Consider the following 72,089-nt stretch of genomic DNA (forward strand, 5'->3'; position numbering starts at 1 on the left):
ATAAGTTGGTGGTGAATTTAAAACTTAAGGCGCTTATCGTCTTTTGCTTTGAAAGAGAAAAAGAAAAAAGTGCTTATGTAGTGACGTCATGACCGGTCAAATAGTGTTTCAGATTTAAAGACCGGAGCCGGTCAAATAGCCACTGCCTTATTTATTTGATTGAAGTTGGTGTGGATTGGTGAAAAAGAACATGTTTGACTTAGCAGACCGAGTGAAGAAGTGAACATTGCAGTAAGTGGCGTACGTAGGATTTCGTGGAAAAGACTCAGAAAGGTAAAAATTGTAGGAAACCAGCTCAGTGTAACCGTGCAGATTCAGAAAAGAAGTAAATAAAAATTGAGATATACCCAGGGCCGGATTAAGGGTTTATGGGGCCCTGGGCTGAGATGAAAGTGGGGGCCCTTATCAAGTGACATTTTTCGCTAAAAATTAATGGTGGAGTGGGGCTACGACACGGGCCCAGTTGCATGTATCTGTGGCACCGAGCCCCAAACAGCGGACCAGTGGCTAGCCAAAAAAAAAATTTGGAGGGCCAAATATTTGATGATTTGAAGAGAACAACAAAGTGTTTGATTTAAAGCCATCGCCACTTGATGTGCAGTGGCGTATCCTGGTGGGTTGAAGCAATAAAAGTGGTAGGGGGGTTAGAGCGTGCCGAAGGCACGCGTATTCTAGGGGGGTCCGGGGGCATGCTCCCCCGGAAAATTTTTGAAAAATTACACTCAAATAATGGATTATAGCGCTTTCTGAAAACACTTTTAGGGTAATATTTGTATGAAATTTATTAGCAGATAAACAGCTATTAACTTATTAAAGATAGCTCTTACACACGAACGGGCAAAAACTGCAAAAACACGAAAACCAAACAGAGTAAGCCATTCTGAAATTGCTTCCACAAATTAGTTCAAAGAAACGTAAATCGCGTAAATTTTGCGCGATTTACGATTTGTAAAATTTATTGGTGTCTTTCTGTGTGTCTAAACTCTAAAACAAGTCCTTGGGGGTGTTAATAGCCAGATGTCTTGGAAAACGATATAAATTTCTACAAACTTTATTATATTTTCAACAAAGCGCTCAACTTTAGAATCCAAACTTTGAAAATTTGGGGAGGGGCATGGCCTCTTTCACCTTCCTGGCTACGCCTATACAGCGGATCACCTTCTTGTTTGCCCTCGGCTTGCCACCCGGTGCAGTAGGTGGGACCTGTCAGTGTATAACTCCGTTGCGGAAGAATGTGTCAATCTGTGGTGTATCAACGAACTTTAGAAGACTCGATAGAAGAAGAACTGCATCATTATTCATATCTAACTGACCATCTTGTATCAGATAATGTCTTCAAAACAGGCAAACCATCTAGGATTTTTAGATGGACTTGCCAACGATGAGTAGACGAGACGAGCCATGAGTAAAGGCTTTGCAACAATTCAAAAAGCTCAGCGGCAGAACGGCATGTTTCTACTGGACATTTAGGCTACCGATTAAATTAAGTGAATGTGCTGTGCAAGGGACATAATGAGCTACACTATATTTCTCGCGCAGAAGAGCTTGAAGACCGTTATACTTGCCACTCATATTGGCAGCATTATCATAACTTTGACCCGTAATCCGTACCATTTTCGGATATGAAAGTATCAAATAAATATGTTTTTTTGTTAAAAAAACGAAGAAAAATTGTATAACTGGGGTTTGGCAGGGGTGCTGCAGCACCGCAGCACATATGGGTGAGCCACCCTTCCTTGTTTGAGATACACATTTAAGCAGTAATCTCCAGTTGTGCAACTAAAAAAATTAGTAGATTTTTTTCTTTGAAGTGGGGGCCCCCAAAAGTGGGGGCCCTGGGCTTCAGCCCAGTCCGCCCCCCCTTAATCCGGCACTGGATATACCGGTAATTAAATAGAATAAAATACAGACATACTACAGTACTGTAGGCTACTTTTTTTCAAATAAGCTTGAACAACCAATAGCAGTTTGTTTCAATTTTGAAAAAGTTTTGCAAAAGTTACCGTACAGACTAGTGAAATAATTTTCTGGCAATTTAAATAGGCTACTGGTATGATACAATTATAATTTCACCAAAAAGGTTGCCAAAGTAATAATAATTCAAAAAGTTGTATTTAAAAAGAAATTCAAGAAATAGATTATAATTGTAACATTTCTTCTGATAACTTTGCTAAAAATCATTAAACAAACTGAAATTAGTGGGCCCTTAAACAGCAGTGCCCCCCCTCTCTGCATACACCACTGTTTTGCAGCTTTAGCTCTGCCAGGTTGTAAGCTTCTTTGCATGCCTCACTACTCTAAACTTGACCAACCCAGCTATTATGATCGATACACAACCACTAAACAATAACGCTAACATAGGCTACTTTAGCCTATCTAAATATTTAATTTCTTCTTATCTTGGACAGCTTCACTGTTATTTATCTGTCTCAGTTAGCCAATTATAATTACCATTGATGTGTTTAGGGGTGGCTGCTTGACTTAAAGACCTTGAATGATCACTTTGCCACCTCCCTTTGCTGTGATACTATTATCATTTTTTTTTTTTTAATTGTAATCTTTTCAACAGTTTTACTGTACTGTACATTGTTTTTGATTTATCGCACATCTTTTTTTGCAGCAACAGCCAATAAATATCTATCCATTTATGCATTCTATGGTGCCTCACACCTTAGCCATTGTTCTCTTGATCTTGGCCATTTTGCCATGGCATAGTGGCATGAATTTAATTCCATGATTCTTGATCGCCCTCTTAAAAATTGCTATCTTATGTGTTTAGGATTAAAATTAACTGCTCGACTCCTTGCATTGGTAGGATTGTGTACTTGCGACATAAATTCAAATTTTTTTGCTCTTTAGCTGTGTGATCGAGTGGTGAGAGCGCCTGTGTAATGGTCGAAAGCGAATCAATTTGACATTGCTCCAGAACATTTAGCTATATATAATATGCTTCGGCATTTATCAAAGTATTTAATAGCATGTTTATTGTTTAATGTTTATATGATTGAGCATAGCTTCAGTGTCTTTTTTTGGAGGTGGACCTGTATCCTAATACAGTAGTACACTACGGTATGTTAAGGTCTGCAGAACTTCGGTTCAATACTGCCCACAGGGCTGCGATTTTTGCCTTTTTCGGTGACGAGGTCACTCGACACGCGCCATCACTATTCGACAAACGCCGTGCCTAAACGAAAAAAAAAGGAAAAAAAAACTGAGAGAGGACTGAACGTCGTCAGGTTGAGGAACAATCCGGGGGAGGACATCACGTGATGCAATCATAAGAGTGCTGACTTACGTAAACTTTCTTGCGCCAGGTACTTCAAAGCAAGGTCTAAAAGCGACGCTTCACACGAGAAACTCCCAAGGCGTCAGCGCCGCCATTTTGAACACTGCGGGAGAATGCTTTGATCGAAGCTCCAACGCCTGGCATCAAACATTTCACCCCACACGTTTTGTGCTATTCGACACAACGGGTTTCTTTTATAGATAAAATAACCGAAGTAGGCTACTTTAATTGTCAACGTGTTTGCAAGTTTGGATTTATGTCTGACTTATGCACTTGTTGTTCCAAGATTGCAGAAATGTTTTGCAATGTGAATAAAGAATAGTAGACAGATAAACATGGTTGCAACTTGACTTCCATCCACTAAAAGGGTTTCTGTGATGATGTAATGGGCGATTTTGCATTCACTAAAGCACACAACCCAGCTGGCAAAACCCGTCGTTTTTACATTGATTCAACGTCTGCAGACGTTAATTCGAGAAGCGAAAAATATACTAGAGTAGTCTATCACGAGTCACGACCGCACTGTTTGATTTGTAGTGATGTAATAATACCAAAAGTAGCGATACGCACGCTGTTAAGTTAAATCACGTTAAATAACTCAGGGGGAAAAGTAAGTTAATTTTGGGTTGATTCAACGTTCGAGTCAGCACAAATCTATTTAATTTTCCTGGCGGGTTACATTGCGTACCCAGACAGCAAAAAAATCATCATTGTACATTGATTCAACGTCTACAGACGTAAAATCAATGCAAAAATAACGAATTTTTCTGCCTGCCCAACAATGCCCAAGAAGAAATTTACGTTTGTTTTACATTAATTCGACATCTACCGACTTTGAATTATCATAAAATAACGTTAATTGTTCAACCAGGTACCGGTAACAAATTAAGATCTCACTGCGAGATGATTGCCTCGATTTACGTTTACACTAACATAATTTCGGCACAATTGAGATAGCCTACTGCGAGCAAACACGAGTCTGTTTGACAAAAAACTAGCTGTCAGAATCGGAATCATAAGACGCTGTATGAGAGGATGAAGCTGTCGCATCGTCACTGGAATACTTGAAAACGCAAAACTGCCCGTTCATGAACGCGCAATGCCATATGATCAGAAGCATTATTTTTCTTTTCTGCCGAAGAACCGTTTATCTAATTTTGTAACATACTACTTTTTTAACTTGACCCCGTAGCTTTTCTAATTCCGATTTGTTTTCGTCATAAAATTCTTTACAAATTTTGCAAAATACCACATTAACTTTTCCTTCTATTTGATAATCTATAGCAGGTAAATTCCACTTTTTTTACTGTATCTTTCACGATGATTTATATTCGCAACGCCACCGGTAAACAATAAGCATTCGATGAAAGAATAACTTTTGCGTAACAATAAGCCGGTATTTATAAGGTTGCAAACTTTTTACAGTTCACAAGAGCATTGTCAGCGCATAAAATAGCTTGCGTGATGCTCTGGGCTACCGTCGTGTGACACGCGATAAAGAAGCGCATAAAATTTCGTTTCATTAAACATTAAAGCATACGGCAATTGTCGCAGCAATCCAAGGTGTGTTGATTTGGCGACGGCAATGTTTTTGTCGTCGTAGATGGAATCACTCAACCAGCGTGCGATTAAAAACTTGAAGTAAGTGACTCTGATACCACACAACTTGTGCGGTAACTCGCGCCAAACGCTTATAATCTGACTCTTGTGACGTCATATTACTATTCGACAAACAAGCATAGAATTTTTGGTCGTTCGACAAGAAAGAAAAAATCGCAGCCCTGACTGCCCAGAAGCATTTCTGTTGATGATTCAAAGTGAGAGCAGCTCACTTGTTGATTGTTTTTATACTGCTTCTAGCTATCTGTGATGTAATTACATTACGTATTCAAGTCTATTGTATTGTATTTTGTGGCAATGGAAACTAAAGATATATATACAATAGTATGGTACATTTTCTTTATCAAGATTGTTTATAATTTTTCAATTGTGTTGTAAACAAATTTCTCTGGGTGTGAGTTTTAGATCAGCAAAAAGATCTGACTATGCGAGCATTATATATTGTATGCCATGTTCAGTTGTTCACCAATCACCATGCAACTGTTTGCTCTAGTCACTCAGTCAAATTTTGTTTTAGTATTCTTTTTCGCTAGTCTGGCTTTGTTAGAATGACTGATCGTTTGCACTACATTTTTAGTGTAAATGTGAAAGTTTGGTGGCTGTACAAATTAATGATACTGATTTATATTTTTGATTATCACAGCTGAAGCGATACATTCCAACGTAGCAGCGATCTAGATCAAAAAGGTAGACGCAACAAAACACAAATAATAAAGACATGGTTGAACTTTGCACAATATATAATATAATAATGAATGATAGCACTATCTGTATTTTTTTACATAAAACCAACAGGGTGCATAAATTAGCTTATTATCAATTTAGGACTTGACCTATCTTACCATTCATTCAAGGTATACTACTAGTAAATTTAAAATTTTGGATGTTTGTGCAAAAATGAAGAATTAAACTGTTTTCTATGTTAATTTCATCATAACAAAGCATTCAAAAATGGGTGAAAGAAACAAACAAATTCTGCTAGAGCAATTAAAACTTCCAAAGAACAAGTTGTGTGCTGATTGCAATGCCGAAAGTATGTATCACACTGATGACAGTTTTTTATTAAACCGTTGGTAACCTTTTACAGTTGTTGAAAATAATATTTTGTTTTGCTGTTTAATGGCACTATTGTTTTATATGCTTTGTTGTTAATTTTTCGCTATATATATTGTTTCAGTGTTTCTTATCAATTTTGTGATCAATAAAATGTGACAAGTGATAAAACTGTGTTTCGTATGTGGTATGCTTCCTAAATGATCAGTAAAGTTTAAGAAGTGAGAAAGAAATTACCGTACTCTAATGGTTGGATAAAATTTAATTATTACAAAAGTGGTTGATAGCCCACCTTACTTATACCATAAAAAACAACAAAAACAATACCTGTAGTAGCTTTATTACTGGGCTATTACTTTTATGCAGATCCAGAATGGGCATCTAGCAACATAGGTGTCTTCGTCTGTGTCAACTGTTCTGGAATTCATAGAATGCTTGGGACTCATATAAGTAGAGTAAAGTCATGTCGATTGGACCAGTGGAATGATGATGCAGTTCAGGTGAGATTATACTATTGTTGCTCTTAGTCTACAGTAATTACTTTTTTTCTTTATCATCAATTTTAGGTTTTGGTTTATGTCTGGGTGTAGTTTTGTCACATGTCACCATTACCTTCGGTGATTATAACTGATTGTATTAGATGGTGTTGATATTTGATTGAAATAATTTTATTTTCCAAACATATATATTCAATTTTATGCAGTTTTGGATCAAGGTGAACTCCATTTCTTGTAGTTGTACGTTTTCACTTTTCCCTATTTTTTTATATGGGATTCTTCTCCTTCAATTGCCTTGCCTGAACCAGGCATCAACGGCCTCAGATAAATAACTAGACCAAATATTCCTATTATATAATATATATGTTGCATGGATGATTGTTTTTGTCTTGTTGTTAAATTGTTTCAGATGAGTTTGTCATTGTCTGCCAGGTGCCCGCTTTCTTATGGGAGTACTTTGCTTGAATAGACGCTATTCTTATGCATTACATTTTTCTTAACGTCTAGGCTACTGTATTTACATCTAGCAACTTAGATTTCAGAGCTAAAGGGGAATTGTCTTCTAAATTTTTATTGGCTTACTATAATAGCCTATTTTATAAACTGATTACCTGTCAGGGCAATCCCATTAAAATTATGATGTTGTTTTGTTGCAAAAAAAAAATATGCAAATTATTTACTAAGGTATTATAGATTTTAAGTAGTTCGGAAATTATGTCTTCATTATTTTTATCATTGTCGATAAGTTTTAATTAATGATATAACTATGTATGTTACGGTACCTTGTTAAAGCATGTTGGTTATAGTCTATGCAAGTATGCATAGTTTCTACAATCTACATTGTATGTACCGGATTAAAGCGTGATTTCTTGTGTCACTGTCTCACTGATCAATAAAATATCTTCTACAAAAAGGTGCCAGTTAAAGACTAACAAATAATTCCCAATTTTAGCACCCAATTGAAGACTTTATGCCTTTACATAATACTTCTTGCTCATTTTAGTTGATGTGCGAAAAAGGCAACAAAGATGTCAATTCTGAACTTGAATGTTATATGCCTCTCTTCTATCAGAAACCTCATGCAACAGACCCGTAGTGAGTAAATATTCCAAACCTTAATTGCGCAGTTAAAAGATGTGTTGGGTAAATAGATGAACATTATTATATCACTTTTGGCATCACATGAAACAGTTTCTCTCCATGGCTTGTGGTATCCTTCACTGTTACACATTTAATGTGGCCATGAATGTTAATTTAGCTTGTGCCCTGGCAAATGATATTGTGTGTGTGGTCAACGGCTTGGTTTTACTTGATGATAAATTATATATCGATGAAACATCTTCAAGTTCTATGTGCACAAGCATTTGTTTTGGCATGTGCAAAGCATACTGCACTCAATTTGTGACAAGCAAAGCAATGAAGGTTGTTTGAAGAAACATGAAAAAAAAGTTATTGAGTTTTGTGAACTTTGGAAGTATCTAACTGAAATTTTGAAAACACACAAAATAGAGCTAATCATAGAAAGTCAATTGTGTGCCAGTTATGAACTATTTTTATTCTTGTGTTAGCATTAAGATATTTTTATATAAGGATTGTAGATTGCTTGGAAATACACTCTACTAGAATATTAGGTTGAGTTGCATGAGTGCATGACATTGTCATTAACTTTTTTTTTACAATGCTCTTTTGCAGTGTTTTTAAAGAACATTTCATTCACTCAAAATATGAACGAAGAGAATTTTCCACACCTGGAGGCGCTGAGCATTACATGGCAGGGCGTAAAGAAGGATATTTATGGAAGCGAGGAAAAGACGACAAACAATTTAAAAGAAGGAGATTTGTTTTAAATGTTCAAGAAGGAACACTCAAATATTATGTGAAGCCCGACGTAAGGATAAGAAAATACGTAATTTGTCAAAAACATACAAATTGTTTTTTTTTTGTTTTTTTTGATAATTACGCGACTGACCAACTAGGAAATGACTTTGTGGAAAATTTATTTTAAATTATTTGCTTTTACCAAAAAAAATTAAAAAATACTTTGCAGCTTTTTTGTGTTGTACAAATTTCGATACCTTTTAAAAGGTTGCAACAAAATATAGCTAAAGTCATCGTATTTCTCGTGTGATTTCGATGATTTGATAGACTGGTAGCATCATAGGCAATAGGCATACATCTGACCAGAGTTACGACTTCAGGCCGGTGAAAGAAAGTACGTTTTGGTTGCAGAAGTAGAGTGCTTGCATGCAGGGTATCAGCCTGCGTTTTTGACAATTGACAGTGCCGTGATCACTTTTAGTTGCATTTTTCTGCTTTCAAACTGCAGGTTTTTAGAAAATTGGCTGTTTTATCACAGACAAACAAAATAAGATTAAGAGTTTTCAGTTTTGGATGTTTGTGGTACAACAAAGTGAGCTTTCTGCTAAAGGTCTCCCTGTTTTGCAGACGTTAAAATTATAAATGCAATAATAAGTTTATGAAATAAAAATCGTTTTGTTTTATTATTGGCAATTTTTTTCTATTCTCTACATTAAAACAATCATATTTTAAAGGCATATTTTTTTACCATTCCAAGTTCAAAATTGTACTTCAGTAACTATGATCACTTTTTTTCTTGTCTGACAGGCCAAAGAACCAAAGCAAACAATCAGCCTTTCCACCTTAACCGTTGCTCTGGCGCCTGAAAAAATCTGCCATCCGCATGGTTTGCAGCTCTCCTTTACAACCGACAACCTAACCAGACAGATATATCTGTACGCAGATGAGGCCAGGGTAAGCAATCCAAAAACCTTGAAAGTGAACTCCAACCGGCAAAATTTGCCTTTTTTTACAACGTTACATCGTCGCTAGACTCCCGTTTTTTTACTTAAAAAAGTTGTAAATCAACGTCAATTGTACTTGTCTAACTTCAGGATGCAGTGGATTGGTACTTGACTCTACGTGCTGCTGCAGTCAACTTAATACGCAAGACACATGCTAACATCACAGATGAAGAAGTAAGATTTTAATTTGTGTAGCTTTAGTTCAAATTAGACCACATGTCCGTGCAAAAATCATGTGTAGCACTCTACCATGTCAAAACTATTATCACATTTTAGCTAGCTTACGTTTTATGTGTATTGACGTTTAATCAATGTAAAAAACGAATGATTTGCTCTCTGAGTTAGGACAGAGTGAGATGTTTCACTTTGCTTGTAAATGTTGCCCTTTTTATATCGCTTCAACGTCTGGTGAATGGTGATGTTGATACTCAAATAGTTTTTAAAATCGATTGTGAATCATTGAATTGCTTCATTTTTATGTGTAATGTTAAGTACTGCTTAACTACTGTCATCACACGGATGGATAATTGGATATTAAAAATACACTGACAGAACTTGACATTTCTAATAAACTTTAAGTATGTTTTATTGGTGTTAAACCAGCGCTAACTTTTCTTATAGTAGCATATGTACAGTTTGTGGTAAAGTGTGAAATATCTATGACGAAAGCTCCGGATGAACAACATCTTGTCACGACCAACAGTTATTTTCATGATACAGTACTTTTAAAACTTGTTTTACGTTTCTCTATCACTTCGATGTGACTGGTTGCGCTGTTCTTCCTTGGAATAGCGCGATATATACATAGTAACCATAAGCCGTCCCCTTATGTCAAACGTGACTTACAACGGTATACAATGAGTTGTCTGCAAGCTTTTCCCTGTTTTTTATGTCTTGTTTAGTTTCTCGGTAAAAAGTTTTTTCTTTTATGATAAAAAAACTTTTGTGACGTCGAAATTACGTCAACGTGGATAATGCTTTGGAACAGACTCCCGCTGGTGTGAATTTTTTTGTTACTGCTCTGTTTGCAAAATCCCTTTGTAATCATATGTATAACGCCAGACAGCTAAATTCGACATTTTTACATTGATTTAACCTCCGCAGACGTTGAATCAATGTAAAAATGACGGACTTTGCTGTCTGGGACTTCCACTGCGACGATTTTCATTTTTACACTTCGCATGCACACCATTTAAAACTTTTTTTTATGAAATCACATTTTAACAATGTCAATTTCGCAGATTATAGGAAAACTAAACAATCATTCCAAGAAGCAAGGCTGGATGTCGAAGACTGGCCCTAAGGTTGGTTTTGTTGTTCCAAGACAATCTTACTATAGTGCAGTCTAGCAGAACATTTTCATTATGTACTGTATTTTAGTGTATTAGAAATTTTGTGCAATAGACAGAGACACGGGTACTTTCAAACATTTATGTATGCGGCAAGGTGTGCTTGTGTACTAACTTTTAATCACATTTTGTATTATACGTATCCTTTCTTATCATGATTCTTGAACTAGACTATCCAGATCACGAAATTCGCCCCTTTTCACATCGATTTTAGAAGGGAAGATTTCACCACCTTGGTGCATTTAGATTGAGGCACTAGGTCATTAATTCGTATGTCGAATAGGATTTATTTACAATTTTAGGCTTCAATCATCCTGTAATATTACTTTACAAAAGTATTTTTGAACGATATTATAAATCTTTAATAGCACAATTCTTTTGTACCCGCCAGATTTCAAGCAGTGTTTGCTCCAATCTCCAGTTTCAACGATAAGTCAAAAGTTCACAAAACAAGGTTACAATTATATCGCTTCCTAAATGGTTATCTTGATTGCAGAATACATTTTTTTTATTTTCTATCAGACATGCTAAAATTAATTATTCGTGGTTGCGTTAGTATTCTCTGGAGCAATACATGCCGGTTGCCGATGCGAGCATCTACCCGAGTATGAGTTTGGTCTTCTTTTTTTGTCTTACCACATCGGTATCACAAATTTTCACCATTCATATTTAAACCACAACATTTCCATTGCATTTACATTATTTGTTTTTGAGCTTTGTAGCTGTGCGAGTTGTAGCTGGTTGTAGACACATATCATTCTACCCAAACCCCCAGTCACGTTTTAAACTGTAAGGTTTGGCGACTTTGTCCTGTTTATTTGCTTGTCTGGAATATGGCTTGATGTAGCTGGCGCTACCTTTTTAGTCTTGGATAGGTTGATGACGAAAGGTGAAATGATGTGATAAAAAGCGAAATAGAATTCATAGTTGACCGACGTAGCTCGGACATCTATGGGTAATAAGTTAACCTATATTTTACCCCATACATTGCGTGAGAACGAATGTGTCATTATGCTGCATCAGCGTCTTATAATACCTTACTTACTCAACTATCGGCCGCCTGCCCGCCTACGTAATCATGATTAGCTGTAAAAACTTGGCTACCTTATTTTGTATTGTGATAACTTTCTGAACAAGTTTTTCTTCCTTGAGAACAATCAAATCACGACAAAGAGAGTGTTTTTCCCCCATATAGATAATGAAAGATAATTCCTTAGAGTTTTCCCTCGAAGACTAAAAGCAAGTAATAACCACTTGTGATTGCAATAGTCACGATACAAAATCTATTAAAAGATGTGCATACTTTCCCGGCAATAGTTGCAACGTTCATTTAATGAATGAAAAGTGAAAGCAGAAATTTGTTTAATAATCACTCACCATGCAAACGTTGCAACTCGCTTGCTAGAACCTAGAAAAGTAAATAATCCTGTTGGCCATGCAAACTTTCAGTTCGCACAGTCTGAGTTTAGTGAGCAAATTAGGTTGTTTCAACGTTTGCCGACGTAAAACATTGGTTTTCTGACTGGCATGACGCAACAGCACTGTTAAACCGAGGACTGGCTTGTAACAACTTTCCAAGAAACTAGTAACAATGTTTCAAATCAGTCACCACTACACAAAATCGAAATGCAACCAGCACGTGGGAGGAAAGCGATAAACGTGATTTGAAAGTTCTTAAAGATGATTTTCATCATTATGACGTCGGAAAACATAGTTAATCATTATTCAACGTGTAAGATTTGAATTTGTTCAATTTTGTGATAAGTGCTTGGAAAATCAATTCAATAGCCATTGGACAGCATCTGCATACACACAGCATCATCCTGGCTACCAATTATTTTCTAGCCAGCAAAACATGTATTTTTACATTGTTTCAACGATTTTATGGCTGGGCTGATGCAACAAATGAGTGTTTTCCGCCGCTCATCATTGCATTGGTTCACGGCTTGGGACATCTTAATGTTGATTCACAGTGAGATTTGATGACTCATGACGCTTGTGACTCATCATTTCGTCATCACCAACATATTCAGTCTTGATTTGAATGGGCGTTTTATACATTGTTTTGTTAACTGCTTGTCCTTGTGCAGCCGACTTCTGTGCATGTATTACTTACCAATAAGCAATCAACCACAGAAAATCTTACGCTTCTTCCCAGTAGCAATAGCTTGCCAGAAGGTAGCTACTGTTTGTACTTCCGCGTGACATTTCTCAATAAAAAATCTTCTCATCGCGATAGTGCACTAAGTATAGTGCATGGAGTTATTAACTGTCAGCCAGGGGATGGGATCGATTTTCCTTCTTCAAAGTTTTTAATTTATTTCACCCCGAGATGGTCAATTGCCATGTTGTATGCTATAGTCGTTGACTTCGTTTATGTAAGTGTAAGCAACTCATTATTTCTAGTGTGTAGTCACTTTTGTACGTAACATTTATGCAAAAATATCTCATCTTTTTGCAGCACACAGAACCATACAGAAAACGGTGGTTTGCCTTGGATAATCGAAGACTTCTATATTTCGTCAATCCTTTGGTAAGTTTTTGTTGACGTTTATTTACCGTCAGAAGAGGTTTAACGAATGTAAAAAAATAACTTCTGAAAGTACATGATTTTCTTAATCTAATTGGAGTGTTGCAAACATGTTTGTCTGTGCTGGTGCCTCCAAGAATCGTGACGTATGCAGTTATGTCATGTCTGAAGCATGTTTTCATCTCTCTCTTGCTCACAATAAACATAACACTAGCTTCACATACCCTCCTACCTCCCAACATACTTGCCGTATAAACTTCAATGTTTGCTGACGTCGGAACGATGTGAAAATGATGGCTGAGACTGTTTCACACCAAACTGTGACGTGAGTGGTTTCACTTCTTGAAGCAACTTCTATATTAGTATTGACTATTGAGCCATGTTAAGGGGGCAGTTCTACTTAGAATCGCATTTTTCGTACTTGTCATAAATAACAATCTACACACAAAAGTTCACCCACAAACCCCAACAAACCATATATTGCTGAAAAGGGTTTATACCATTTTGAATTTGTACATAAAATTAACTGATTGTCTCCATTGCAGCCCTAATAACTCGAAAATGGCTAGAGGTAGGGACTTCAAACTGCATGGTTATCTAGTAGGGTATCCTAGCCATAAATTGATAGAGTGGATTTCTTTTAACTCTTTTATTTTTTTAAATATAAAAAAATTCATAATTGCTATGCATCGAGAGTAAATTTGACTTCAGGATTTTGTAATAAAATATTTATTACTCTGAATATTGAAACAAAACTCAATCATTATGTCCGTAAGGGCCTACTGTACATCTGTTAAAAATTTTAGCCAATTCTAACAAGTAGTTTTCTAGAAGAAACATTTTTAGTGCACAAAAACATGATTTTGAGTACCGGTGAATCGCATTTGAAAAACAGAATTAGGTAAACTTATGCCTTTGACTTAAAAATGTGACTTTTTTTCTTCTATGTCCATTCACAACAACTAAAGTGTACATAATGAACAAAATACTGAGTTTACACACGGCGCTATTTAGCTTATTCATTATTAGATTTTGTAAGGGGAAATACAAAACATCTTGCAACTAACATTCTCACAAAAATACAAATTTTTATCCACATTTTAAACTGAGGTGCGTTCAGAAAACCTTCCGTTTGAAGCCGAATGAGGGCAAATAGGTAAAAACTGACTGCATATTCGGAATCTACGATAAATTTCCAATATATATCAATATAAAAAAAAAAATTTGAAACATTTTTTTTTCTAAGTAGAACTGCCCCCTTAAGCAGTTAAGGGCATCACTTGAAATATATCCAGCTCTTCTCTGAGAATTGATTGATCCATCACTACTTCAAAATCGCCTGCATCCAAATGAAGAGTTGGGATCGAAGATGTGGAGTCCGGATCGATGGGAAAATTACAGCTGCGGGTGTTTTTGCCCCAACGAGCAAATTTGTTTGGTGTAGCTGTTCTACGCTGGCACATTCAACCGTCGATATACTGTATACCAGGGCTACTCAACTGGCGGACCGCGGTCCCAATCCGGACCTTCTTGGTGTTGATGGTGGACCTTGAGCTTTTGAAAGAATAATCTCATTGCCACGTTTCAGGGCTTTTTTAAACAGATTTCTACTAGGAGGAAGCAATTTTCACTGTGATTATCCTAGTTGCTGGGGGGCTTCGACTCCCAGACTCCCCAATAGTCATTCCCAGATAGTTTAACTTTCGTAGTTGCGTGTGGAATAACCTATTCACGGGCCCTAAACATATTCAACTTGTCAAACTGGACCTTTGTTAAGATTAGTTGAGTAGCTATATACAATGTTGAAAGAGCTTTACCATGGCGTTTATCGTGATGCAAAACTAAGCAGTAAACGCTAACGTTTTCGACAATAATCTAGCCATTATCTTTCATTTAAACTGACGTTTGTTGCACCAATATAAAAATACTGGACATATATTACGTGACAAAACTGGCGTAGGTACGACTTCATGAAAAATAGTTAACTCTGTTGCTAGTAAAACAATCATGAAGTAGTTGCTAACACTTGATCAGTTCTTGAACAGTGTAGAGTAGTTCTAAATAAAGGTAGGTAACTTTCAGTTCCTTTGTTTCGTGCATTTTGCAGTAGACCTACTTCCTCATTATTCCCATCCTCGTGGCATCCTGTTGTCAATGGTTGTCAGATTCATGTCGCACGATTTGGTTTGAATGTGGTTTCATATCGTCAAACAACGATGAATAACTGTTATGATTTGGTTTCGTACTGTCTAATCATTTTCCAATCCTTTCCAGTGAAATCGATAAAGTTTCACAATCACGCTACACTTGTAGGCACGGGCTTGTAAAGGTCACTATTTAAAACGACATGTTTTTTGACTGATTGGTTTTATTTTTAAACGTAAGTTGCTCGTTATAGGTCGTATCACATCTTATGCCATGCGATAATGCATTGCGTGCTGATTGAAGTTGCGTTATAAACTGCACACGGAGCTGGTTTGATCAATCTCGATATGTTTCACTTCATTAAAAAAATGTTCTTTGGGCGAGGTTTGAACCAGATCCAGCACCCAGCTGATCCGAGGTCAAGCGCGGTATCACTCAGCCCAACATTTACTTTCATGTTTGTCATTCAGGATGCTTATCCAAAAGGAGAGATCTACATCGGGAATCGCTCTGATGGTTTCCACATCCGAGACGGTCTTCCAGCTGGTCAGCAGGAGCACGGATTTGGATTTACAATCACAACTCCGGAAAGGTGATGTCTTTGCCAACTGAGAACGTGCTATCGCATGTATTTTATCATTCAAAACTGTTAAGTCATTAACGAACTGTGAGGTGCAGCAATTGTGACTACTTAGTCACTAAGTAAATACATTCGATTGAAATCGAATATTTTTTAGCATCAACGTGTAAAAACTGAGTGACGCCACAGGTTGTACCAATGCTTTAATTTACGCTCTCTCCAAAGAATTGGACGATTTCGCTTATACGGATTGCTTATCAGTGTTCGAACCCATCAGGTACAAAAACGATACTTTACTAGAAAGGGAAACCAACGATCAATTTTTCACACCAACAGACCTTCAGGTAGCCTTCAAACACCTGAAAAGTGGTAAAGCAACAGGCCTAGATGGAATCACTACTGAACAGATCCTCCATTTTGGTACGAAAGCTAAATCCTGGCTCTTAAAATTTTTCAACAATTGTCTGGCCGGTGCAACAATCCCAAAGATCTGAAGAAAAGCAAAGGTAGTAGCTCTTTTGAAACCCCAAAAAGATTCCTCTTCCCAAAGAACTATAGACCAATATCACTTTTATGCATTCTCATGAAAGTATACGAACGCCTCATACTAAATAGGATTTCAACGCATGTAGATGACCAACTTACACATGACCAGGCAGGTTTTCGACCAGGGCGCTCTTGCTGCGGTCAAGTACTAAACCTAACTCAATATATAGAGGATGGATTCGAACAGAAACTCGCCACTGGAATCGTCTTTGTAGACCTATCTGCCGCTTATGATACCATCAACCATAGGGCCTTGCTTCTTAAACTGGACCAAGTCATCAAGAACCCCACAAACAACCAAGCTATTCAATCACTTCTTACAAATAGACGATTTTTTGTTGAGATGAATGGTCGAAAAAGCCGCTGGAGAACCCAACGTAATGGCCTGCCGCAAGGCTTTGTCCTTGCACCTATCTTATTTAACATATACACCAATGATCAACCAAAACCCCCCAACGTACTCGTTTCATTTATGCCGACGACCTCTGCGTAGCTACCCAATCAAAAAACTTCTCGGTGATAGAAAAGACCTTAACAGGAGCACTCTCCGAGTATTCCACATATTACAAGTACTGGAGCCTAAATGCAAACCCTTCCAAAACCCAAGTAACATGCTTTCACTTGAACAATCATAAGACTAGCCAAAACTTATCATCAATTGGGAAAACACTGCTTTACAATATACCCCCTTTCCTGTATACCTTGGCATAACACTGGACAGGACCCTATCTTATAAGACACACCTACTGAATAGGGTGTACGAAAAAAACCTTACTTTCACTGATCTTGCTGTTGGCTGGCAAAAAGTTATGTTTGGGGTCAAAACTAATGCTAATATAAAAAAATTTTAATTTCATTGTTGTTTGACGCCTATTTTCTTTGAGTTTCCATGGAAACAACCCAAATTTTTAAAAAATGGCGTAACTTGAAAACCACTATAGTTAGAAAGCTCTAATAAACACCAAAAGTTCCAGAACACCAATATACCTATGAGTGTTTAATACATTTTATGAGTCTGGGTAATGTAGTTTTTTAGATATTTCCTAAAACAGCGTTTTTGTAAAAAATCTAGTTAATTTACTCTAAAAATTATTTTATACAAATTTTTGCTATAGCTGGCTGAAGTGGCAATGTAACAATCACACAATAGTCTGGCAGTGTAAACAAAAAAATAAAGTACTTGACTAAAACCTTAAATTACTAGTATACATACAGTATATATAATCAGTTAAATGCAGTAAGCAATACTATTTTACTTCCTTTGACAATGCTCAAGACAAAACGTGTACCAGTGGTCCGGTACCTGTGTAGCCGTAATGCGATATGCAATGTTTTACGCATCATATCAATGGAAATCAATGTTGCTTGATTTGTAGTTTTTACAAGTACAGTTTCCGGTTCATTCCTGTTTTAGTAACTCTTTCTGATGATGTAGCAACTGTGGCTTGTTTTTCTCTCAATCCTTTGATAATCTTTAAAATGTTTTGTTTTGCTGTAGAATTTCGGGTGAGTTTGTCATAAAATTCAGTAAGAAGACCCAATGCTCGTTCAAATGCATCATTGACAACTGGGATTGCTTTGATTATATTTTTTACCTTTAAGTATCAGTAGATTTTTGTGCCAAAACTTGGGATTAGCTGTTAAAAGACTTGTATCTAATTTGAGCAAATTGAACTAAGTGCATGAGTCTTTTCCTATAAGGTTGTGGAGTTGAGTTCGTTCAGGAGCATCACACCATGCTTGTTGGGTAAGTAGAATAATATATTCATTGAAAATATCTTTATTTAAATCACAATTGCTGAAGTTAAATCTGGTATCTGAAGCAACATTGAATGAAATCTCATCTCTGGCAGTTTTTCTAGTATTAGCCTATATCATATAGACTTATAGAGCCCTGGTTTACTGCATCCAATTCTTTTGATTCTCCAATTAATAATTTAAAACTACATTGCCAGTTGAGCAATGATATGAAAGAGATGCAAAAATATTCTGCAACTATACCTCCACTTTTTATTGAAATAACTTTCAGCATATTTGACGAAGTTTTATAAACATTTGTGGTACCTTTCTGAGCACCTAGTTATTTTTGCACTATTAAGCGATCATGCTTCCTTCACTCAAAAACAGAGAATGGCTAGAGAACTTTTAAAGTATGATGGAGCATTTAAATCAAGTAAACTTTCAAAAACCAGAATCCAGCAAATGCCAGTTCTTCAACAACAAACTCAACTCCACAATCTTATAGAAATAAGACTCATGGACTTAGTTCAATTTGCTCAAATTAGATACAAGTTTTTTAACAGCTATTCCCAAGTTTTGGCACAAAATCTACTGTTCTTAAAGGTAAAAAATATAATCAAAGCAATCCCAGTTGTCAATGATGCATCTGAACGAGCATTGGGTCTTCTTACTGAATTTTATGACAAACTCACCCGAAATTCTACAGCAAAACAAAATATTTTAAAGATTATCAAAGGATTGAGAGAAAAACTAGCCACAGTTGCTACATCATCAGAAAGAGTTACTAAAACAGGAATGAACCGGAAACTGTACTTGTAAAAACTACAAATCAAGCAACATTGATTTCCATTGATATGATGCGTAAAACATTGCATATCGCATTACGGCTACACAGGTACCGGACCACTGGTACACGTTTTGTCTTGAGCATTGTCAAAGGAAGTAAAATAGTATTGCTTACTGCATGTTAACTGATTATATATACTGTATGTATACTGGTAATTTAAGGTTTAGTCAAGTACTTTAATTTTTTGTTTACACTGCCAGACTATTGTGTGATTGTTACATTGCCACTTCAGCCAGCTATAGCAAAAATTTGTATAAAATAATTTTTAGAGTAAATTAACTAGATTTTTTTTACAAAAACGCTGTTTTAGGAAATATCTAAAAAACTACATTACCTGGACTCATAAAATGTATTAAACACTCATAGGAATATTGGTGTTCTGGAACTTTTGGTGTTTGTTAGAGCTTTCTAACTATAGTGGTTTTCAAGTTACGCCATTTTTTAAAAATTTGGGTTGTTTCCATGGAAACTCAAAGAAAATAGGCGTCAAACAACAATGAAATTAAATTTTTTTTATATTAGCATTAGTTTTGACCCCAAACATAACTTTTTGCTAGCCAACAGCAAGATCAGTGAAAGTAAGGTTTTTTTGGTACACCCTACTACTGAAGCTTAAGAAAAAATTATCTGCTCGCAATAACCTTTTGCAAAAGCTGGGATACTCAAACTGGGGAGCAGATGAGCACACACTGAAGCAAACAGCACTGGCTCTCTGTTATTCGACCGCTGAATACTGCGCTCCAGTATGGGCTAGGTCAAGCCACGCCAAAGTAATTGACTCCGAATTAAACCAAGCATGTAGAATCATAACTGGCACACTCCGTCCAACACCAATCTCCGACCTCTATAACTTAGCAACTATAGCTCCACCTCATATCCGAAGAGAAGTCGCTACAAAAAAGGAAAGAGTAAAACAAATATCCGACCAACGCCACCCTCTTTATGAACACAAACTTATTCCAGCAAGACTCAAGTCACGCAAAAGCTTCATCAAAGTCGGCCCATTGGAACACACAAGCGCGACAGCTGCACGACTAGAAATGTGGACCTCTGAGTCCGATAGGACACAACATCCTGCCATCCCAAGTCCTTCCGAAAGTCTACAACAAACTCCCACCCTTGAGAGAAGAGAGTGGTGCTGCCTAAACAGAGCCCGCTGCGGAGTCGGGAGAAATAAAAGCAATCTTTTCCGATGGAAGATGACTCCTGACCCAACGTGTGATTGCGGCCTAGACAACCAGACGATGAAGCACATCCTCACCAACTGCCCCCTTAGCCCTTCATGTGATGACAACGACCTCAAAAACATCACAAACAATGCTCTTACCTGGCTCCGACACTGGCGTGACAAGCTATGAATGAATCAGTGTTCTAATACATGATGAAACTTAGGTTGCAGTAAAGCCAATTTAAGCTGCACAAATACTTGATGAAAATCATGTTTTTACACGTTTCGTATTATAGGTGTTGTTTTCAGGGTGTTGTTTATTATAGGTGTTGTTGTTATTATTATAGGTTATTATAGGTTGTTGTTATTATAGGTGTTGTTTTCAGTGCATTTTTGCTTCACCGTTAGATGGCGATAGATTAGACTAGCATTAGATGGCGCACTTCAGATTCGGCAGTGTGGCTCACCAGTCAAGTAGCAGAGAGTTTTCTGCAATATACGCGTAAGACACAGTAGTAACGGCGAACTGAAGCTCGAGGCCTTTGTCTGACCAAACACCAAATCGAAATGGACTTGTTCTTGAATAGTTAACCATTATCTTTCTCAGTACCAAATGGAATCATAAGCAATTAACACTGTGTTAGTGTGTATAGCATTTTATGGACAACTAGCCACTATCCTTAACTTTAGGCCACATTCAACACAACTTTATACACGTTGTTTGGAGGAGAAGATTGGTGCTGAGTTGTGTTTGTGATGACACGAATTTGCAAATAAATTTAACCACTTTGTCTACACAGAGATTACTTGATGTGCTGTGAAGACAAGGATGAACAAAAGTCATGGATTAGCGAAATAAAAGCAGTGATGATGAAGTCTTTGGACTCCCAAGATAGTGCAGGTACCCAAAAATAAGTTGTAAGCACGTTTCGTGCTTGTGGTGAATCTCTGGTTTTGTACCGTTGTTACCTATTAAATTATTATCCAAGTCTGTTGTTTATACTACTCAAAAAGACGTTAAAATGCTGCAAAATAACATCAAATTTAGTAATTTCACAGTGTTTCTAATGTTTCATTGTTTCTAAAAGAAAATGGCATCTTTTACACGCTTGGAATGGCACTGCAATCGCAAACGTTACAAAATCGTGCATACGTTTTCAGCATTTTGTGCCAACATTTTTGCTTAATCTTTTCACTTCCTAATTTAACACTTTAGCCAAATCCAACGTGCTCTTGCACGCAAATCAAGCTTACGCATCTGAGCAGTGAACTTTTTTCTCGCTACGCTTGGTTCAGATTTGGAGCTGTTAAATTCCAGGGATTACGTATCCTTGGCTGGCCCGTAATTGTGAAGATTTGACGAAGATCCGACTGATTTCAGCCGAAAATTCAACAAAATTATGACTGAATAACGCTTTAAATTACCTGATTTATAAGCTGTTTGATGTCTTAAATAAATCCTTATACTGTAACAATGATTGACCTCCCTTTAATTTTGTTTCCTGTTCCATTGAAGTGTGTGGCACGAAACCTGAACGAAAAAGAAAGATACTTTTCTTCTAAGTTTCTTTGGTGGTTCTGGTGACTATCTTTGTATTCATGTTTTCATGTAGTGGATCATCCTGATTTGGGAAGACTGGCAATTTTGATGCAAAATTGTAAAATGCTTGAATCAACTACCGGTCTCAACCAGCAAAAGTTTCCATTTTACATCATTTCAACGTCACCAGCCGTTGGAATCATGTCAAAATGACAACTTTTGCTCTCCGGCACAAGCCATTGATTGGATTTGTTTAGTTTTCCTTCCGTTCTTACCGTATACACCGACGCATGGTTCATTTCATCAACGATGGCTTCTTTTTTGTTTTCATAACTTTCTCTGCATGAGGTTGATCATTTTTATTTTACAATTTCCTTCATTGTTTCTCAACCCTTCGCCTCAGGTGGCCAGCTAACTTGATGCATTACCAACTTTCCCATTAATCTTTTTTATATTTTTTATACTTCTGTAGATCTTAAATTAGTATGAAAAAGGGCTAATGAACTGGCTGAGACCACATCTTGTATATGCTTTTCTTCCAGAACATTTTGACAAATTTAGTATTGTTTTTACTCTAGTTGCTTTTTGCTCATTTTCTGGCACAACATGGCCTTTAGAGTTGAAGACAATGAGTCATTGTGTTGAATCTCATTACTTTCCCAATCCACCTCTGCATGGCGATATTCAATCATGTTCCGATGTTACGTCTTATTACTTTCATGTTTGATACTAGGATTGATAATAATTGCGGAGTTGTAGTAAACTGTGGCAATGAAATGTGCGCAATAAATCCACCCTTTTATTTTGTAAAAAACTTTATTTTTTTGTTATGTTTTCTACATCAATATTTGATTGAGATTATTTAAGAACTGGATTCATGTCATAATAGATAGGAGCAGTGATTGATTGTGCTTACTATTACTACGACATTGTATAGTATCATCCATAAATTTATCATTGCAAATTACGCAAAAATACATTCATTGTTAGTAGAAAGTAAATTGTCCTGTTCAGCCTTACACCCATAAGGTTTCCGACAATTTGCATGTTAGTCTTTCAACTTAATTGATTCATCATGTGATTTGTAGAGCTGCTTGATTTCAAACTAACTTACAAACAACGAAGGAAGTCCACAAGACGCGCTGTCTTGGTCAGGCCAAGTCACTGGAAATCAGCTATCACGTCGTCTCCATGGACCTCAAAGGAACGGAGATGAAGAAAAGTATTGAGCTGTTTGAAAAGACCTATCTTTGCTCATTATGAACATATGCCAACTATTGGATAAAAACAGGACAAAATCCCGTTAGCTTTGGTTTCTGTAAATTTTGATTATAAACACCTACTGAAGAATTAATCCCTAAATCTTCTTGATTAACGTTGAGAACAAAACGGGCAGGTGGCATGACGCCTCTTCACCTTGAATTAAAAAGAATGGGTTGTTGCGGATAGTTGGTTCGTGGCTGAAAAGTTGATTAAATTTTTAGTTTACCGTTCATAACCGAAGTAAAAGCTTCACTAGTTTGGTTTAAATCTAGCCTGGAATTGTAAACTGAATTACAGCCACTCGGCAGATGTTAGGTTTGCAATATAAATCATTAAAGTGAAAATTTAGTTTACCTAAAATTTATGAGAATAATTTATTCAACCACTATAACGCGTTTGCATTGGTGCCCATCAATCATATGGTTCCATTTCATCAAACCAATACGTGCATTCATGGTTTTTCATTACCGGTCGATCAATCATACCTGTCGTTTTGCAGCAGATACTTCCATACTCCCAGATTGAAAGACATTTGGGTTTATTTTTTTCATGAAATTTCTCACGTCATTTTTATATGTTAATGCGCACTATTGTGACGGAAGGACAATAAGGAAATTGGCTTTCTTAGACACAACTGTTCGTCATTGAATAATTTTTGGTTTTGCTTAAGATCATTATGAATTCTGGTAGAAAAAATTTTCTAACGATTTTTTTTTTTTGTAAATCAATGTGAATTCTAGTAGAAAAGGTTTCTAGAAGGTTTTACACTTCAAGGTGTCAAATTTTGTAAAAAGTTGTAGCAAACGTCTCGAAGAACATGTAATATTATTTTTCGGAGCTCTATGTGATGCTCCTTTCAACTAGTCATCATGAAAACAACAGCTTCAATTTTTTTGCATGCCTGCCAACAAAGATCGGATCAATTTAAGTTAGTTTAGTAGAACCCAGCTGACAAGTCACTCCATCTATGCGTTGATTTAACGTCTTCATGCGTTAAATCAACGTTGAATAAATCCCATAGAAAGAGTTCTTTGCTAAGACTAGTAGGCAAGGAGAGACTCTTGTGCTTGTTCAAAAAACACAGGACTAAGAACTTCTGTTAATACCTCGTTGTATGAATATTGAATAGTGCCCTTAAATATTTCTGTAAAAGTTTCATCTTTTTTTAAGACGTCGATATTTTTAATTGGATTTCTTTACAATCGTTTTATCTTCTCGTTGTGTGTTTGTATGTAGGAAACTCCACTTGACGGGAAGTTTTGATTGAGACTTGACCTCCCTGATCAGTTTGAAGTGCCTTCTGTTCTACGTGTGTCTCGTACGATCTTAAAAATGTTATCGCCTTCGAATAGAGTAACGCAACTGGAACATATTGCGGCTTACGATTCAGATTTATCCTTGTATCGGTTACATTGAATAGATACAAAAATGGAAGCTTTTATTAGCTGCGGTTTGTCTCAGTTGCGATACTTCATTTCAAGGCAGTTGCATTGCTCGAATATCAGCTATTGTACTTGTGGTATTTACAATCATTGAACAATGAACATAATCCACTTTCGTTGCCGTTTCTACTGAACAACAAACGCTTCCAAACATTTAAAAAGCATCACGAATTATTGCATTTCTATTCGTATTGCATTGCTAAGTTTACAAAATTGACGCATGTTTTTTTGTTTAAGCTATGTATTACGTGCTACGATACTCGCTGCCTAAACAGACTTCACGGCATAAATTGATGTGTTGACATTAACAACTACCTGTATTGGCTTAGTGCACACAACCATTACTAAGTAACTTCAACTTTAGTGTTAAACTGTGCATTTCTCAGAAGACCAACTCCTAAATTCGCGCTTCCTGTGTGCACGCAGATATTATACACGTGCAGAAAATGCTTCATTTTCAGAAATAATATGACTATGTGCAATACTTTTATCAGTGCCCTTTCGTAGTACCTTAGAATTTTTTTGATAATTTTTGATCTTCAAAAGTGTTGTATATAGATTTTAGTCAGTGTTCTTAGTTTCAGTATTTTAAATGTTATTGCTTTTGTTTTCGGCTCCCATGAGATCAACAAACTTGTAGGGACTTCACTGATGCGGGCCCGGCCATTGGTCACGTGAAGTTTGTGTTGAAGTTTAATCACCAGGGCTGGTGAATCGGAGGGATTTTTAGCGTGTCTGGAGTCGTTAAAAAAGCCCGACTTCGGCTGGATACGAAACAATAACAATAAAAATTGTTTGCAATATGTTTTCTAAAGATTGTTTGTGGTTCTTCGTGTTGCGCCCTGAAACTTTACCAGACATGAGAAGTGTTTGTTCTTGTCAGTTTTGTGAAAGCCGCCGTTTCATTTTCGATCGCGATTTAAGTGAAATTAAATTTTAAAAAATGAAATGGAACAAAAGTTTTTATAAAACGTGCCAACCCTCAAAAAAATCTGGCCACACTGAGGTCGGAATCGGCCAATTGTAAACCGAGGAGTCGGAGATTTTTCGCCCGTTTCCACAGCCCTGGTAATCACCAATCAATTGCTACATCCGCTAAATGAGAAGTTGTACTTGACCGTGCCGCTTACCTGCCAGCGGCGAGAGTTGAACGATTGTTGTTTGATCTCGCTATGTTTATAGCTATGTTATGTTACTCGCTATCAATATCGTTGATCGATTGATCCACTGCCTTCTTTACACAGTTTCGACGTCGTTAGGCGTTGAAGTAATGCAAAGTAAAAACTTTGCTGGCCGTGTACGGTATGTTTATTTTTCCACTGTTATTATTCTAGTTGTTCCCTTTTTATCTGGTCACAGCGGTAAACCATAATTTCTTCGTGGGAAAATTGTAACTTAAAGTTCCCGGATCCTTTCGTCTGCATATAATGACCGAAGAAACACACACTTGAACTTCTTTTCAAACAGTGTATTTCTGTAAAAATTAGCCCACGGCTACCAAAAACGAGGGGGTGCAACGCGTACACCACTTAAACTGTCACTACACAACAGATTACTTGGATAAAAGACGGAACTTTTGTCCAGCTAGCAAGCACTAAGCCAACAGTTAAATGTGCGGCCAACTTTCAAACAATCATTTTACGAATGACCAGAATAGATATCAATATCTCAAATTCACGTAGAAAGTAACTGTGACGCAATAAATGAAAGACAATTATGAAGTCATTCCAACAGGTGTTTAAGCTGATGTAATATTTCCTGTTTAAACAGGCCCAAACAGGTCCAAACAGGTCTTATGAACGATGGTGCAATTTTGGCACATGCTTTAGGAATTTCCATGACGTAATATTCAGTAGACTTGAACGGTTTTTATATGACGTTTGATTTGGTGAAAATTGTCGGGAACATAGCGGCCCCTAGTTATGACAGTCTGACATGGCATAACTAAAAAGAAATGACGACAATTGTGAGCCAATGAATAAAAACACATGATACACAAATTGTTTGAATCACTCACGTTTAAGTTAATACGCAAATACAAAGGGCATGCAAAGAATGAACAGCAATAAGAATAAACACGACGATACATGAAATTGGTACCATAGGTACACGCTAAATGACGCTATATACAATGGTTGCGCTAATAACCGACTGTTCCGGGCTCAGACAAGGGTCGGCCACCGCAGACAAAACCAGGCTCAAACCCTAACACTTAGGTGTTCTTTACGGGGGCGAGGCACGAAATATCCCTCAACACATAGTCTACTTTCACTTTCCCCGTACTCTCATCATAGTTGCAGACGGCAACTTTGGCTCTACGAACCACAGGCTTCCCTTTCCTAATTTGTGGAACTACCTCATGCACCCTCCCAAGTTGATACTTCCCACGTTTACCAATGTCTTGGAGAGAACCTACCACTACAAGTTGACCAGGCTCCAAATTCTCGGCCATTTTTAGCCATTTTTTCCGGCCCTGAAGACCTGGCAAGTAAAAATCGATCCATTTATTCCAAAACTGCTGAGAAAGTGACAAATTGAACCGATAATCCCTTCTTAATTGGTCACGATCATGTGGTTGCCCAACAGCACAGTATGGGTCTAAGTATGGGGTCAAAAGTGAGGCAGGGGTGATGACAGTAAAATCCCTAGGGTCGTCACTCAAAGGTACCAAAGGGCGTTCGTTCACGATCCGAACGGCACTGCTGGTGTACGTAAGCAATTCAATGAAATTGGGCTTACGAATTGAAGAGTCCAAAATGTGAAAAAAGTACTTGGTCATATCGGCCACGAAACCAAATCTGCCAAGCCGAAATCTTGCCAAGACATCTACAAGAGGGTTTAACAAGTCAGGACCCGAAAACATTACATCATTAACACAAGTTCCTCGAAATTCAGACTTGCCATCGTAAACAATGCGTTTTTTAATTGTGACGTCACAAAGTATGGTAAATACCATTCAAATCCCTTGACATTTCCTGCTTCACCCGCGCGCTCAATATAGCCATTAGATTTAAGATCTTTCATGGTGTCAGTAAGGAAATCACGAAGTTCAGGTTGTTTTAAAGCTTTCTTTCTTAAAGCAGCAGCTCTATCTGACGCCAACACAAAATTGTTAGGTAGATCAATATCTTCCTTCAACGGAACAGGTATCTCAAATCGACCATCTTTCAACTCAATATTCGGTTCGACAAGTTCTCTAGCCAAAATATCATTGCGAGACAATTCACAGGTTTCATTTTGCAAAGTCAAATCCTGAATGACTTTATTCAGGTCTGCTATTTCCATATCACGAGACTCAATTTTACGCTGAAAGCCAGAGATGACATCCGACTCTGAAGACGTCTGCACTCTGCACACTTTAGCAACGCTTTCAACTAAGGGTGACTTACCACCACAAGCCAACCAACCGAGAGGAGTGAGTAAAGCATGCGGTTCACTACGATTTTCACCAACACGTTCTTCTTTTGTCCACATCAAATAAGCGTTGTCATTGCCAATCAGTACATCTACAGTACTACAATCATTCAAATGAAACATATTCACGTCATGAAAATGACGGAAACCACTTAAATCTTGTTTATGAGGTAAAGTTTTAACATCGTCAGCCCAAGCTGGGTTAACCACCGAGGTTATATCACAAAACAGTTCATCAGTCTCTAACGACTGGATGTTGAGTTTAACAAGGTCAGCACAAGTAGGTTTCTGACCAGCCAGAGTATCTATTTTAAACGACGCTTTATCATACGGTTTAAGACCAAGTTCGCACACCAAGTCACTCGAAACAAAGGTCAACTGCGAACCAGGATCATGCTGACAATACACCAACTTCGATTTGCCAGTCATTGGATTCAAAACACGAGCAGCAGTAACGCGGTTAAAGGCTGCTTTAACATTTCCAATCTTAACATTACGCACAGGAACTCTGGCACCAGCATCATCTTTACCGACCGAATCCAGAGAATCACGTGACGTCACATAAAAATCATGCAGAAGAAAATAGTGTTTCCTATCGTTGGTAGGTCCACACTTACGACAGTTATTTGCATGATTACAGTCTCTAACCATATGCTGGCGCAAACAATTCAAGCATTTGCCAGCTTTCACAATGACATCTCTCCGATCTTTAGGTGTCAAGCGCAAAAATTCTTTACAATTAGACAAAAAATGATATTCAACTTGACCACGTGACGAACAACAAAAACACGCCGGTATGTCACTATGTCTGGCCACACCGCCGCGCGGTGCGCCAACAGCAGTCGAGTACTGCGAACTCCCTGAAATCACATTATCATGGGGCTTTACCGACGTCTGCCTAACCGGACATGAAGGCAATTTTCCTTTGCCAAACTTTTTAAAATGCTGCGACTCACCAGAATCGCCCATTAGCATAATGCTAAAATCAGTCGACTTGCGCGTTTCCTCCCGTACTACAAAATCAAACAAACTCTGAAAGGTAGGTTCCTCAGTGCTACCATACTGATCACCTAAAAAGTCAAGATAACGCTGCTTAGCGTCAAACGGGAGTCGCTTAGCCAAATCCAAAACAAAACGTCCTTCTAATTTATCACGCTGACCATAAGCTTTCGCGTAAAGCAAACACTGCGACAATTCATCTTTAAACTCTTTCAAATCACTGGAAGAGATAGAAGTCAATTTGCTACCATAGCGATACTTTCTAATTTCTGGTTCTGCGAAAAGACCTCCACGAACCCCAAAACGTTGGGACAAGCGAGCTAACGACATTTCTATCCTGTCTTCCTCTGACAACCCAGGAGTGTCAGAAACCAAATTAGCAATCGTTTGTGCAGCTGTTCTAACACAAGCTGCTTGCAACAAAGTCAAACGAGTTCCCTTAAAGGGCGAAGCTGCCATCAAGGCCATAACACGATTTTTAAAGAAGACAAATGGCATATTATTACCATCGTAACCAATCAAGGCCGCCTTATCGAAGAACGTCCTACTATTTTGGTATTCAAAAAAGCAATCCTGCTGTTGAGAACTCGATTTAGCGGGAGAAGACAAGCTATATCCCTTAATGGGCTGAGTGGGCTCAGTCACATGCACAGCCCGATCACGATCCTCACATACGTTAAAATCAGGAGACACGATACGCCTCTCACAACCACCCAAATTACGTGTAGCTGGGCGATCAAAAACTAGCGGCGCTGAAAACTGTGAAGGGGACAAAGCATTACTGCTAATGGCGGCCCCGTGACCTGTACGCTCTGGGGGAGGAGTTCGGTTGTAATTTGCAGACCTTGGCTCTACAGCCTTCGGAAGACCCTTAGCCGCGGCCCTGAGACCTCCTGAAACAGCTTGAAAAGATGTGGATTGTACTGGTCCACTTACAGATTGAACAGGCGTCTGGAAAAGGTTATGTAAATTAAACTGTGATTGATGTTCACTTCTGGAATGCCTAGAAGATCCCTTCTTAGAGCTACGCCGGGAGCCCACCTCTGATCGATATTCAGCTAATGCCACTTCCTTACGTTGTTCAGCCCTCAACTGAGCGTCTTTGAGTGCGAACTCAGCAGCTCTCGCTTCGGCTTTCGCGGCAGCCTCAGTTCGTACGGCCTCAGCTCTCGCGGCGGCCTCAGCAGCTCTCGCTTCGGCCTCAGCTCTCGCGGCAGCCTCAGCTCGTATGGCCTCAGCTCTCATGGCAGCTTCAGTTCGTATGGCCTCAGCTCTCATGGCAGCCTCAGCAGCTCTCGCTTCGGCTTCGGCTTGTATCTGGAGCTCCTCTCGTCTTAGCTGTAAGTTAATTTGTGCCACTATCCGTGACGAGCTCTCAGACATCCTAGTGCTTACATTTGAGGCGCTATCTTCAGGATGTATGTCAGCATCCAACCTATCTGAGAACTCACTTTCTTTTTGTTCAAAGTTATTTTTTAACGAGTTAAATTCGGGATCTACCCTATCACGAAGTTCTGCTAAGATTGCAGAGTTAAAAATTTTACTCAAGAGAGCATGGAAATGCCGTAATTCCTCTTCTAAAGTAGATAAGTTAGATCGAAAAATTAACAGTTCCTGCTTATCACTCAAAGAACCTAGGGCCACAGAAAGTTTCCCAATTTGAGTCAAAATATCCCGTCTAAGATGCCGGGCCTCTCGAACTGACTTAGCCTCATCGTTATTGGGTCCCTCCCCAGAATGGCCTGCCCGACCGCAAAGAACATCATCAGGCTTAAACTCAGTCGAGTCGACGGCGGTCGAGTCCCTGTCGCCACCGAGTGTAGACATATTAAATGTTAGGGCTAAATTTAACAATTAAAAAATTAAGTTACACAAACACACAAATTACAGTAGTTATAAAAAACTTAACTGCAAAGACCGTAAAAAATACAAAAAAGAATTTAAATGCACGATACCGTAGCTGTACGAGTATGTGAAGTCCAAACGTCCACAAAACTTGCTTGGATTCTTCCACTTGAATCTTCAAGCACAGATGGATTGCCTTTAATCTTCTTTCTTGCCAATGAATGTCAAAGTTATTTTTTCTTCTGTACCAAACTGAGAAGAAATGTCTTTACTTTTTAGCTTAAAGTTCTTCAGTTGCCTACCGAGAAGAAATGTCTTTAATTTTCTTTGCTTCTTTAGACTACCAACCAACAAGATCTTCTTTTATTATTTCTTTGCTTTTGTAGCCTACCAACCAACAACTTCGTCTTTTATTTTTTATGGTCACAGCGGTAAACCATAATTTCTTCGTGGGAAAATTGTAACTTAAAGTTCCCGGATCCTTTCGTCTGCATATAATGACCGAAGAAACACACACTTGAACTTCTTTTCAAACAGTGTATTTCTGTAAAAATTAGCCCACGGCTACCAAAAACGAGGGGGTGCAACGCGTACACCACTTAAACTGTCACTACACAACAGATTACTTGGATAAAAGACGGAACTTTTGTCCAGCTAGCAAGCACTAAGCCAACAGTTAAATGTGCGGCCAACTTTCAAACAATCATTTTACGAATGACCAGAATAGATATCAATATCTCAAATTCACGTAGAAAGTAACTGTGACGCAATAAATGAAAGACAATTATGAAGTCATTCCAACAGGTGTTTAAGCTGATGTAATATTTCCTGTTTAAACAGGCCCAAACAGGTCTTATGAACGATGGTGCAATTTTGGCACATGCTTTAGGAATTTCCATGACGTAATATTCAGTAGACTTGAACGGTTTTTATATGACGTTTGATTTGGTGAAAATTGTCGGGAACATTATCGACTTCATCTGTCACTGATAAAGGCTAGGCTACGCTATCTGCTGTAGCAGTGTAGCCAGTGCTGTGTTAAGGGGGGGGCCAAGGGGGGCCCGGCCCCCGGGCCCACCATCTCAGGGGGCCCACAAATAATAGACTTTTGCGCTTCAGTAAAGTTTTTTTTGAGTTGCTAAAGTTTACTGCGTGTAGGCTACTTGTCAATTAGGACGATTTAGGTCTAATTATACTAAAACATCTCAAATTTGGCCCCTTTACTACACTGAAACATCTCTAAAAACACCATTATTATCTTAAAAGAAAGTTAAAATGCGATAAAGCTAGTATCATGATCTGCAGAAGTGTATTTAACATATAACAGGTGGGATGCAATTGAATATATGAATCCAAGAAGGGCCCAATTGCCACAAAGTGTTTTTGCACACCCGTTTTAATTATTTTGGTTATTTACTTTTGTGGTAAAACTTCGATTATGATTACATGCTTAAGCATACTGATTAGAAGCATCATACGTAAAAAGTTCACTTGGTGAAGATTCTGTGCAGAAACAATGGAGAAATTGAAGTGTAATTGCTGTAGTTGGGCCCATTTCAAAATCAAAGGAAATATTGATAGGGTATTTTTTATGTGTTTACCGATATGTTTGAAACATTTGGCCATTTTTTTAAAGTATCATTTAGAAGACATTGGAAAGCACAAATAGTGAAGTGAAAAAAAACTGGAGGCCCCTTTGTGAATTCGCATATTCAATTTGTTTTCATCGAAAGAAATCAGAAAGCACAAAAAGTGAAATGAAAAAAGTGGAGTTGGGCCCTTTGTGAATTTACAATTCATATATAGCCTATAATTCAATTTATTTTCATCAATAAAAGTGTTTTGTTTTTAAAAATTGTGAGGTGTTGGCAAAATAACATTTCTGATAGTTTAATTATCATTTTATTTTAAATATCTTTGACGAGTGATGTCGCGAGCAGGAAAATCTGTCCGCTGCCGCACTGCACATGTCTCCCCGTACACTGCTCCTGTACCACAAAAAATAAGAGTGCACTTGCACAAGTGCAGAGCAAATGCAAGAGAATTTATTAAATGAAAGCAAATTTTGGAAAAAATTTAAGGCCTATTTAGGAGATTGAGTAACTTGCAGCACTTAGTACTACTACCTTTCATAGATCATCTGAGTTGCCTTTTATTGAATGCTGTGGGTACTTTTAGCAGAAACCTTCTATATTTACTTTTTTTAAAACATATGCACATGAAATTGCTCTTATCTTCAAATACCTTATAGACCTGGCATATCACATGTTGTACGGTGGCCTACTGAAATTGCTTTGATCCAAAACAAAAATCATTCTTATCACAAGTGACCTGTGTATTCTGAGAGCAAGTCTTTTAGGCGCAGACAGTTAGACGCCGGTCAGATAGGCGCGCACACTGTGGCGCCAGGATATTTAGGTGCGGAGCAGGGTGGCGCTGGTTCATTTAGGTGCTATTTCTAGTAAAGTCTGCAGATTGTATCAGCTTGGCAGGTAGAGCAATGCTTTTCACACAAAATGTTGTATTGAACAGAAAAATATGTTGTTTTGTTAATGCGAGTGGATTCATTTGTTGTTAGTCATGGCTTCAGTGAGTGAAGCTACTTTATCCGGCAATGCTTTTCACACAAAATGTTATATTGAACAGAAAAAAAATTATTGTTTTTTTAATGCGCATGTTCGGCATTTATTTGTTGTTGGTCCAGGTTTGCGTCGGCGAAAACTTTATCAATAAATTATTCAAGTTTCTGAACATGACTGAGTTCACTTTTAGTTAAGTCAAATAATAAACAACAGTAAAAAATATAGATACCGTAGCCTATATTCAAGCGGGTGGTAAGCTTGAGTGAAGAGTACGGTAACTTAGTTTTCCGTTAATACCCATACAAGGTTTTGCCAAAGCTGAGCTGATACAATCTGCAGACTTTACTAGGAATAGCACCTAAATGAAAGGGCGCCACAGTGCTCTGCACCTAAATATCCAGACGCCACAATGTGCGCGCCTATTTGACCAGCGCCTAACTGTCTGCGCCTAAAAGACGTGGACCCTGTATTCTTGCCACTAACCTAGGCTACCATACCCTAAAAACATTAATTAACTTGAATGCCTGCATAAAATAATGAAAGCTTTGCCTTGGAATGAAATAATGTTAAATAAAAATAATTACACCTGATTCTCAAAACTCTTGACACTGCTTTTGTTTACAAATTAAACTTTACAATCACAGTCACAATGTTTTTACAATGGTTGACTGAACAAGTAGTGTTGCCAGATAAACCATAAAAATGGTGAAAAACAATATTGTTACCAGACCAAATCTGAATGAAAATTAATAATTTCTTCAGTTTTGGTTTTATTCTCAGATTTTATCACGGTACCGCAACGCAAAGTTCAAACAGTCAAAATTCCGCGCGGTACAGTGGTATTTACGCGTCGTAACCATACTCTATTTCCAGTGTTTATTTATTAGAAATTTTTAACACTTTTGGCTTTCATTCCGAGCAAAGGTGTAGCTAAGAAATGATAGACCTGTGTTTGTGTTTACTTACATTTGTGTTGTTATCTAAACTGGTGAAAAAGTTTATTGAAGTGAACCACATTTCCATATCGGTGCAGTAAAAATATACACAATACTATAGGTCTGCTTGACGATAGGGAGCCCAAAATTATTCTGGCCCCGGGGCCCACAAAAGGTTTAACACAGCACTGAGTGTAGCTTACTGCATTTCTCAACAGTCTGATATCTGATCATAACACTTGGATATAGAAGTAGCACAAAGGCCTATTGGTACAAACTTTTATTTATAACACAATAGGTATTCGTCTTTCTCAGGTAGTGGCTGATCCGGATTGATGCGATGCCCCCACTCCCCAAAAGAAAAAAAAGTATGGGTTAACTTCTCTGTGTAATTTGCAAGGTCAGATAGATGTAGGTACACCATTGAGTTTTATTGAAATCGCCCTCGTTAAGGCTACTTGCTGGATCCGTCCCTGTGCCCAGGTAATTTGAAAAGTAGCACAAAGAAAAAATTGATGCAACACAAGAAAAACATTTTTCCGAATGACAGAAAATGGTCTTGGACTAAAATGACTGTCGTTAGGCCTACATTTGTGAAAGTGCAAAGTATTTTATGTCATTTCAAGTGTGGTGAATTGCATATAGGCCCAACCGAGTAAAAGAATTGCAAGCAGGCTAATCTTAGCTAAAAAGTAAGCTAAGTTACATAAATATCACGGATCGAAAAGTTAAAAATATTGAGTTGATGATAATGGATAACAGTAGGCAATCAATAAATAGCTTCACTAAGTTTAACGGTTGCAATCCTCAGTAGTGCAGCCTAATTAAAAACCATCGTTTTTAATAGAAACATTTCGTTTGTAGTGAGCTTTATTTGTCTTGCTTTCATTTTTATGGTGGTAAATTTTATTTGAAACGCTTAGCATAGAATAAATTTCACAGAACTGTTACTGATTCAAGATTGCCATTATCTAGTTTTGACCACAACTAAAAATACCCAAAAAAAAGTAGCCTATTTCACTACGATAGCCTCTGTAGGCTAATTAAGGAACACATTTGCGTTTAATGATATCTGTGAAATAACTGAGCATGTACATTGTAAAGTGACCGCAAGGGGCGATAAGAAAAGTCATTCCAAGACTGAAACCTAACGCCCAACTTGGAGAAGTTCCCCAATTTACTATCTTATAGATGGCAGAATCAACTCCAGCAATATGAAGAACGAAAAGAAAAAGACAATAAATAGCAGTGAAAATAGATGTATAAAAGAAATGATAAATCCTCATGGGTATGTTATTTAGGACTAGGTCAACTAATATGAAGACGGAATTGATAAAATGAAGATGGATTGTTCCCACTGAAAAATTGAATTTCCCGCTGTCTTCTTGCCACTCGGTGACGCAATACAGTATCGTCACTGCCACCGCTATGCTGAGTGACGTCACGTAAAGCATTGATGTTACCATGTGGTACCACTGGATTTTGGCTTCTGAAAAATAATATGGAAACTCAGAGCTAAAGTAAAAGTTTCCACATAGGTGTAGCTTACCGTAGGCCTACGGTACCGTACTTCTATAGTTTTATTTTCCAAGCAGTTATTTTTTTCATTTCTAAATGTGTTTTTCTTTTCATAACAGGGGATGGATAGGGAAGGTAAGTTATAGTAGGCCTATACAATAATCTAGATTGTGGTTTACGTTTGAAGTCGAGGTGGAGTTTGGAGTCATTAGGCCTATTCCCAAAATATTTTGAGCAGGAGTGGATTTAGAGTCACAGACGTTGGAGTGGAACAGAAGTCCACAAAACTTGACTGTGTAACCTACACCTCTGGTTCATCCCACGTAGCCTAAGCTAGATTAGATGACAAATTTCATGATTTAAAAGGGTAAATTAGCAAGTGTAAAAGGTATGGGCCTTTTGGTCATTGGTTTGTTGGGATACACTTTACAGCAATCGAACAAAGGGTAGGCTATAATGCTGCAGCTTTTATGAAAAATGTCCTTCCGACAAAAGTATTGCTCTTTTCGCTAACCGGTGTCTAGGTGTGCCTGCCAGTCGCATTCAGTTAGGGGAGACCGGGGAGAGTTGTTACAATTTTCAGTAAATCTAAGATTTCTCTCAATATTTGCACAAAGTTGCTGAAAATTTTATGTAATCTTGCCACATCACCAGTTGTTATAAATACAACTTCAAAATTTAACAAAGTTATGTTTACAGGAAAATATTTGCATTAATATATCAATGAGTCAGTTGTAACAAGTCACCCCAGTATCGGGGTGACTTGTTACACAGATTGGGTGAAATGTTACAATTTCAAATAGGCTGTTCTATTAACTAATTTTTCTTAATAAAATACCGTACCTAAAACTGATGGAATACGTTGACACAGCATTCTTGAATTTATTGAACATCCAAATTTAATAGAAAAAAAATCATGAACAAACAAATAACATCATTATTGACAATGCATTGTCACCAGGATTGCAAACACATGATCTCCATTCAACCATTCATGGTATTTGGCTTCAATAAGGCACCCTTTATTAGTTTTTGGCATGTTTAGGCACAGATACAGCAACAACAGATCAGTGATGTACGCGCATACAAAAAATATTGACGCCGTCAGCGCAAACGCAAACGTTCGAAAAACTATACTCCGCATGCGTCAACGCAACTTGTAAAAAAAGTTGGGGTCCTCAGCGTCAGCGCATACACTAGCGTAAACTCATTTTGTTTGCTAGGTGCCAAACATTTACTATAAACCACTCGAAACAAACAAGTTTTATTTTGAATTTCCACGAAGAAACACAAGCATCTGAAAGTGTTCATCTGACATTTTGCTGCGTTTTGGTTTCAATATGTCTTTGCCCATTGAAAACATTCTTTCAACTGCAGCACTGGAAGGTATTGGCGTGTTGTAGAGAAAAAAGGTATTTTGGAAATCTTTCGTTGGGAAAGCTCCCACGGTTAATGGTCCTTTGTGTGGCCTCTCTTGCAAGTAGGGCCATGGATTTGTATTATCATGCTCCATTTCACTTGGAGATTAGTAGGCCTATTACCGTAAGTTATTCCCTGAATACAATAGTGTAGTGTAAGAAACTGTAGCATATGCCTATCAAGAAAATTCTAGATTATACTAACTGTCGCTCCCTAAAAATCCATTATAAAAACACTATTTTTAAAATGATTCCGTTTAAATAAGACTAATGTTGCTTTTAATGCCATAATTCTCTCAGTAAGCTCTATGCTTTTTTCTGATAAGATTTTTAAAAAGTGGGTTAATGGAAGACAAAACTGCCAGACACAAGCAAGTTTAGATTCTGAACTGCACAACTCTTTGTTATTAGCATTCAGGGATAGTTAGCATTACTAGTGTTATTAGCAGTAGGCTACTCAAAAGCCTCTCACAATTGGCCCCTGGATGGATGTTTTGCTAAACTGCTCATCAAGTTACAAAACATTACATACTTACGCGACAGAATGTATAAATTGTCAAGTAAAAATTACCTTAGCTTGATAGCTTACTGTATGTAGGCCTACACATTACTACGCTACATAGCCTACAACAAGAATAACCGGCAAAGACAGAGTAATGTAGCCTACTACATATAACATACAGAGTACAACATCAATCATCATGCAAGCAATCACGGTCGGAGACCAAATATTTGAGTTTGTTTAAATACATAGGCTGCATTGCTCAGTGCTCATTGCCTGAGAAGTTTCTGATTTGCCCCAAAATGAAAGACTTAACTAATATAAATTAAAGTGCTCACAATTGCTTACAAACGCCTTCAACACGGCTTGACTAAAAAAACTTCACACTACGAAGCCAAGTCATTGTTTACATTTTACATGGAGCGACATTACCAACCTACCTACTTGCTTGCTTACATTACATTCCTGTTCTGACCCGTAATTTACTAATTTCTCAGTAGGCCTAAGTTGTTTTAACTAATTCTTTCTTTTTTTCTGCAAGACTTCAGTCTCCACGTGGGACTCTAGCGTCAAAGGCAGTAGTGCAGTGGTTCCCAACCTGGGGTTCGCGAACCCCTTGGGGGTCCGTGAGAAAGCATTTGGGGGTCCGTGATTACCTTGATGAATTTTGGAAAAAAAAACGAAAAGCGATCTTTTTACTTTCATTTCTCTTTTTAAATGCAAATGTGTCAAGCTCAAGCCCGCGAAAATAAATTGTAGGCTACCGGCATGCATTCAAATAAATCTAACTGCTGCTTACAGTGTGTACATTGACCTTAAACTACATCTACCACAACGCATGTCGATTACAGTCAAATCAGGATTGGCTCGTCTATTTCGTTATAGCTCGTGTATTATCGCCTGGACGTTGAAGATGACATGCGTGTTGCATTGTCAAAAACTCAACCACAGTTCAGTCGATTAGTTAATAAGGAAAGGCAGAAACAGCCCTCTCATTAAATTTGCTTACGTTGAAAAAGTTTCGGCATGGCACTTTGGGTCACCTTAATATTCAAATACTGCTAACATTTCTTGAACAATTCATTCATTTTTTTATTTGAGCAGCTGTTTAACCTGATATTTGCCGCAGGAGTCATAACGGCAATGCTATATGACACAGTACAGTAGTTGAGTAGCATAATTACAATAGTCAATAGTATGTTAATTGAGTTTCAGGCCAAATTTAGGTAGGGGTCCGCAGAATTAATAATTTGTCTTAAGGGGTCCGTGACAACAAAAAGGTTGGGAACAGTAGTGCGATATAAAAACAAACTCCAGCTGACTGAACAATAGATTGACACTGTGACACAACACTAGAACAATGGGCAATTGCAAGACGTCAACATTTCGCAGTTTGACAAAAAAAAATTGCAAACAACAACTAAGACATTAAAAAGTATGCGTTGACGCTATGCGCTAAAAAACCGCGAAAACTTTGCGGCGCAGCCTCAAGCGCAAACTATCCAAAAAAATGTGGCCGCAAGCGTTAGCGCAAACAAAAAGTCTACGCCGCAAGTATGCGGCGTAGAATTTGCGGCGCATACGTACATCTCTGCAACAGATATTAGTAGAACTTAAAAATGTAATCAACTATTCTAAATAATACAAAATTTGTTATTTGAGTACCAAATTAAGTACTTTTTCCAGTTGGGATGAGCAAGCATTACACTGTGTAACAACTCACCCCAATAGTAGTTGGCTGAATAAGATTAACATATGTCAAACATGTGACACTCAGCTTTAAAATATTTATAATGAACCAAAGGTATTGCACTTCAAGTCTGATTTAACTTTGAAGCCAGTTAAATATCACTCATAGTTTTGTAGCAATAACATTTTCTTTGACAAAGCAAAAATTTACTTTTCATATCCTAAAACAGTTTTTCATCAATAATTTTCTACTGCAGCCTTCAAAATGGCTGAACCTTCGTTTGCACATGGAAACTAAAAACCTGACAAAAAGAAACTTAATTCCAGCGGTTGATGTGAACTAATTTAAAAGTTAAAAGGACTGTAACAACCCTCCCTTGTAACAAATCTCCCCGGTCTCCCCTACATCCTCTGAGATGCAACGCCTGCTCTGTATAAAACAGGAAGAAAAGTTGCCACATAAGTTAGTTACCGACAAAAGGTTACTTTGTGTCAAACCAATATATATGCATTGGTTGGTGGCTAACTATCTACTTTGTGCAGGCCCTGTGAAAAACATGGGTCTGTTGTGTGGACTCTCAAACGACAAACATGATGTAAGCTACAAGATACAGCAGCTGTTTGTGACGTGGACTGTTTGTTTGCAAAAACCTAAGTTACAGTACAGTATTGCAGTAAGCCTGATGCACATGCGATTTTACGTTCACTTTCACTGTGACAACATATAATATAATAGGGCAGTAGGCAATAGAAAATGCACATGTAACAAGAAAACAGAGAAATACTGGTCCTAAAATATTGAGTAGGAGTAGGCCTACCCTAATTTGAGCACAACAATAGAGATTTCTATGTTAAATGATCGCATATCTATAATAATATAACATAAGATCTTTCTCATACTCCCCAAAAGTATTTTAAAAATAGTTTTGAAATTTTGTAACATCATCTTTAGCAACTATTAGAGTCCATTATAAGCTATACTGTACCCTATTAAACTTACGACAACTTCATACAGGTCTATATTTATTTAAGGCTATAACCTAAAAACAAGCAATATACTGTTTGTCTACGGTCCCCTTTCTTGAAACTATGGCTTAAACAGTTAAACTACGATTTCATACCACAAAACGTACTTTTTGTCGGCTTTGTTGATGATGGACAACTCTTTGATGAGATCATTGAGATTTCAACTTCTTCTCCAGTGAAAATTGAAATGCCAGATTCATTGGGTTCTGTCAACTTACTTTCTAGTCCAACTTTGAAGGCGCAAAAAAGAGCAAATCCGAAATACAAGGCAAGCTGCAGTTGATTCCAATGGGAAAGATAAAAGAAGAATCTGCTTTTGTTTTCATTCGTTGTGAAATCAACAAGCAAAAATACAACCCAATACCCAAAGAGAAAACATCGGAAAATTCGAAATACCAGTTGACTCAAATTGAACTGAAAATACAAATAATGCAAATTAAAAGTCTTTTCGTATTCCCATTGTTGATTAGTTTACAGAGCAAGTCAGACCGAGTTAGATTTAAAAAATGTAAAATTTAACCCAAATCGTATCGCTTTTTCACAAAATTAGAACTTGAAGATGTCTGGGTTCAAAAACTTGGCCTTAAAAAACTGCAGAATTGGAATCGGGTATTTTAGCACGTCTTCATAACCTTACCCTTACTTTGAATCACTATTAGGCTACTTTAAGATAGCACATAACCCACCAATGCAACAATGGTCTCATGAAAATGACTAAATGAAACCTTTTCCTAATTGTAACTCAATACACAAGACCGTTGATAGAATAATTTAGGTCTGGTACCAATGAGATCTTGAGGCCTTAAACAAAAACACTTCTAAGAAAAATCTGCTATATTGCAAAAACGTGCAGTAGTTTTATCAAGTTTCCGGCTCTGGTCTGAAAGTATCTCCTGGAGACCCTCTGTCACCGTCATTGCAAATACATGTCCAGTGACATACCATGGCGACCTACGTGTCATATGAAACAACAACTATGACGCCCGTCCCAACAAAGCCGTCTATGTTTGCAGTCACAATTTTCAATTGCTGATTGTCATAGCCTATTTCATCGAGTTTAAAATTATGGATCTAGAAATATTTATCTGTGAAACTAAATAGCCTACCTCGCATAAAAATTAGTTTGTGATGGAAAAATACTCGAGAACGGCCGAAAAACTAAAAATATATAAAACCTTTTCTTGCTGAGTGGCAGAGCTACTGATCAACGATGCAAAATTTAAAATCAAAACTTTAGTGTGCGCTGTAACCTACCCTCGAAAAATTCTTTGCTATTTCGGAGGTGAATATTTATCTAAGCCACATTGGATGTCATACAATTAATCGATAAAATATGCTATTGGTCCCTCAACTATAACATTTCAAAACCATTCTTTATGCACAAATATTTTATTGGTAAACTAAGGCTTTACTTAAAACAACACCAAGATAAAGGAATCTTACGTCAAACAAAGCAATATTTTTATTTTTATATGTTTCAGAAAATATTTGTGTTTTTAACTTCCTAAAGCCATAGAAGCCTATTGCCAGTACTGTTGACAAGGAGGTTCAGAGAGTACTTTTGGACCCGGGTCCGGGATGGAATTAGGGGCCCGTAACTTTTCCAAAGGGGCCCAGGAACTTGAAGAAACCATCGCTTTATTTTTTTAAACATGGTGCGTTTCTTAGAAGTGTCTTGATTTAGGGCCCAAGGATCTCATTGGTACCGGGCAGTGGCGTAGCTAGGGGGGGGGGGCGGACTGTCCCGGGCTGCACGTCTGGGGGGCGGCACTTTCAGACTACGATTTTTGATTTTGATTATAATCTGATAAAAAAACGCACTTCATTTTCACATGCTTTTTCTTGAAGGGGCGGCAAAATCTGAATCCGCCCCGGGCGGCACATTCTGGCACATTCCCTAGCTACGCCACTGGTACCGGACCCAAATTATCCTCTCAGTGGCCCTGAGCCTAGCTATTCTCTATGAGTATGGCGCAAGGCTATGCACTTTGTATGCACAGCACTGTCCGCTCTCGAAAATTTTCTTGGGAGGTTTTATGGTTTCGTAAGCATTGTGCAGCTTTACGAAATTGTAGGACTCTAGATAAGCAAACAAAACCGAAAACGAAACCGGTGATCGAAAATTGAAAACTCAAACTTATTTTTGTTTCAAAAAATTCTCCAACTATTTCAATTCAAACAGCTCTTTCGTTTTTCTTACGGCAACAGTGGCTTGTAAGGAAAATTAATACAAGTTCTCTTGACGTAATTGCATAAACAATGTTTTGGAAAGTCTCTACAGCAGTGGTTCTTAACCTTTACTAACCTGCCGAACCCTTATGCTACTCTGCAAGCTTTCGTTGAACCCCAAATTTTCGCTGAGTCACAAAAACAAAATCTACCACATTTAAGTAATACATTACTGTATCAATGAGACTTCTGTTGTTGTTTTTCTGAGACCAATAGTGAGATTCGAAGCTTTGTCTCGGAAACAGCAATTCTCATGTCATTTTCGCATGCAAGCCGGTTTTGTTTTTTGCTTTAACATCCACCATAATAGAAAACGCATCCTCACATAAATAAGTGGTTACGAATGGCATGAGAACTTTAAGGGCAACTTTTGTAATAAGAGGATAACTTTCCATTTGTTGGCACCGAAACGTTTGAAGATTTGTTGTGTTGAACTTCCTTTTTTGCACCTTGTCGCTTTCTTGAAGCTCGGTAATGTCATCCAGTATGGACTTTATATCTGCTGTTGCAGTATCACAAGCAAACGGTTGACGTATCCATACTGGATATTGTGTTTGTTTAGAAAAGTAGTTTTTGAAATGAGTTTTGCAACTTCTGCATAAGCTCAGTAAATAGGCCACTGGCTTAAGCCTCTGACTTTCTGCAACTTCGCCATTAATTGCTGTATCGGAACTACTTACTACGTTGTCCACACGTGGAAAGTTAGCGAAGTTGTCATTTTCCAATCTCTGTCACCACAATTGCAGTTTCCTCTGAAGAGCACTCATTTGCTCTTCAGCTTCTACTAAATTTTACCACCTCCTTGCATTTGGTAACTCAGCTGATTAAGGCCACCAAAAATGTCAGCCAAATAAGCCAAAGAAGGATAAAACTTGAGTCCTCAAAGTGTTTTGAATGCCGATGGTTGTGACTTTTCAAGAACTCCAATAATTCTGTAGTCAAAGCAAAAACACGATTCATCACTTTCCTCCTCGATAGCCATCGTACTTCAATGTGGTAGAGAAGGATTTTGAATTGTGACTATTTCTTCACACAGCTGCATAAAAATTCGATGATTCAAAGCCGTTTCACCGTTTCAACAACTGTAATTGACAGTTTCAACAACAATTTTTGTTTTCAACAGCATTGTGTTACGTGTAGATAGCATCATTACATCACGCGTCAAACACACAGATGTTTACTTACCATCACGTAAGGCGCAATCAAGTTTCGGCTGGAGAATATTTTCTAAAAATATTCGCTGATATAGCCTACCATTCAGTATGCCGTGTGTTAATGTTTCAGAGGACGTTTGCGCTGAACCCCTGAAACAGCTTCGTCGAACCCCAGGGGTTCGAGCGAACCGTGGTTAAGAACCACTGCTCTACGGTTTAGGTTTTCATATGAATATTTCATAAAGAATAACAGAGTCATAGAAACAGAATAAATAACGTTAGGGTTTATTGGCTGGTTAGGAGTGCGTGCCTCCAACTTTTTTGACTTTTTTTTCAATTAAGAGAAGCATCTGACTCAGTGCTCAATCAGTTGCAAAATATTTCAACCTTTTCACAAGTTTGAAGAAGTTGCTATAGAATTTAAATACGGTACTTCGGTTGTTTAAACTTTTCATAACGTAAGCTTCCTCTGAGCTTTACGTAATATCCGGTGCACTGGCAGGTGAGCAACTGGTCCAGAAGCTACAAGATACGTAATGGTTCAATTAATGACTGAACTGCAGTTGGCTGAAAATAAAATTGACTCATAAACTTTTCAAATAATACAAAAGTCGATTAGTTAGAGTATTGTCACCTAAACAATTAGCTTACCCTTGGCCTTATCAGCCACATACCTTTGACGTTGTAAAATCTTGTGAAGAAAAACCGTCAAATCCAAAATGCTTCAGCTGAAATTGTCCACAAAAAGAAACGGGGTTTGTCATTTTAAAAACTTTTTTGTGTATCCGTTTGCAAATTTTGTCTATTTTTGCACTCTTTTTTTCTAAATGGAAAAAAAAATTTAGTGTCTCCAAGACAAATAGTTTACTGGTTGGTTTATTGTTTATTTTTGTGAGGAAAAGATCTTTCATGGAAATTTCAATTTATAGTACCGGTACTCGCTTATGGCCTTGTGATTAATACTTCGTATAAACAAACCTATTCTGTTGTCCGCCTGTTAGCTCAGTGGTTAAGAGCCGGACTCAAGATCAAGTGGCGCTGGTTTGGCTTTCGGGTGTGCGCTTGAGCAACGTATTTCAGGACTGCTCCATGCAGCGGCACTTAGTCAATGAAATAGTTCCCTGGCAACAACTCTTCAACAATCGGAAACTTTTCTTTATCAATTTCGGTAACCAGCCCTGCGTCATTGATTCAAATCCTCTAAGTTACTACATGTATGCGAAACTGCCAGGAATAACCTAGCTATCAAAGGCTTTGTCAGACCGAGGATTAAGATTCAACACCAACCAACCGAGATGCGACAATGTTGCAAATAGCGTACCCCTCTTGTGAGGCGATTGTCTCTGTTTAAAGAACAAACGTGGGTAGGCTACTGCTGCTGCAGGTAGATCATTACCTTATAAAGAATGTTATAGCTTTTTTGCGTTTGCAAAATTTATATTTTTGTTTACTCTTGCAAATTTTATATTTTTGAAATTTCCAATAAACGAGCAAACTTGTCATGTGAGTTAATAGAATAAAATGTTTAAAAACCAGCCACGCTAAGCAATCAAATTATATAATGTGAGTATGTGACACAACACATTGTCTTGGCATGATGACCGGAAAATCATCATGCGAGGGTAGCATACAGTAAAAGCTGACCAGCTTGCAACATTTCTTTGAAGAAACATAGCCAAACTAGGTGTGCAGTAGGCGAAAAGCTCTTTGGCTACAAGTAGCCTAAAGTTCCAACTCTTTGCAGTACGGTCTTGGCCCACACCAACTATTTTATTTTTTTAGTTTTTTAACTCACTCAATCTCGGCCCCACTTTTATCAATCCTGATTTCTCAAAATGATTGATTTGAAGAACGCCTCCAAACGTTGTAACGTTGTCAGCCGTAAGATTTTTCACTTTCAATCAAAGGTGCGGTTTTCATGTGGATTCCACATTTCTGTCTCTCACTAAGAAATAGAATGACCGTGGCAAATATTGAAAAATTTAGGCTGTAGAATCAGCTATCTAATAGGAGCCCAATCCATTTTTAGGTAGGCTATATGCTAGAGCTTCTAAGCTTACACGAAATGTTTAAGTTATAAACGAAACCTTGGTAACCTTCTCGAAATTCAAAACGGTTTAGCAGGCTATAATGCGGTAGGCTACATGGCACTGCCCTTGACTGAAATGCTACCTTTTGCTATTACTGATGAATCCTTTTTTTATTCAATAAATATTGGTACCGGTATTTAAAAAAAAGTAATGAACAAATCTCTCATGATGGTTATGCTACCACCGTTTTATAGGTTAATGGTTTATGCTACAGCTTTTACTAGGTGGAACTTCTGATCGTCTCCTTGAACAGAGACTGCTGCTAGCATATTTATAGGAGACTGTTTTTATTCGTATACCTTTGGCCGCCATCTTTTTTTCTGCGCTCTTCAGAGAAAATCTACTTTGAAAAGGAGCTTCCTTGTTTTACAATTACGTAGAATGAAATGGCCAATGTTTGTCTCACGCATTTGCGTGCATTTATACTCATTCACCCAGAAAGATTAATTTCATGCGTCATTACGTAAAATACGTAACGTATCTCTTCAACCGCCACGGACAAAGCTATTCATCTGCAAACTCACACACTGTCAGAGACGTTTGTCACTGATACACATATAAATGACCTACGCTTTCAATTCAATTTCCGTTTCGTTGTGATAAAAATAGTTGCTTGTAATGAAAATAGCTCACAGTGAGTAACAATGCAATTTTAGAAAACCTTTTCTCTCAGATTAAATATCTTTGTTTAGTCTAGAATAAAAAAGTTAGCACTTTTTCTCAACTATGTCAAAAATAGAACAATAAATAAAAAAAAATACCAATGCCGTGCTGAAATATAAACAAAGCCGGATGTAGGCCTACCACTAGACCTGATAGGCTGAAGCTTAGGGACTCAAGATTTAGGGGCCTCAGAATAGTTGCACCATGTAAATTGTAGGCCTATATAGGCTAGCCTATTTAAAAACGTTTGAACAGATATATTTGTAAAAACTTCCACCTGGCTATAATGTAAGTTTTTTCTGGCAATCAGTTCTACTAAAGTAGGGTCGGTAATCATAACCAGGTCGTATGTTTATTTTTTATGGAAAAGATAGGCTATATCTAGGCTACAGACACTTATAGGCAAACACAGCTTTGACAGTTAGGCTACATATATGTTTAACTGTTGGTTGGTTTGGTTGCCAGAAGGTTAGAGCTCTGTAATAGTCCAGTACATTCTCAAAAGAAGCTTGATGACGGATGACTAAAAGATGCCTACCGTACACATTGCTCTTCTTTTTGATATAGGCTAGGCCTATACGGTAACTCTTCAAACAAAGTAATAACGACAGTAGCCTATGATATTCTAGGCCTACAGCTTCTTCCACATGAGCAGTGATCGCGTATACAAAAAATATTGACGCCGTCAGCGTAAACGCAAACGTTCGAAAAACCATACACCGTAGCCTATGCGTCAACGTAACTTGTAAAAAAGGTTGGCGGCGTCAGCGTCAGCGCATACACTAGCGTAAACTCATTTTGTTTGCTAGGTGCCAAACATTCACATGGTATAAACCACTCGAAAAAAAACAAGCTTTATTTTGAATTTCCACGAAGAAACACAAGCATCTGAAAGTGTTCATCTGATGTTTTGCTGCCTTTTGGTTTCAATATGTCTTTGCCCATTGAAAACATTCTTTCAACTGCAGCGCTAGAAGGTATTGGCATGTTGTAGCAAATAAAAGACATTAAAAAGTATGCGTTGACGCTATGTGCGAAAAAAACGCGAAAACTTTATACTTTATAGCGTAACCTCAAAGCCAGAAGCGTTAGCGTAAACAAAAAGTTTACGCCGCAAGTCTACGGCGTAGAATTTGTGGCGTAGGCTAGGGGAAGAGAAGGTAATTTGATACACTTTGAACATTTCTGCCTGTTAACTAAAAATTACGTGACACAAACTATTGATTTTACGCTGAAATGAAAGTCTGATGCCTTATTGCACACTTTTTAAAAACATTTTCACTTTTCTATTTTTGTTACTTTTTTTTTAATTGAAATTTTAAAAACGTCACTCAAATGTATCAATTTACCTTCCACGGAAGGTAAATTGATACAACCGGAAGGTAATTTGATACAGTTGGTCACAGCGGTAAACCATAATCTCTTCGTGGGAAAATTGTAACATAAAGTTTCCGGATCCGTTTGTCTGCATGTAGTGACCGAAAAAGAAACACTCCTTGAAACGTCTATTCAATAAGTGTATTCCTGTAAAATTAGCCCGCGGCTATCGAAATCGAGATGCAACGCCTTACACCTCTAAAAACTGTCACTACGATACAGATTACTTGGATAAAAGACGGAGAATTTGTCCAGCTAGCAAGCACCAAATAAACCAGTTAAACTTGCGACTGACTTCCAACAAACAATTTTACGAATGAATCAAAAAAATTTGTGATAACTCAAAGGCACGTCAGCAGTAGTGTGACGCAATATTTCATGTTTAAACAGGTTTCAACAAGTTTGACACAAGTCTTACGAACGATGGTGCAATTTTGGCTCATGTTTTAGGAATTTCCATGACGTAAGATTCAGTAGACTTGAACGGGTTTTATATGACGTTTGATTAGGTGAATAATTGTCTGGAACATAGCGGCCCCTAGTTATGACAGTCTGACATGGCATAACTAAAAAAGAATTGACGACAATTGTGAGCCAATGAATAAAAACACATGATACACAAATTGTTTGAATCACTCACGTTCAAGTTAATACGCAAATACAAAGGGCATGCAAAGAATGAACAGCAATAAGAATAAACACGACGATACATGAAATTGGTACCATAGGTAGTAGGTACACGCAAAAAATGACGCTATATACAATGGTTGCGATAATAACCGACTGTTCTGGGCTCAGACAAGTGTCGGCCACCGCAGACAAAACCAGGCTCAAACCCTAACACTTAGGTGTTCTTTACGGGAGCGAGGCACGAAATATCCCTCAACACATAGTCTACTTTCACTTTCCCCGTACTCTCATCATAGTTGCAGACGGCAACTTTAGCTCTACGAACCACAGGCTTCCCTTTCCTAATTTGTGGAACTACCTCATGCACCCTCCCAAGTTGATACTTCCCACGTTTACCAATGTCCTGGAGAGAACCTACCACTACAAGTTGACCAGGCTCCAAATTCTCGGCCATTTTTAGCCATTTTTTCCGGCCTTGAAGACCTGGCAAGTAAAAATCGATCCATTTACTCCAAAACTGCTGAGAAAGTGACAAATTGAACCGATAATCCCTTCTTAATTGGTCACGATCATGTGGTTGCCCAACAGCACAGTATGGGTCTAAGTATGGGGTCAAAAGTGAAGCAAGGGTGATGACAGTAAAATCCCTAGGGTCGTCACTCAAAGGTACTAAAGGGCGTTCGTTCACGATCCGAACGGCACTGCCTGTGTACGTAAGCAGTTCAATAAAATTGGGCTTACGAATTGAAGAGTCCAAAATGTGAAAAAATGCAATTTTAAATTGTTTAACCATTGCCTCCCAGGCGCCACCTTGCGCCGGAGCATACGGAGGTATAAATTCCCAGTTTATCTCTCTCTGTCTCAGGGCGTTGTAAAATTCAGCTGATTCTATCAACTCGGGTAACTTCTTAGATGCTGCCTGAAAGGTACTTCCATTATCGGAATAGATAGCATTAACCTGCCCACGTAAATCTGTAAACCTTGTAAAGGCAAGTAAAAAATCACTCAGCGACAATGACGTAACCAGCTCAACATGAATAGCGCGAGATGCCATACATGTGAACAAGAGTCCCCAAGCTTTTTTGTGACTTCTACCTTCAACAAAGGTTAAAGGTCCAAGATAGTCTAAGCCGCAATCAAAAAAGGGTTTCCTATGCGCAGTTGTGCGAGACAAAGGTAAATCAGACATGAGCTGCCTTATAGGCCGTGCTTTCTCAATCGCACATACACCACAATCATTAAGATACCTCTTCACGGAGGCATTACCATTAGCGATCCAAAACTTCTGTCGCGTAGACAACAAAGTGTGCTGTACTCCACAGTGCGCATTTCCATTATGATGCGACAGTACAACAAGCCTAGTGAAGGGGTGCTTCGAAGGCAAAACAATCGGATGCTTTGCTTCAAGAGAGATCTCGGGAGAATTACTTAAGCGCCCTTCAATGCGGATTACACCAGCGTCATCTACACAAGGTCTGTACTTTTTAAGTGAACGTAATTCTTTCAAGCGTTCCTTCTCACGTTGCGAAGCGCCAACACTACCTCGCTTTATCACTTCCTCATGGGCATCCGGCGATCGTTTGGTCATTAAATGTACCACATTGCCATACACGCTCTTCTGAACAAACTTCACAGCCAACTCTGAAGCACTGTTAAGATAAGATGCATCCAGTTTTGGCTTCACAAAGCTACGCTTTCTCGTTTTACAGCACAAAAATTCAACAAAAGCAACCAAATAAGCGATTCTCTTTTTCATAACATACAAAGAAGGTGCGGCCTCGATCAATCTGTGAAGACCACCCTGTCCAACGTCAAGCGACTCCTCTTCGTCACGAAGATATAGGCTATGGACAGGTACTGGAGTGGCATTTTCTACAGATGGAATTTCCTCACACTGGTAGAGAAGACTAGAACCATTTAACCACAACTCTCGAAATTCTTTCTTTGTAATAAGATTTGGCCTTGTGCCAACATCAGCTGGGTTCATATCGGTAGGGCAAAAACGCCAATCCTGGGCTCCAGACAACAATAAAATATGCTCAACTCGACGCGTAATAAACTTATTCAAACGTAAATCAGGGTTTTTAACCCACTGCAACACAGTACGAGAATCACACCAAAAATACTTAAGGCAGTCGGGCATCTTCAATGCCTCGTAGGCCTGCTTCACGAGTCTTGCTGTATTCAAAGCGGCAACAAGCTCTTTCCTAGCTATCGGCCAAGAAAACTGATTTTTTACAACAATGGTAGATTTACCCAGAACGAAAGACACACTCGGAACTCCGTTAACCAGTCTACGTAAGTAAACAACAGAAGAGAAAGCTTGATTCGAAGCATCACTAAACCCATGCAATTGATATGAAACAATATCATCCGGACTGCACACACCAGAGTTTGCAAAATACCATCTCGGTAACGAAAAATCCTTAAGCAGGTCCAAAGAGCGAAGCCACGACTCCCACTCTTTAACAAAGCTATCAGGGACCTCGGTGTCCCAATCAAACTTGTCTATCGCCAATTGCTGAAGTATAAGGCGTGCTTTTAGAAAAAATGGCGCTCCAAAGCCTAGCGGATCAAAATTTTGTCCAAGCTGACTGAGCATACTTCGGCGCGTGTGTTTAGCTAAGGGCTTTAAGGAACATGCGATACGCATCTCGTCAGACTCGGTTTGCCACACACAACCCAATGTCTTCGCTGATGGCAAAGTCATATTTTCAGTCTGAAAGTCAATGTCACGAATCAAAGGTGAAAGCATCTCATTATCCAAATTTGACAAGACAATCATAGCCTCCTTGTTAGCACTCCACTTACCAAGTTTAAACGCACGGCTATCAAACAAAGCAATTGATTCATGAGTGATTTGCTGAGCTTCCTCTAAGCTATCAGCCGAAAATATAAAATCATCCATGTACATATTATTTGCAATATTGCAGAGAGTCAATTCACCAGCACTGCTGGGATTCTGCTCGATCATTTTCTTTATAGCCAAGCAAGCGATATACGGGCTACTCTTTATTCCCCAAGGGTGTACACAAAAACGAAATGGTACCATCCTACCATTTTCAAGGTCATCATCTTCAAACCACAATATATGAAACAAATCCCTTTGCGACTCAGGTAACTTTATTTGAAAGAAGCATTTAGTCACATCAGCCATGAGACCAAATCTACCAAGCCGAAATCTAGCCAAGACATCTACCAGAGGGTTTAACAAGTCAGGACCCGAAAACATTACATCATTAACACAAGTTCCTCGAAATTCAGACTTGCCATCGTAAACAATGCGCTTTTTTAATTGTGACGTAACAAAGTATGGTAAATACCATTCAAATCCCTTGACATTTCCTGCTTCACCAGTACGCTCAATATAGCCATTTGATTTAAGATCTTTCATGGTGTCAGTAAGGAAATCACGAAGTTCAGGTTGTTTTAAAGCCTTCTTCCTTAAAGCAGCAACTCTATCTGACGCCAACACAAAATTGTTAGGTAGATCAATATCTTCCTTCAACGGAACAGGTATCTCAAATCGACCATCTTTCAACTCAATATTCGGTTCAACAAGTTCTCTAGCCAAAATGTCATTGCGAGACAATTCACAGGTTTCATTTTGCAAGGTCAAATCCTGAATGACTTTATTCAGGTCTGCTATTTCCATATCGCGAGACTCAATTTTACGCTGAAAGCCAGAGATGACATCCGACTCTGAAGACGTCTGCACTCTGCACACTTTAGCAACGCTTTCATCTAAGGGTGACTTACCACCACAAGCCAACCAACCGAGAGGAGTGAGCAAAGCATGTGGTTCACTACGATTTTCACCAACACGCTCTTTTTTTGCACACATCAAATAAGCGTTGTCGTTGCCAATCAGTACATCTACAGTACTACAATCATTCAAATGAAACATATTCACGTCATGAAAATGACGGAAACCATTTAAATCTTGTTTATGCGGTAAAGTTTTAACATCGTCAGCCCAAGCTGGGTTAACCACCGAAGTTATATCACAAAACAGTTCATCTGTCTCTAACGACTGGATGTTGAGTTTGACAAGGTCAGCACAAGTAGCTTTCTGACCAGCCAGGGTATCCATTTTAAACGACGCTTTATCGTACGGTTTAAGATCAAGTTCACACACCAAATCACTCGAAACAAACGTCAACTGCGAACCAGGATCATGCTGACAATACACCAACTTCGATTTGCCAGTCATTGGATTCAAAACACGAGCAGCAGTAACGCGGTTAAAAGCTGCTTTAACATTTCCAATCTTAACATTACGCACAGGAACTCTGGCACGAGCATCATCTTTCCCAACAGAATCCAGAGAATCACGTGACGTCACATAAAAATCATGCAGAAGAAAATAGTGTTTCCTATCGTTGTTAGGCCCACACTTACGACAGTTATTTGCATGAACGCAATCCCTAACCATATGCTGGCGCAAACAATTCAAGCATTTGCCAGCTTTCACAATGACATCTCTCCGATCTTTAGGTGTCAAGCGCAAAAATTCTTTACAATTAGACAAAAAATGATATTTAACTTGACCACGTGACGAACAACAAATGCATGCCGGCAGGTCTTTACGTCTAGCCTCACCACCGCGCGGTGCGCCAACAACAGTCGAGTACTGCGAACTCCCTGACATCACATCATCATGGGGTTTTACAGACGTCTGCCTAACCGGACATGAAGACAATTTTCCTTTTCCAAACTTTTTAAATTGCTGCGACTCACCAGAATCGCCCATTAGCATAATGCTAAAATCAGTCGACTTACGCGTTTCCTCCCGTACTACAAATTCAAACAAACTCTGAAAAGTAGGCTCATCAGTGCCACCATACTGATCACTTAAAAAGTCAAGATAACGCTGCTTAGCGTCAAACGGGAGTCGCTTAGCCAAATCCAAAACAAAACGTCCTTCCAATTTGTCACGCTGACCATAAGCTTGCGCGTAAAGCAAACACTGCGATAATTCATCTTTAAACTCTTTCAGATCACTGGAAGAGGTCGAAGTCAATTTGCTACCATAGCGATACTTTCTAATTTCTGGTTCTGCGAAAAGACCTCCACGAACCCCAAAACGCTGGGACAAGCGAACTAACGACATTTCTATCCTGTCTTCCTCTGACAAGCCAGGGGTGTCAGAAACCAAATTAGCAATCGTTTGCGCAGCTGTTCTAACACAAACTGCTTGTAACAAAGTCAAACAAGTCCCCTTAAAGGGCGAAGCTGCCATTAAGGCCGTAACACGATTTTTAAAGAAGATAAATGGCATATTACTACCATTACTACTAATGACCTGTACGCTCTGGGGGAGGAGTTCGGTTGTAATTCGCAGACCTTGGCTCTACAGCATTCGGAAGACCCTTAGCCGCGGCCCCGAGACCTCCTGAAACAGCTGGAAAACGTGTGGATTGCCCTGGTCCACTCACAGGTTGAACGGGCGTTTGGAAAAGGTTATGTAAATTAAACTGCGATTGATGTTCATTTCTGGAATGCCTAGAAGAGCCCTTCTTAGAGTTACGCCGAGAGCCCACCTCTGATCGATATTCAGCTAAAACTACCTCTTTACGTTGTTCAGCCCTCAACTGAGCGTCTTTGAGTGCGAACTCAGCAGCTCTCGCGGCGGCCTCAGCTGCTCTCGCTTCGGCCTCAGCTCTCGCGGCAGCCTCAGCAGCTCTCGCTTCGGCCTCAGCTCTCGCGGCAGCCTCAGTTCGTATGGCCTCAGCTCTCGCGGCAGCCTCAGCAGCTCTCGCTTCGGCCTCAGCTCTCGCGGCAGCCTCAGCAGCTCTCGCTTCGGCCTCAGCTTGTATCTGGAGCTCCTCTCGTCTTAGCTGCAGGTTAATTTGTGCCACTATCCGAGACGAAGTCCAAGACATCCTAGTGCTTACATTTGAGGCGCTATCCTCAGGATGTATGTCAGCATCCAACATATCTGAGAACTCACTTTCTTTTTGTTCAAAGTTATTTTTTAACGAGTTAAATTCGGGATCTACCCTATCACGAAGTTCTGCCAAGATTGCAGAGTTAAAGATTTTAGTCAAAAGAGCATGGAAATGCCGTAATTCCTCTTCTAAAGTAGATAAGTTAGATCGAAAAATTAACAGTTCCTGCTTATCACTCAAAGAACCTAGGGCTACAGAAAGTTCCCCAATTTCAGTCAAAATATCCCTTCTAAGATGCCGGGCCTCTCGAACTGACTTAGCCTCATCGTTACTGGGTCCCTCTCTAGAATGGCCTGCCCGACCGCAAAGAACATCATCAGGCTTAAACTCAGTCGAGTCTACGGCGGTCGAGTCCCTGTCGCCACCGAGTGTAGACATATTAAATGTTGGGGCTAAATTTAACAATTAAAAAAAAATTAAGTTACACAAACACACAAAATTATTAGGCTACAGTAGTTATAAAAAACTTAACTGCAAAGACCGTAAAAATACAAAAAAGAATTTAAATGCACGATACCGTAGCTGTACGGGTATGAAGTCCTAAAGTCCACAAACTTGCTTGGATTCTTCCACTTGAATCTACAAGCACAGATGGATTGTCTTTAATCTTCTTTCTTGCCAATGAATGTCAAAGTTATTTTTCTTCAGTACCAAACTGAGAAGAAATGTCTTTACTTTTCTTTGCTTCTGTAAGAGTGTAGACTACCAACCAACAAATCTTCTTTTATTATTTCTTGTACTTCTAAGTAGTTCTTCTGCACTAGCTGACAACAAACACGTCGTTTATTTTTATACCTTCAAGTGCTTCTTGGCCTACCAGCTAACAAAAATCGTCTTTTATTTTTTTATGCTTTAATTTCTTCTTGACCTACCAACTGACAAAAATCGTCTTTTATTTTGATGGTCACAGCGGTAAACCATAATCTCTTCGTGGGAAAATTGTAACATAAAGTTTCCGGATCCGTTTGTCTGCATGTAGTGACCGAAAAAGAAACACTCCTTGAAACGTCTATTCAATAAGTGTATTCCTGTAAAATTAGCCCGCGGCTATCGAAATCGAGATGCAACGCCTTACACCTCTAAAAACTGTCACTACGATACAGATTACTTGGATAAAAGACGGAGAATTTGTCCAGCTAGCAAGCACCAAATAAACCAGTTAAACTTGCGACTGACTTCCAACAAACAATTTTACGAATGAATCAGAAAAATTTGTGATAACTCAAAGGCACGTCAGCAGTTCGTGTGACGCAATATTTCATGTTTAAACAGGTTTCAACAAGTTTGACACAAGTCTTACGAACGATGGTGCAATTTTGGCTCATGTTTTAGGAATTTCCATGACGTAAGATTCAGTAGACTTGAACGGTTTTTATATGACGTTTGATTAGGTGAACAATTGTCTGGAACAACAGTAAAACTAACACAGAAATTCCCTTTGACAGCTAAGCAATAAATGAAAATTTAATATGTGGTTGGCGTGCTTGGGTGCAAGGATGACTGTTGAGACCTATGTGTGCGGCGAAGCTTCTGCAGCGGGATGGACATGGGAAGGATGATTGGCTGGAGTTCTTATTCAAGGGGGGTGCTTTGCGCTATTCTCATTTTTGACAGCAGATAGCGTGTAGGCATACGAAAGCCTATATAATAGTTGTTTCCCAAAGTAGCAGGTCTAGTTAATAAAGAATAACTTATTTAAATCAACTAGATCAATGACAACATTTATTACAGTCACAAAAAAGGATTTAATGTACTGTATCAATTTACCTTCTCCACATGTATCAAATTACCTTTTTCAAAAAAAGTTATAAAATTCTGATTTTTGTATGCTTGGATGCACATTGCAGAAAAAACGTGACATGCCCTTGAAGCCTTATCAATGAACTGTCAAATGAGTTAATTTGGTTTCATCTTTCAGGAACTTTTCTTTAATTTTCCTGACGAAAATAATCATGAGTTAAAAATTTTACAAAAATACTCAAAAAACACACTTTTACAATTTTATGCGGGGATTTTATGCCACAAAAGAACGAGTTAGCTGCATGGTGCAATTTTTGTGGGCATTATTTTCAAATTTTATTTATTTATATTATTTACAAATCTTCCACCTAATGATAATATTTTTGACTAATATTTTTTGTACATTTCTGTTGGGGGGTGTATCAAATTACCTTCCGTATCAAATTACCTTCCCTTCCCCTACGTACATCCCTGCTTAGAATTGACACATCCATAACACAGTTCTGAAAATAAGAAAGACAAAGATAATAGGCCTAATACAAAACTAAATAACTTACAAACTACTCTAGTAGCTGCTCAAGTTAAGCTAGCTAAAACTAGCAGTTACAAGGACTGACAAATACACAATAAAACGCCAGCGTTGTAGAAGCTGAAGAGCTAAAGCCACAAACGCAGAGCACTGATTGAGCGTAGCCTAAACCTACTAGCAGAGCAGACTTGCAGTGCTCTATAGCACGAGTTAAATAAGTTACAAATTTACCACAGTGTGGGCCCGTAAACAGGCCCTCTTCCCTGGCCGGGGCGCACGGTTAATACTCCAGGTTTTCACGACATCAACAAGACACAAAGGAACACAACAATGCCGCAAAGAAAAGGCTGCGGAGCCAGGAGCTACACCAGGCATCGTTGGCTTTTTCAGAAATTAGCAAACATTTTAAAAGTGGTTGTCGTACCATAGCCTAACCTTAATCCTCACCTCAATCGTAACCCAAACTGTAATACGCAAAACTGGTCCAATTTAAACTGGAAACTCTGACAATGGGTATTTAGAGGTACGTGCAAAACTCACCAGCCGCCACTGGTTCAAGTAAACTTTTTTATTTTTTTTTTTAAATTTAATGATTAGCAGAAAAGCAGCTGTTTTGAACCTCATCTCGAACTTAAACAAACCATAGATGACTTAAATAACTTAAGATGCTTAAAATCATTTTTTAAATTTAACAGAAGAATTTTTGATTTGCGGCAAAGGGTTGAAAACTTGTTTAAAAACATTGCAAAACTGCTGTGATGGGGTCAGGTAAAATCCCTAGTGGCTGGCAACACTGGATCACTCAGAATCTGAATTAACTTTAAATGAAGAAGTCAAGTCAAGTCAAGTCAAGTCAATTTATTTTGTTTTAACAGCGCCATATATTAACAAATAATCAGAGTAAAATGTAATTGTCAAAACAATGCATTGTACAACTGTTGATTAGATTATGGCGCAATCAGGATGGTAGCGAAAGACCATAAGCAGTCATCTAGTCAGCCACCACCCCATCACAGTAAATCTACGGTAACTACACATTCATACACACTAGTGTGCAGAGGCAGGCACACTACTTCATTGAATAAAAGGGGTTCGCCAATGAGATTGAAAAACAACTACTGTTGGTTTGAATCTGCATTCTCAAACTGAGTAAGCCGAGGATGAAGATTCAAACCAACGACCAAGAATTGACCAACCACCAATAATTAGTGATTGTGTGCTATAATAGGCTACAGCACTTGCGAAAGTTTTCCTGAAATAACGAGGAAAAACGTGGATACCACCACCGAATTGCAACAATTTTTATGTGAAGCATACAAAAACAGGGCAATTTGATGCTAATAACTGTAGAGAACAAATATTAATAAGTACCGTACATGATGATATAGGCCTAGCCTACTGTAAAGGTAAGTTATCCTTTGTATTGAGCACTTAAGGTACGCATGTATATTCATGTAACAGTTGGTTTTTGAGATTTTTTTTAAAGCAATGGAACGGTAAATCTTTTATATCGTGTGAAATTTCACTCCACACTTGCACACACAAGAAATGGAGTGTTTTTTTGCCAAAGTTTGTTTCAAACCTGGGAAGAAAAAATCTGGTTTTAGCCTTATGTCTTGTATCATGTTGATGTATGTCGTCTAGTTTAACAAAGTAGCCAGAGAAACATGCTGGCAAAAAATTATTTTCGTACTTGAACATGAACTGTGCATATGCCAACTTTGCAAGGTCACTCACTTTTAATACCTGAAATTTGCTGTACATGTAGGTCGTCGAAGTTTTCCTGTCACCAAACAAACACGCTCTAATAAATTTGTTCTGAATCACTTCCACCTTGTGTACTAACGTTTTGTTGGCCCTACCCCAATTAATTATCGAATATTGAAGATTTGATTTAAATAATGAAAAGTAAATTAATCGTAATGTGGATAATGGGACATAGTATCTGATTTTGTAAGCAATGCCACATACTTTACTCAATTTTGTGCAAAGGTCAGAGATATGGGCGTTCCAGTTCAATCTGTGGTCCATCGTTACTCCAAGATATTTTACTTGATCACTTTTGTTAATGCTTCGGCCGTTTAAGGTGAGAGAGAACGATTTTGTAACAGGAAGATTTCTACAAATGATCATAAAATTAGTTTTAGTGTAATTAATCGATATTTTATTGGTTCTCATCCATACATCAATCTTTTTTATTTCTTTATTGGCTTGTTGTTCTAGGTAAGTCAAATTATGGTGTGTCATGTTTAGGCTGGTGTCATCCGCAAAAAGAGTGGTCATGAAAGAGGACGCAGTAGGTAGATCGTTCACATATAATAAAAATAACAAAGGACCAAGGACTGACCCTTGGGGGATGCCGCATTTAACCGTCGAAAAGTTTGATGATAATGAGTTAAGTTTGGTGTATTGTTGTCTGTTGGTTAAATAAGACTTCATCAAGCTCCATATTTTTCCACGTAAACCATAACAATATAATTTGTTCAATAAAATTCCATGATCAACAGTGTCAAATGCTTTACTCAGGTCAAGAAAAACGGAGCACGTATAGTTATTGTTATTTAAGTTTTTGAGTAAATGATCATATATGTGAGTTATACTGAGTTCTGTCGAATCGTTTGTCCTAAAACCATGTTGACTGGGAGTTAATATATTAGTTTTATCCAGAAATTTAATCATTCGTTCGTACAAAAGCTTTTCAAGAATTTTAGAGAAAGTGGGCAAAAGAGATATTGGCCTGAGATCGGTTAAAGCGGTGGGATTGGATACCTTTGGTATTGGGATGATTTTAGACAGCTTCAGTGGATCTGGATAGGTCTCTTGAGCAAAGCAGTTGTTGTATAATCGAGCAAGAATGGGTGAAATAATACAGTTTGCAAGTTTGATGAATTTTGTCGGGATATCGTGTATTCCAGGAGAAGTTTTTGTTTTCAATGTCATTATGATGTTTGAAACCTCACTGGGATTGATGTCTTCAAGTAAAAAACTGGATTGGCATGTTGTTGTTAAAAAATCTGAAGAGGATACGCCAGTTGGTTTAATTTTACTTGCCATATTAGTACCAATATTGGTGAAGTGCTCATTCAATAGGTTTGCAAAGTGGGTTGATTCAGTTTTGTGTAAAATGTTATTTATTTCCATATTGGTGGGAAGCGATGACGTTGACTTGAATTTGCTAGTGATCAATTCGTTAATTACTTTCCATGTTTTCGATGCATCAGCTTTGTTTGCTTCAAATAAATAAGTGTAGTGTTGTCTTTTAGCTATTCTTTTTATATGCACCAAGCGGTTATTGTAAGCTTTATATTTCTTTATTTTCATGTCATCTTTGTGCTTATAGCACGCTCGATATAGTCTATTTTTTGTCTTTATGGATTTGAGAATTCCTTTTGTGATCCAGGGTTTGTTTTGCAATTTGACTTCTTTACGGGATAATTTCCTTACAGGTGCGTGTTTATTGAGTGTTTTTTGGAACGCATCTATGAATTCACAGAATTGTGTGTTGACGTTGTTTTTTGTGAAATCAAGGGAGTTCATAGCAACATGCATTTCAGATAAAAAGTTTTCATTGTCAAAATGCCGCATACATCGTGTCAATTTCGGAACTTTGGTTTTAAGGAAATTCAAATTAGTTACGCTCAAGAACACTGGTAAATGATCAGAAACATCATATAAACAGATACCGCTGGTTTTGTGTTGTTTTTCAATGTTTGTGTAAATATGGTCCAATAAAGATGGTTCACTAATTTTAGAAAATCTAGTTGGATGGCTTATCACGGAATTACAACCTATGGCCACAAGTGAGTCCAAATATTCTTTTACTTTAGGGGTTTTATTTTCATGCATAAGGTTGATGTTGATGTCTCCGCAAATGATATATTGTGATTTCGTCTTCTCAATTTTCGCAATAGTTGATATTATCCTGTTTTGAAAACTATCAATGTTTGGTCCAGGATGCCTGTAGATGACACCCACGACTGCGCTGTCTTGAGAATTACTTTTTATCTCGATCCAGAGGTCTTCACAATTTGGTACATTTAAGCTAATATCATTACGTATAGAATATGCAATATTATTTTTAATGTAAAGTGCAACGCCACCAGCATTTGTAGGAGAGTTTTTGTGTAAAAATTTGTATTCGATGAGGTTAAAGTTATCAACACAATTGGGTTTTATTTTAGTTTCAGAAATTGCAATAATATCTGGTTGGTGATTAATTTCGGCCAAAAATTCTTCGAGTTTGTCTTTGTTTTTGCTTAGACTGCGGGTATTGAAGTGGAACAAGGAGAGCTTTGTTTTTTTACTTTCTTGAAAGAATTTTTTAGTATCTGATGTAGAGAGGTAGTTTTTGGAATCGAAATTGATGTTAGTAGTGGACATTACAACAAACACAATAAAAATGACTGACATATCATATACATGTGCAATGAATAATTACAATATGACTGGTTAGGCTACGGAGTGACTTTCAGTTGATAGACGAAAAACTTTGAAAAATAAACACTATTATTGCGTTATGAAATATTTAATTTAGCAAGGATTTTACTACTAAACAAATAAGTAAATAAACCACCAACACGTGCATTTATATCTTATAGTCAAAATAACAAAACTGAGAAATTACTTATGGATGACAAGAGAAACAATTCAACGGAAGAACTTGTAATTAATTAAGACTAAATAAAACATATAACAAATCAAGTCGAAGTGATGTGAGCAAAACCTGGAAATAAAAGCACTATTATTACGTCATAATAAAAATGTTTTACAAGAAAGTTGAAGATTAGCCTTGCACCGTACGCATTAAGTTAATTTTTTTTAAGTAGAAATTTACAACAAAAAGTTAGTGCAGAACTACAAACAATTGGCCAACAAAAGAAAATTAAATCAAAAGCGGAGTTGTAACATACAGTATCATACTATGAACAGTCCAAATTCAATCCTTCTTTAGAAATTAGATTTAATAGTCATAAGAACCTTTTTCTGAGTCAATGGTTACTGTACCAAGCCTGGACAGGGTTTTATCTTGTTCGGGGTGGAAATGAAGGTTGACTACGGTTAGGTGGAATATAAAGAAGTCCAAAAAGATATCTTGTGACTTCTTCACTTTGTCTTCAAAATTCAATTATCTATGAGCGATCCAACTGAGAAATGCAAATTGCAAAATGGCTGTCAAATTCAATGAATAGCTTCTAGCTGGTCTAAATCAAGATTTCTTCGAATTGTTCTGTCTCTGCGAGTTTTTAATCAATTTTGAAAATTTTTGGACTGAAATGACCGCAATTAAATTTCTTTCTTAATTTGTCAAAATCTAGCTATTCTCCAGGCCTAAGTTTTTCTTAAGTCCAATTTATATATTTAGACCTGGAGAGCAAAATCTTTGCTGCTAACTTTTTCCCGCTCTTTTTAAAGAAGAGTTTCTGATTGACACGGTAAACACTTAGAAGAAATAGCCTAGTAGGTTGTACACTCAGTATTCATATTTTAGGGATTTTGTCCTTAAATCAGAAGTTTTATGCCTGCTTGGGAACAAAGTTAGGGAACGAGCAATTTGTCCGCCCCGTTAGCTCAATGGTTACGTGCGGGCTCAAAATCATGCGGCGCTGGTTCGACTCTTGGGGTGTGCGCTTGACCTTGAGTAACGTATTTCAGGACTGCTCTCCATTAAGCCGCACCAAGTGAATGGTTCCCCCGCTACAAGACTTCAACAATCGGAAAAACTTCACTCTGCCACTCTCGGTAGTACCGGCCCTGCGTCATAGGCCTCTACAAGTATGCGAAACTACCAGGAACGAAACTACCAAAATAAATACTGGCTTTATCTTGTGATAACTTAAACTTCACCAACTTGTAACGATTCTCAGCAACTTAATTTTTTGTAATAAAAGCATTAAGTCTTTGTAAACTAAAAGAATATGTCTTGCTTTATGCACCTGAAAAGTTTCAGGTTTATATCTTATCTATAAAACGGGCAATCGTCGTTCAAACGTAGCCGCTCGGCGACACTTTTTTCCAATGCATTGTAAAGGCGAATCGATTTGCCTTTACAATGCATTGGAAAAAAGCTTCGCTGGGCGATAAAGTTTGAACAACGATTGCTCGTTTTGTAGATAAGATATAAACCTGAAACTTTTCAGGTGAATAAAGCAAGACATACTCTTTCAATTTGTAAAGAATTAATGATTTTTTTGTAAAAATTAAATTGCTGAGAATCGGTACAAATTGGTAAAGTTTAAGTTATTACAAGATAAATATAGTACTTATTTTGTGCTTGCATTTAATTGATTCGTGTAGATATATAATCGTGCTTTCCAACGATGGCAAAATTGTTAAAATCCGAGCAGAAACGAGAAAACTACAGCAAGTTTAGTAGAAGCACTATTTACAGATCACAGCAAACAGGGGGTGGCGTATACTGAATAAGGATCGATTCGCCTTTACAATGCATTGGAAAAAAGCTTCGCTGGGCGGTTTAGTTTGAACAGCGATTGCTCGTTTGGTAGATGAGATATAGATCTGAAACTTTTCATGTGCATAAAGCAAGACATACTCTTTCAATTTGCAAAAGTTTAATAATTTTATTGATTGCTGAGAATCGGTACAAGTTGGTGAAGTTTAAGTTATTACAAGAAAAAGATGGTACTTGTTTTGGATTTGTAGCTAATTGATTCGTGTAGATGTATGATCTTGCTTTCCAACGATGGCAAAATTGTTAAAATCCGAGCAGAAATGAGAAAGCTACAGCACTTTCAGTGGAAGGACTATTTACCGATCACTGCAAAGAGGGGGTGGCGTATACTGAATAAGCATCGATTCGCCTTTACAATGCATTGGAAAAAAGCTTCGCTGGGCGGTTTAGTTTGAACAACGATTGCTCGTTTGGTAGATGAGATATAAATCTGAAACTTTTCATGTGCATAAAGCAAGACATACTCTTTCCATTTGCAGAAGATTAATGATTTTATTGTAAAAATTAAATTGCTGAGAATCGGTATAATTGGTGAAGTTTAAGTTATTACAAGATAAATATAGTCTTTGTTTTCAAACCCATAGTAGGCTACTTGTTTTCAAACTTGTTTTCAAAACTTATTTTCAAACCCATTCAAACCCATAGTACTTGTTTTGGATTTGTAGCCAATTGATTCGTGTAGATGTATGATCGTGCTTTCTAACGATGGCAAAATTGTTAAAATCCGAGCAGAAACAAGAAAACTACAGCAAGTTTAGTTAAAGCACTATTTACCGATCACAGCAAACAGGGGGTGGCGTATACTAAATAAGGATCGATTCGCCTTTACAATGCATTGGAAAAAAGTGTCACTGAGCGGCTACGTTTGAACGACGATTGCCAGTTTTGTAGATAAGATATAAACTTGAAACTTTTCATGTGCATAAAGCAAGACATACTCTTTCAATCTGCAAAAGTTTAATAATTTTATTGTATAAAGTAAATTGCTGAAAATTGTTACAAGTTGGTGAAGTTTAAGTTATCACAACATAAAGCTAGTACTTATTTTGTGCTACTGTTTAATTGATTCGTGTAGATGTATGATTGTGCTTTCCAACGATGGCAAAATTGTTAAAATCCGAGCAGAAATGAGAAAGCTACAGCACTTTCAGTGGAAGGACTATTTACCGATCACTGCAAAGAGGGGGTGGCGTATACTGAATAAGGATCGATTCGCCTTTACAATGCATTGGAAAAAAGCTTCGCTGGGCGGTTACGTTTGAACAACGATTGCTCGTTTGGTAGATGAGATATAAACTTGAAACTTTTCATGTGCATAAAGCAGGGTTGAGAAAAACCCGGGTTTTTTTAAAAAAGCCCAACCCGCCCGTTTTTTTTTAAAAAAACCCGGGTTTTTTTGGGTTTTATTGGGTTTTTTAATAAAGAGTAGATTCATGCTTATTTCACCTCAAAACTACTTTTTACGAATGAAGTGCCTTTCACTCACAGTACATGCTTGCATAACTCAATAAAATAATCCACTAGGGCTGTTGTTGCTTGAATGTTGCATCATCCATTAATTTCAAGATCAAGTTGGATGTTGCATCATCCACTGATTTCTATACCAAGTTAATGCTACCGTGGTAGAAATCACATTATTGCATCATTTGCTTTAGATTTGAAGGCAAGGAGCATTTATGCTATCATGTTTAAATATTTTTTATCATTTATATATATATGCATTATATATATTAATGGATGAGCAATTGCGTGGCCATTTAGGCAAATGCTCTGAAAGAGCCATGCGTTAGAATCCAGAATCTGTAATTGGTAAATAGCCTCCTAAATTGCATTACACATCATATATACAGACTACAGTAGAGTAGTACTTTCACCAGTTTAACTATAAGGCCTTCTTGCATAAATGAGTTTTAGTGTAGTATACACAAAGTGACATTACTTGATTTTTGTGTACTGTACAATATCCACTGCGTTTTCAGTTTATTCTTGGAAATTTACTTCACAATCACATCCTTAAGTCCTAATTTAAAGTTTGTTTTAAGTGCTTTGTAGTGTTTTTGTTCATTTTTTTAATTTTCTTATAAAAACTGGACAAATATGATGCTCTGGGTTTTTTATGGGTTTTTTTGGGTTTTTTTAAGTGGGTTTTATTGAAAAAACCCACCCGGGTTTTTTTGGGTCGGGTAAAATACCAACAACCCTGGCATAAAGCAAGACATGTTCTTTTAGTTTGCAAAGATTTAATGATTTTATTGTAAAAATTAAATTGCTGAGAATCGTTACAAGTTGGTGAAGTTTAAGTTATCACAAGATAAAGTTAGTAGCCTACTTATTTTGTGCTACTGTTTAATTGATTCGTGTAGATGTATGATCGTGCTTTCCAACGATGGCAAAATTGTTAAAATCCGAGCAGAAACGAGAAAACTACAGCAAGTTTAGTGGAAGGACTATTTACCGATCGCAGCAAACAGGGGTGGCTTATACTGAATAAGGATCGATTCGCCTTTACAACGCATTGGAAAAAAGTGTCGCCCAGCGGCTACGTTTGAACGACGATTGCCCGTTTTGTAGATAAGATATAAACCTGAAACTTTCCACGTGCATAAAGCAAGACTTACTCTTTGCAGTTGCGTTAGATTGGTACTTTTATTGTAAAAATTAAAATGCGAGCAGAAATTAGATAGCTACAACACATTTAGTTGCAACTTGCAAACGTTTCGTATTTTTAAAGTTTAATTGGGTAAATTTTTAGTTGAATTGATGCAATTTGGTAAATTTTATGTCATTCTAGGTAGTTATATTCAACACTCACGTTGGTTTAATGTTTTTATTGTAAAAACACAGTAAAATTGTCAAAAAAAACATATCCATTCCGCCAGGCGCAGATTTATGGGGGGGGCCCAGAGGGCCCGGGCCCCCCCGAAATTTTGTGAAAAATTGTATGTTTCCGCATCAAATGGTTTGATATGCTTCTAAACAGATGATATTAGTCCCTCGGCATCACAATTGATAAAAATGGTTGTTTTAATGTCTATTTTCTAGCATATCGTATATGTCGTAGTATCATTGTTCATATCTGTTTAGCTTTTTCTTTCTTTTTAATTGATTTTCAAATTTTATGGCCCCCCCCCCGAAAAAAACTCTTATGCGGGGTTCACACTGAGCTTGTCTAGCATTTAGCATATAGCGGGTGGGTGTTTTTTCATTCGCGCCTGCATTCCGCCTTATCACCTCCAATTTTTTAGGGAAATTTCTTGCCTTGGTTCACTTGCTTCTTTATTTAAATAAAGTGTAATTTGTGCTGAATCTGCTAAAATGCTCTTAAATTTGTACATCTTCTTGAACTGACACCAATTAGAACACACATAAAAGGAAGGACCAGCCACAAGCAAATAATTGTCTGTTTCTCGGCAGCCGATTTGTAGCAAGAATTGACAGCAATAGACATCGTGTTTCGCCCATGAGGCTGGGCTCGTCAGTATCGCACCACTAATTCTGCCACAAAGGTATTCGACCACCGCTTTACCAGTCAGTTTAACTCTTATCTTTGATTGATTGAAACATTATCCTTGCAATGTTATACACGAGCTGATGTGTTCTTTAATTGCACTTTTAGTTAAATTTATGTTTAGGTGCTTCGTAGGGTGTTGCAGGCGCCCCATGAAATTTAAATCTTGGTTTCACCATGCTTACCTTTTTTGTGGTACTGTGTTTAGATCAGTAGATCACAAATATGAAGTTTCAGAAATTTTCATCAACGTTTACCTCCACCGCCGAGGCCATTTTGAGGCGCACTTTTTGATTTTTTTCATGTTTTTTGCCACTAGAGGGCAGTGTATAAGTTTTGCAATATTGGAGATATATTAAAAAGATGCTCTATGATGTTCTGAATAATGTTAAAAAAAAATTGGAGAAATGGGATAAGTATATCCAAAAATATTCAAGTTTTGTCACTAATTTTTTGCACAATACTGCCCCTAGTGGTGAAAAGAAAAATTGAAATATCTTAAAAACCACTCGTCATATTGTTATGGAACTTGCATGCACCCCCCTATTTTCATGGGTAAGGAATTTGATTTTAGCAATATTTTTGCAAAATATTACCACTAGAGGGCGGTAATTCTAACTTTGAACTATTTTTCTGTAAAAAGGCGATATTGTTGCATTTCTTGAGCTGTGCTATGTGAAGAATACAATTTCATGGCTTATGCACAACAAAATTTATTCAATTGTAAAGAAACTGCATCATGCAGGGCAGGCACTATATCAAATCCAAACAGGCAATGTGAGTCTTAGTTAACACAATTTCCGCAAAGGCAGTTGTGCATCTTCATTGTGTTGATAAACGACGTTTTCTAAGATTTAGTATCTTTCTTTGTTCCTCCTCCACCACTTGAATATAGTTTTGCGGATTTTTTTCTTGCTTTGCTAAATGAAGAAAGTCGGATATAGTACCAGTTTTACCCCTCTGCTGAATCATTACAGACTCTGAGTGCACTTATGATATCATTAGCAGAAGCATAGCCATCATCTATTTCCCACTCTTTCGGGTGTTTGGCAAGAAAAGTTGTTGAAATGTGCAAAAGTACAAAAAACATTTTGCTGCTGGCATTTGCATAGGAGCACAATGACAATGAGTTATCATTAACAATGTCTGGCAGCTCTGACTTACTGTACCCATTACCGAACCTGTTTGTAACCTGGCCATGGAAACTTGCATTTAAATGCAGCAGAGTTCCAGCCAAAGCTTCCTTTTCATCCATAATGACTTGTTTGTCCCATAGAACTAAGGGGATCAGCTCCCTAGTTACATACCATGTATGCCTACCTAAAGCTTTTAAAGCAGCACACTGATAATTTTGTTTACTGCATCATAGCTTTTGATGTCACTTACCAGTTGCTAATTGTCTCGGGGTGCTGATGCAGCAATTGGACAGTTGAACCACCATTCGTTAAATACAAAAGTCAACAAATCACTCTAATTTTTGTATTTGTGACTTGGAAATGATTCCTTGTGGTAGAAAGTCTTGCAGCATTACAATCTTGTAGCAATATAGCTGCTTTCCCATCCATCTTGCTCAATGGACTGCACCACATTTTCCAATATGTTTTCTGCATGCTAGGCAGAGAAGTGGTTTGTCTAGCTTTATTTGAAGAGAAATGCATGCAGCAGAGAGATGGAATGAAAAAAAAGAAAAATTTAAAACAACAACACCCAAAACTTTTTCCATCCTTAGCCATCTCTCTGCTGCATGCATTTTTCTTCAAATAAAGCTAGACAAACCACTTCTCTGCCTAGCATGCAGAAAACATACTGGAGAAGTTATACTTTCTCATGTGTAGGAAGCCCTGAAAGTCGAAACGTCAAGATCTCCATCGAAACGTCAAGATCTCAAAAGATTCCAGAAGAAAGGATTCGATGCAACCCCACACGCTGCAGCTGTATTGCATATCAAAGTTCCTCAGGAGTTGGGAAAATTTGTAACAACTCAAAGCAGAAAAGTGGAAGCACTTATAAATTTTGAGAGAGATATGCAAAATTATCAGAGGGGTGACTACTAAGAACTTTTAGACCTGATGGCGGTGTACATTGGAATCAACAGTGGACAGTACAACTTCATGAAATCCGGTGCAGTCCATTGAGCAAGGTGGATGGGAAAGCAGCTCTATTAGTTACTTATAGTAATGCTGCAAGACTTTCTACCACAAGGAATCATTTCCAAGTCACAAATACAAAACATAGAGCGATTTGTTGACTTTTGTATATTATGGATGGTGGTTCAACTGTCCAAATGCTGCATCAGCACCCCGAAAAGATTTGCAACTGGTAAGTGACATCAAAAGCTATGGTGCAATAGACAAAATTATCAGTGTTGCTGCTTTAAAAGCTTTAGGTAGGCACACATGGTATGTAACTAGGGAGCTGATCCCCTTAGTTCTATGGGACAAACAAGTCATATGGATGAAAAGGAAGCTTTGGCTGGAACTCTGCTGCATTTAAATGCAAGTTTCCATGGCCAGGTTACAAACAGGTTCGGTAATGGATACAGTAAGCCAGAGCTGCCAGACATTGTTAATGATAACTCATTGTCATTGTGCTCCTATGCAAATGCCAGCAGCAAAATGTTTTTTGTACTTTTGCACATTTCAACAACTTTTCTTGCCAAACACCCAAAAGAGTGGGAAATAGATGATGGCTATGCTTCTGCTAATGGTATCTGCTTCTGTTAATGCTAATGGTATCATAAGTGCACTCAGAGTCTGTAATGATTCAGCAGAGGGGTAAAACTGGTATCCGACTTTCTTCATCTAGCAAAGCAAGAAAAAAATCCGCAAAACTATATTCAAGTGGTGGAGGAGGATCGAAGAAAGATACTAAATCTTAGAAAACGTTGTTTATCAACACAATGAAGATGCACAACTGCCTTTGCGGAAATTGTGTTAATTAAGACTAACATTGCCTGTTTGGATTTGATATAGTGCCTGCCCTGCATGATGCAGTTTCTTTACAATTGAATAAATTTTGTTGTGCATAAGCCATGAAATTGTTTTCTTCACATAGCACAGCTCAAGAAATGCAACAATATCGCCTTTTTACAGAAAAATATTTCAAAATTAGAATTACCGCCCTCTAGTGGTAATATTTTGCAAAAATATTGCTAAAATCAAATTCCTTACCCATGAAAATAGGGGGGTGCATGCAAGTTCCATAACAATATGACGAGTGGTTTTTAAGATATTTCAATTTTTCTTTTCACCACTAGGGGCAGTATTGTGCAAAAAATTAGTGACAAAACTTGAATATTTTTGGATATACTTATCCCATTTCTCCAATTTTTTTTTAACATTATTCAGAACATCATAGAGCATCTTTTAAATATACCCCCAATATTGCAAAACTTATACACTGCCCTTTAGTGGCAAAAAACATGAAAAAAATCAAAATGTGGGCCTCAAAATGGCCTCGGCGGTAGAGGTAAACGTCGATGAAAATTTCTGAAACTTCATATTTGTGGTCTACTGATCTAAACACAGTACCACAAAAAAGGTAAGCAAAATCCAAGAGGGTCGGGGCGCCTGCAACACCCTAGTGCTTCGTCAACAAATGTCTTGTGCAGTGCAATTAAAGAGCACATCACCTTTTGTGTAAAGTAACCAAACCAAAAAAGTAGCTATCTCTTAGCGGCATGAACCTAACGCGTTACTACCTACTGTACCTCTGTACACTCGAGAAGATAGTTATCTTCTTTTGCAGAAACGTTTTATGCTGGCATGGAGGTGGAACAGTTTTGTTTCTAACTCATTCTCTCCAATGTTTATGATCTTTATCTCATGTCACCAGCCCAATGCATGTCTCACAGCATTTATCTAACTTACCCAATTGGTCTTCGGTGACCATGCATTTCAAAAAGCAATAAGTTTTTGACCCAATCCTCATTGTTTTTTTAACACACGCCTACATCAATCTCAACTGCATTCTTTTGATCACATCCAAATCATGTTTTGATTTTGTTGTTGATCATCTTTGCAATATGTTGCTTATCTTACAAGTGTAGATACACTTGTGAAATAAATGACAATCATGCTGCTAAAAACGAAACTCGATTTATTATAGATCGTACTGCTTAGTTATATACTTTTTTAGCCTAAATTACTGTTTTGAAATCATTAAACTGCATGATAGTCTTGTATTACTGTGCTTTGCAGAGATGGCTCATACTGGCGATGCTAGAACTAGTTATGGCAACAATTCACTAAGTGGGATAAAATTAGGGCATTATGTGCTGGGTGAAACCCTTGGGGTTGGAACATTTGGAAAAGTGAAAACAGCTACACATCAAATCACTGGATATCAAGTAGCTGTCAAAATTCTTAATCGACAAAAACTAAAATCCTTGGATGTGGTTGGAAAGTTAAAGCGGGAGATACAGAATCTGAAGCTTTTTCGTCATCCTCATATCATAAAGCTGTATCAAGTAATATGTACGCCCACAGACATTTTTATGATCATGGAATATGTTCCTGGTGGTGAGTTGTTTGATTATATTGTCAAACATGGAAAACTCCATGAAAACGAAGCAAGAAAGTTCTTTCAACAAATAATTTCAGGTATGATACCAGTTTGGCTGTTTTTGTATAGCTTGGGTTAATTAAAAGCAACATTATATGTACATAATGCTGGTTTCATTTTCAGCCAAGATCTATGCTATTTCATTGATTGTGCAAATCTTTATCTTTGAGAAAGTTTCTTTGCAAGCTTATTAGCTTAATCTTGGCAGTTTTAGATAGCCTACTTGTAGAGAGTTTGAACCACTGACTTAGGCAGGTCACTGAGATTGACGTCTAGTGGTGTGTACTGTGCATAGGCGTCGACTCCGGAGGGGCGGCGCCCCCCATGAATTTAGCTCGGAGTGGCTGCCCCCCCCGCAAATTATTAAAAAAAAATCCTAAATCAAATGTTTCTAAGTTCAGATTTGCGTTAGTTTGACCTTCATTGCGGATCGATCTCAATTAAAAGATTTACTTGTTGCAACAAGAGCGCTGCTCCTAAGATAACAAAAGAAACAGAAGTACAGTAGCTGATAAACGCCAGCATGGTGCCGTTGAAGCAAACAATGATTGAAAAACGTTTTTCTTGATTTCTTCCGCTTTTTTTTGTCTTGGAGTGTCAATAACGAGGTGCAGTTTGCTCAGTTTAGTATCTACTCGTATTAAGAGCTAAAGTTCAAAGTGACCAGCATATAATTCGAAGTAGCCTACAGGCCTCGAAATTCGTTTTTGTTGACGGCGGACAAACGTGTCCGGTCTGAGCAGTTATCTCAGCGGACAAACTAAGTCTCACGGCGGACACACACACCAGTTTTAGCCGTCGATCGTCATGCTTAATCACTTTATCTTGAT

At 37.8% G+C, this 72,089-nt stretch overlaps 3 protein-coding genes across 5 annotated transcripts in view; 2 read left to right on the top strand and 1 right to left on the bottom strand.

Moving 5' to 3' along the window:
• The first annotated feature begins 5,771 nt into the window (after window positions 1-5,771).
• LOC145771688 (arf-GAP with dual PH domain-containing protein 1-like) lies at window positions 5,772-26,317 on the top strand. Of its 3 annotated transcripts, XM_082583422.1 has the most exons (12): window positions 5,772-5,939; window positions 6,326-6,459; window positions 7,460-7,551; window positions 8,149-8,344; window positions 9,082-9,228; window positions 9,369-9,452; window positions 10,520-10,582; window positions 13,089-13,160; window positions 15,773-15,894; window positions 20,984-21,084; window positions 21,700-21,764; window positions 22,812-22,868. In XM_082583422.1, the coding sequence occupies exons 1-11, from the start codon at window positions 5,858-5,860 to the stop codon at window positions 21,744-21,746; spliced, it is 1,140 nt and encodes a 379-aa protein (XP_082439548.1). In that variant the 5' UTR covers window positions 5,772-5,857; the 3' UTR covers window positions 21,747-21,764; window positions 22,812-22,868. The 3 variants fall into 3 exon arrangements, with proteins under 3 accessions (XP_082439548.1, XP_082439547.1, XP_082439549.1); XM_082583421.1 differs by lacking the exon at window positions 21,700-21,764 and having other exon boundaries at window positions 22,812-26,317; XM_082583423.1 differs by lacking the exons at window positions 21,700-21,764; window positions 22,812-22,868 and adding an exon at window positions 24,223-26,312.
• An 8,606-nt stretch (window positions 26,318-34,923) lies between these two features.
• On the bottom strand, window positions 34,924-44,503 carry LOC145772401 (protein rolling stone-like). The gene is made up of 3 exons (XM_082584278.1): window positions 44,414-44,503; window positions 40,575-40,770; window positions 34,924-35,692 (listed from the first exon to the last, which is right to left on the bottom strand). Exons 1-3 carry the CDS (start codon window positions 44,501-44,503, stop codon window positions 35,247-35,249), a joined length of 732 nt encoding a protein of 243 aa, XP_082440404.1. The 3' UTR covers window positions 34,924-35,246.
• Window positions 44,504-70,897: 26,394 nt separating this feature from the next.
• Window positions 70,898-72,089, top strand: part of LOC145772402 (5'-AMP-activated protein kinase catalytic subunit alpha-1-like) — a 24,599-nt gene continuing 23,407 nt past the window's right edge. The window contains exon 1 of the mRNA XM_082584279.1: window positions 70,898-71,297. Coding sequence (XP_082440405.1) covers window positions 70,898-71,297 — 400 coding nt within the window. The remainder of the gene's footprint in view (window positions 71,298-72,089) is intronic.

Source organism: Aplidium turbinatum, chromosome 6, assembly GCF_918807975.1.
Source record: "Aplidium turbinatum chromosome 6, kaAplTurb1.1, whole genome shotgun sequence".
NCBI lineage: Eukaryota > Metazoa > Chordata > Ascidiacea > Aplousobranchia > Polyclinidae > Aplidium > Aplidium turbinatum.

Bases quoted from the DNA above. Each gene is read 5' to 3' on its own strand.
- LOC145772401 (XM_082584278.1), bottom strand. From the start codon at position 44,503: ATGACAAACCCCGTTTCTTTTTGTGGACAATTTCAGCTGAAGCATTTT. The intron at 40,771-44,413 runs GTATGTGGCTGA...TTGTATTTTCAG, and splicing joins AAGATTTTACAACGTCAAAG to TTCAATTTGAGTCAACTGGT. The intron at 35,693-40,574 runs GTAAGTTGACAG...ATTATTTTTCAG, and splicing joins CTTCAAAGTTGGACTAGAAA to AAGCCAAAATCCAGTGGTAC.
- LOC145771688 (XM_082583421.1), top strand. From the start codon at position 5,858: ATGGGTGAAAGAAACAAACAAATTCTGCTAGAGCAATTAAAACTTCCA. The intron at 5,940-6,325 runs GTATGTATCACA...ACTTTTATGCAG, and splicing joins TGCTGATTGCAATGCCGAAA to ATCCAGAATGGGCATCTAGC. The intron at 10,583-13,088 runs GTTGGTTTTGTT...ATCTTTTTGCAG, and splicing joins TGTCGAAGACTGGCCCTAAG to CACACAGAACCATACAGAAA.